Source organism: Spinacia oleracea, chromosome 4 (assembly GCF_020520425.1).
Source record: "Spinacia oleracea cultivar Varoflay chromosome 4, BTI_SOV_V1, whole genome shotgun sequence".
Classification (NCBI taxonomy): Eukaryota; Viridiplantae; Streptophyta; class Magnoliopsida; order Caryophyllales; family Amaranthaceae; genus Spinacia; species Spinacia oleracea.
This window is the reverse complement of record NC_079490.1, coordinates 117,048,579-117,120,667: the sequence shown is the minus strand read 5'-3', so window position 1 is coordinate 117,120,667 and position 72,089 is coordinate 117,048,579. Positions and strand designations below refer to the sequence as shown.

At 37.5% G+C, this 72,089-nt stretch overlaps 2 long non-coding RNA genes and 1 other non-coding gene across 3 annotated transcripts; all 3 read right to left on the bottom strand.

Annotated features, from left to right (window-relative positions):
* Positions 1-22,197: 22,197 nt before the first annotated feature.
* Positions 22,198-24,872, bottom strand: LOC130459929 (uncharacterized). Its single transcript, XR_008919670.1, has 3 exons — positions 23,992-24,872; positions 23,412-23,476; positions 22,198-22,456 (listed from the first exon to the last, which is right to left on the bottom strand). It is a non-coding gene; the product is annotated as an uncharacterized lncRNA (long non-coding RNA).
* A 2,819-nt stretch (positions 24,873-27,691) lies between these two features.
* LOC130459930 (uncharacterized) lies at positions 27,692-31,196 on the bottom strand. The gene is made up of 3 exons (XR_008919671.1): positions 31,081-31,196; positions 30,501-30,565; positions 27,692-27,760 (listed from the first exon to the last, which is right to left on the bottom strand). It is a non-coding gene; the product is annotated as an uncharacterized lncRNA (long non-coding RNA).
* A 36,121-nt stretch (positions 31,197-67,317) lies between these two features.
* On the bottom strand, positions 67,318-67,424 carry LOC130460360 (small nucleolar RNA R71). The gene has a single exon (XR_008920246.1). It is a non-coding gene; the product is annotated as a small nucleolar RNA R71 (small nucleolar RNA).
* Between the last annotated feature and the right edge of the window lie 4,665 nt (positions 67,425-72,089).

Below are 72,089 nucleotides of genomic sequence, written 5' to 3'. Positions count from 1 at the left end.
CAAAATCAGACACTAACGTATGCCTTAAGGTCTTCCATATCTTGATAAATTAACATACTTATTTACCTTCATTAATCATCCTCGGGACTCGTCTTATACTAGTTGAGGCATACACTCTCATTGACTATATCCAGATTTAACTCCTTAGGTATGAATTCATTTGACTTTCAGTGAAATATTGATTAAACTCGTCCTATCATTCAAACTTTATTCTCCTTAACTTCTCCTTAACTTAAAATCACTCCTTATCCTTAGTTATACTCTTAGACCATTGACCACTAATTGACTGTTAGTAATTGATACTCATTTAAGATCCTAACGTTATTAATAGATTATACTTTCCTCAAATTCGAATTCATTCTTTTATAACCTAGTGTGCCTAAAATGTATTTTAGAAAACATTTGGATAACTCTTTATATTAAAACAATCTTTGCTGTATAAGAAAATTAACTATTGGTTTCTCTTAGAATTACTAGTTTCAAATGCTCCTTAATTTAATCGCATTTTCAAATTATTTAACATTCTTAAAATCATTTCGTCATTCCTTAAATAAAAATCCTTTCGTGAAAATTTATGAAAAACTATTTTTCTTTATGAAATCATTAACATTTAATAGAACATGTTCCCGCTAATATATATATATATATATATATATATATATATATATATATATATATATATATATATATATATATATCAATAAACGTTGTTCAAATAAATATGCTCTTTAAAGATCTTTATCGACATTTAAAACTATTCTTAATTTGTAATTCACGATTGTTGGAATACGTTTGTCTTTTAGGAAACTCAAATTAGATGTGGTTTTATAAAATAAACTTTTAAGAACGCTTCCTAAAGGAAATAAGAAATATGTTAAAACATGCTTTTTAGTTCATATTCAAACGACATTTTTAATTCCATCCTTATTGACTTGTGGTTAGAATACAACGACCCACGATAGGAGTTGATGCAACCTCATGACCATTTGAGTTTGACCTCCATCTAAGCTAACCATTAGTATTCTTAATTATAATTTTCTTATTTTCAAAACTCTACTTAGACCTTTTAATTCATTTACATACCCCACGATTAACCTTATCATTAATTTATTCTCAATTTCAACATCAAGAACTCTTGATGAATTTAATTATCTAGTCTCATACCCTCTTGACTTAAACCATATCTCATATGAATTCCCAATCGACGCAAAAATTTATTCAAAAGGATAGAGGTTCTTAAAACACTACAATCCAACTTGTAAAGCATAGTTCAATTCAGAAAACGTAATTTAATTTGCAACATAACTCAATTTCCCAAAGCACAATTTGATTTGCACATCACACTTCAATTTGCAAAGCACCATTCAGAATTCAAACACATATATATACATAAGGATTTTTTGGTATTTACTACCTTAAAAATACACCATTTTTGTATTTACTACCTTATGAAAAATTTATTTTAAATTACTACCTTAAAGTTCCATTTTTTTTGTATTCACTACCATTTTACAGTTTTCTCATTTTAAAATTCAGATATCTCTTTCGTTTCTTAATCATTTTAAGTGATTCAAAGCTCATTCTTCTCATTTATGTGTAAGGATTCCATAGGGATCCGACTTTTTAACATTTCATAAAAGTTTAAACAAATTAAATATTATTTGTAAAATTTTAAAATATTTATGAATTATCAAACGAATTTCTTTGAAATGACGTTCTCAATGAAATCCCTATAGAAAAAGGAAAATAATGAACTTTGAATCACTTTAAACGATTAAGAAACGAAAGAGATATCTTAATTTTAAAATGAGAAAACTGTAAAGTGGTAGTAAGTAAAAAAAAATTGGAAGTTTAAGGTAGTAATTTAAAATAAAAATTTCATAAGGTAGTAAATACAAAAGTGGTGTATTTTAAAGGTAGTAAATACCGAAATATCCTATACATAATAGTTAAACGCAAAATATAATTTTAAACATATATAGAAGGTGGTTGGACAATGTGTACCTCTAATATCCGTTCATGACTCCCAAAGCTACAAATAGATCACCATTCTCTACTCAATTCCATGATACAATTCTCCTTGTTCATTCTCCAATTCATTTTTACCTCAAACAAATAAGGACAGGAACCATTAAATACTCACTACTCATAATAATTTAATCGACCCTCTAATAAACTTCTAAATTTCTTTTAAGATTTGTCATAAAGATTGCTTTGTTTTTAGTAAAACCAAATTAAATTTCAAAAGTGATTTGAAGCCATAATTATAATACTTCTTCAATAGACAAATCAATCTAAAAATTATGAAATCATATTTTTATTTAGACCAATCTTTTTAGAAAAAGAAAAACATTAACTTGAATTTCTCACATATGTTATCAAAATAATTTAAATCAATTCATTGAATTACTCATGAATCACTAAAAAAATATTAAAATCAAGGCTGGAGAAAAATAATAATTGAGATGGAATTAGGGGGTCTGAATTATACCCTTAAGAAAACGGTGAAGCAGGAAGGGCAATAACAACAATAATCAACAATAACCATAGAATTAGTAGCTCCGGTAGAGCCACGAAGGCCCGAAGAACAAAAGAGGAGAGGAAGCACAGGAGCGATAAGCCAACAACATTAACAAGGCAATCACCCGATAGTGATCGGTGATGGTGGCGAGCCAACAGAGACGGCGACAAGCCTCTCGCCGGAGGTGAGGGAGAAAACCAAAGAAAAAGTAAGTTAGGGTTTGTGATTTTCCAATTCAATCAAATTCAAATCATTTGACAATAGATTAGAGAGATTACTGAAGGAAATAATGCCCTTGGTCCAAGTATGCATTCTATGTTAAGTCTAATAAATGCGGTTCAGTATTAATTAACAGGTTAATAATTCAGTGAGATCAAGTGAGCTGAATGCCTAGCTAGAGGCCGCTTCAGTTCAAGTGGAATTAATGATATTAATCCACAGCTTACTCTTGACTGAACCCGTAGGGTCACACAAATAGTACGTAAACGGATCAAGTATTTAATGGCATTAAATACTCCATCTATGAATATTCGGAACCAACGGATCTTGGTTTCAGTGGGAGCTAAGATCGTCACAGGCAAGAAATGAATACTCCGGAAACGATGATATTGCCGGAAACGGAAATATGGATCGTATCGGAAATATAAATATTATCCAAGTCGTAGATGTTGCCGGAAACGGAAACATGGTACGTATCGGAAAATATTATCGGAAATGGAAATATTGCCAGAATCGGAAATATTGCCGGAAACGGAAATATTGTCAGAATCGGAAATATTACTGGAATCGAAAAATAATTCCGGAAACGGAAATATTAAATATTTGTTCGAAACGGAAATTAATTCCAGAATCGGAAATATTAAATATTGTTCGTATCGGAAATGAATTCCGGAATCGGAAAATTTAATCGGAAGCGCATCGTACGAATAAGCATCGGACGAGGCCTGCCGGACGAGGCCCAGCACGAAGCCAGGCCATCGCCCAGCAAGCCAAGCGAGCCGCACAAACAGCCACGCCAGGCCCAGCGCAAGGCCCAGCAGGCTGCGCAGCGCGCACAGCGCGCACAGCACGCGCAGCGCGCAGCGCGCGCGGGCGCTGCGTGGGCTGCTGCTCGCGCGCACGCATGGGGCCCATCGTGGCTGCCGTGCGTGTGTGTGCAAGTGTTTGTGTTCGTGCACGTTTCCTAAAACATGCAGAGTTCGGTTAATGATTAAATTCCTAATTCTATTTGATAAATTAATTAAATTAGAGTTCTTGTAGGATTCTAGGTTTAATTAATTTGTATCTGAATAGGATTTCGATTCCCTTTCCATACCCCTATAAATATGAGGCTAGGGCTCATAATTTATAATGAAGTTTCAAAGTATTCAAAGTGAGTTTTTGAGAGAAAAATTCAGTCACACATTTGCCTATAAAGTGCCGAAAATAATAGTACCTTAAGGGCGATTCTAGTTGGTCAATCTTAAGGCGGATCCGGACGTGCTGTGGACTATCTACGGAGGGACGACACTTGGAGTCCTAAAGACTTGTTCTTGTTCGGTTCGGGCGCAGCTAGGGAAGGCACGCAACAAAGAGTATGCATCTAAACTATGCTAAATGATTATGTGTAAATAATATGTTTTCCTGGCTTTATGGTTTTTCCGCATGATTTATGAATTGTCATATGTATCATAACCTAACAGTGGTATCACGAGCCCCTTATTATTTTCATAATCTAAATTGCATGAACATGGTTAAATATTACAAATTTGCAAGAATTAAAAGGGGTGATTAATTTTCGTAATTGTTAATTAATTGCAAATTGCGTTTATTTAATTATACGTACGCAGTTTTTTCGGCAGTTTCTTCGTTACTCATCCGAATTGAGTGATTTTTGTGTCAATTCCGCATGTAAAAGGCATTCTAAAATTTTGACAAAAAGAGTATTTTTCTGCCGAACCCAGAATTCTCAAATTCGAAGCCTAACTATGACTTTTCGAAGGTTTTAGTTTTTCGAATGCAAAATTTCGTAAATTTAAGATGTTAAATTAAATATTTGCGATTCTTGTTGATAAATCTTGAATTTTTGATTGACCTACTGCATATGTTTAACAAGTTTGAATGCCTAGTCTTGTTAATTATGCAATCTAATTTGTAATTATGATAAATTTGTTGAAAATTAGAATAATTTAGAATTAATTTGATTTTCATAATTAATTGTAATTTAATTAGAAACCTATGATTAAAAACCACCATAAAAATTGTAAATTTATGATAAATTTTAAATTTTTATGACCTAGACTTGAATCCATAACAATCGGAAATCAATTGGATAATAAATTTTCGATTTTTCGCCCTAAAATTATGAAATTAATAATATTTATTAAATTGTCATTAATTTTATAAATTTTAAATTTTTTATGCGATTCGTTCATATAACTTGCACGCACAAAAGCAATGGACGCTTCGTGTTACCCTTAAGGGGTGTTGTATAATGCGGGCATGCGACGACGAGCAAGGGAGCTCGTCGCCCGTGCGGCACGAATGCAATGAGCAAGGGCGTAGTGCACGAGCACAAGGCAGCAGCCCTGCCTTGTGTCGTGTGCCACGAGCAATGGACGAATGGGCATGGGCGAAGGGCGAGCCAAGGCAGTCGCGTGTGGGCAGCAAGCGAGCTGCGCCACAACGCGCGCTCCCTCGCACAAGAGCGCGCAGCCTCGCGCGCAGCGAGCGCAAGCTCGCGTGCCACGAGCGCTGCGCCCAGCATTGCTCGCGCGCACAGCGAGCGATGTCGCGCGCCCATCGAGCGATGGCTCGCGCGCCCAGCGAGCGATGTCGCGCGCCCAGCGAGCGATGGCTCGCGCGCCCAGCGAGCGATGTCGCGCGCCCAGCGAGCGATGGCTCGCGCGCCCAGCGAGCGATGTCGCGCGCCCAGCGAGCGATGTCGCGCGCCCAGCGAGCGATGTCGCGCGCGCAGCGAGCACCAATGCGTGCGGAGGCTTGCGATGGGGATGCAGCAGCTATGCGACGAGTGCATGGGCTGCGCGCACATGGCCAGCAATGGTTGTGTGCGTGCGGCCCATGGGCGTGCAACGCGTAGGGTGTTTGCGTTACGATTAAAGATCGTTTTGAATGTTTAATTTGAAAATTCCAGTTCACGTAATTTTAATTAATTTTAAAATTAATAATTTAAATTATTTTCTTGGATTTTAATTTTGAATATTGTAATTATAATAAATTTTATTTATTCTAATTATTTTACTAAAATTAAAATCATGAATTAATTTAAATACGACTGAAATTAAATTAAACTTTTTGGATTCAATTATAAGTTTATATGAGCTTTAAATTTTAATTAAATTTGTATGTTTCCGGTTAGACTAGAAATACATTTTTATGTTTAAAATTAGTAAAGCATATGAATTTATTGGTTTAAGTGGGAGCGTATTTTAGTCATAAACTCTTGATTAGGTCTACAAATCCTTAAGGTTAAAACAACTTGATTAGAATTAATAAGGACTGAATAATTGGTAGATTATTGGTGCCCTTGATTAATTGCTGCAAATGTTTACGTGATGCATAATGTGTTTTACTAACCAGCTATGTGGGCCATTCATGATAATGAATGGGTGAATGGTATATATTGTATATGTACTGTTTTGCAGGTTATGAAGTGACTAGTATGGCCCAAATAGGATAGAAAATATGGTCTGCGTACCATTAATTTGAATGTAATTGGTCTAAAGTACCAAAGTTATTTTTCAATTCAAATATGGTCTGCGAACCATCAAATAGTTGTAATTAGTTATAGCTTATCCTATTTGAAGAAAATGGTGCCTCCCACGGAGATTTTCAAGACGGACTTTGAAGTCAAAGCTTCAAGATGAAGTCGGGCCATACTAGATCACAAATATCTTATGCATGTTTTAAGTTATTTATTGTTTTAAATATGTCTTAAAATGCATGAGATCAAAAGCTTGATTATGTTGCATGATTAAGGATTTTAGTTCACTTAAAATCTAACCAACATAGTAAGAGCCTTAAGTTCCAAACTTAAAAATTGAGTTAAAAGGTGCCATGCCAAAATATACACTTGCTTGGATATCCTTTACATCAATCTAGTAATAGTTTTCGCTCAGCGAGGTGTTACTTATTGGTCCTAAAGGGGCAAGGTACACAAATAATTGTGAGTACATGTTAGTTTTGGTGAAACTCAACGATATGAGTAAGGAGTCCTTTTATGTCGTGGCAAATTCGATAGGTTTACCTAATAAGTTCTTAGACGTACCTATCAACCAAGAATAGTTTCTAGACTATTAGCAAAAGGCTTTTGCTTACCTAAGATGTTCTAGGATTAAGTCGACAAACTGTGCTTAGTTCTTCAATGATTTTAGGATCTTGGAATCATTTTATTCACACCTGCCGGAACACATAATTTGAATAAAATGCTTAATAAACATTGAATTATGCATGTATGCTAGAATTTAAGTTTATTAAGAGAAACTGTGAATGGTTATTTATTTGTTTATTCTTTTCAATTGTAGTTTTTAATATGGCAAACAACAATTCATTCAACATTCGATCAATTCTCGAAAAGGAGAAGTTAAACGGGAAAAACTTCCTTGACTGGCAAAGGAACTTGCAAATAGTTCTTATGCAGGAAGAAAAGGAGTATGTCCTAGATGAGGCGATGCCCGAAGCTGCAGGCGACGGGGTCACTCAGGCAGCCCTCAATCGTTGGATTGATGCCAACAAGGATGTGAAATGTCTAATGCTCGCCACCATGAGTGCGGATCTGCAGAAAACGTTCATCAACTCAGATGCTTTCACAATCATCAGTGAGTTGAAGAACATGTTCCAAGATCTGGCTCGAGTCGAAAGATTCGAGACTCATAGGCAAATTCTTGAGACCAAGCTTAAGAAAGGCGAGCCCGTAAGTCCACATGTTCTCAAAATGATTGGACTCATTGAGAATATGAGTCGGCTGGATCAGCAATTTTCTCAGGAAATGGCTATAGACACCATCCTCCATTCTCTTCATAACAGGTATGATCAGTTCAAACTGAACTACAGTATGAATAGTCTGGACAAAACGCTCACTGAGCTTCACGGTATGCTGAAGACCGCTGAAAAGACGCTCAAAAGTGATAAGCAGGATGTGCTTATGGTGCGTGGGGGCAAGTTCAAGAAATCTGGAAAGAAGAGGAATGCTAAGAAAGTTGGCAACAAGGCCAGCCCAACTAAGCAAACTGGCGCCAAATCTGCAAAGAGGAAGGTCAGTCAACCCACTTCTGAATCCGAATGCTTCTACTGCAAGAAGAAGGGGCATTGGAAGAGAGATTGTTTGAAGCTAAAGGAAGATCAGAAGAACGGAACAGTCGTTCCATCTTCAGGTATTTTCGTTATAGACTGTATACTTGCTAATTCAACTTCTTGGGTATTAGATACAGGTTGTGGCTCACACTTATGTTCCAATCCACAGGGACTAAGAAGAAGTAGAAAGTTAAGCAAGGGTGAAGTCGACCTACGAGTGGGAAATGGAGCACGGATTGCTGCATTAGCCGTAGGAACTTACTATTTGTCGTTGCCCTCCGGGCTAGTTTTGGAACTGGAAGAATGTTTCCATGTTCCAAGTCTTACTAAAAACATCATTTCAGTTTCTTGCTTAGATGCTAAGGGATTTTCCTTTTTAATAAAAGACAATAGTTGTTCGTTTTATTTTAAAGAGATGTTTTATGGATCTGCTAGATTAGTCAATGGACTTTATTTATTAGATCACGACAAACAAGTATATAACATAAATACCAAAAAGGCCAAAAAGGATGATTCAGATCTCACCTATCTGTGGCATTGTCGATTAGGCCATATAAACTTAAAACGCTTAGAAAGACTTCAAAGAGAAGGAATTCTAGAACCATTTGACTTAGAGGATTATGGTAAATGCGAATCATGTTTACTTGGCAAAATGACAAAGCAACCTTTCTCTAAAGTTGGAGAAAGAGCAAATGAACTATTGGGTTTAATCCATACAGATGTATATGGACCAATGAGTACAAATGCTAGAGGTGGTTTCAGCTACTTTATCACTTTCACTGATGACTTCAGTAGGTATGGTTATGTCTACCTAATGAAGCATAAGTCTGAATCCTTTGACAAATTCAAGGAATTTCAGAGTGAAGTAGAGAATCAATTAGGCAAGAAGATTAAGGCACTGCGGTCTGATAGAGGCGGTGAATATCTGAGCTATGAATTTGATGACCATCTGAAAGAATGTGGAATTCTATCAGAATTGACTCCTCCTGGAACACCACAATGGAACGGTGTGTCAGAACGGAGGAACAGAACCTTGCTAGACATGGTCAGGTCAATGATGGGTCAGGCCGAACTTCCATTAGAATTTTGGGGACATGCACTAAATACAGCTGCACTCACTATAAATAGAGCTCCGTCTAAAGCTGTCGAAAAGACTCCATACGAATTATGGTTTGGAAAGCCTCCAAATGTGTCTTTTCTTAAGATTTGGGGATGTGAAGTATACGTCAAACGATTAATTTCAGACAAACTTCATCCAAAATCTGACAAATGTATCCTTGTGGGCTATCCAAAGGAAACAAAGGGGTATTACTTCTACAATACATCTGAGAACAAAGTGTTTGTTGCTCGAGATGGTGTCTTTTTGGAGAAGGATCACATTTCCAAAATGACAAGTGGGAGAAAAGTAGACCTCGAAGAAATTCGAGTCGAACAACAAACTCTAGAGAATGCTCAAGATGACATTCAGGATGAAACTCAGAGATCTTTAGAAGAATCTGGTGAGAATCATGGTCAATCTAGAAATGTTACCCCGCGTAGATCGCAAAGATATAGATCTCAACCGGAAAGATACTTAGGTATTTTGACGAACGAGAGCTATGACGTTCTATTACTTGAAAGTGATGAACCTGCGACTTACAAGCAAGCTATGACGAGCCCTAGCTCCAAGCAGTGGCAAGAAGCCATGCAATCTGAATTAGACTCCATGTCTGAAAACCAAGTATGGGATTTGGTCGATTTGCCAGATGGCTACCAAGCCATTGGAAGCAAATGGGTTTTCAAACTGAAAAAGGACAAGGATGGGAAACTTGAAGTTTTCAAAGCTAGATTGGTCGCAAAAGGTTACAGGCAAGTCCACGGTGTGGATTACGATGAAACCTTATCACCAGTTGCAATGCTAAAGTCTATTCGGATAATGTTAGCAATCGCTGCATATTACGATTACGAAATATGGCAGATGGATGTCAAAACTGCTTTCTTAAACGGCGTTTTAACAGAAACTGTGTTTATGACACAGCCTGAAGGTTTTGAGGATCCAAAGAATGCTAAAAAGGTATGCAAGCTAAAGAAGTCAATCTACGGATTGAAGCAGGCATCCAGGAGCTGGAATATACGTTTTGATGAAGCAGTCAGTGACTTTGGTTTCATCAAGAACGCGGACGAATCTTGTGTATACAAGAAGGTCAGTGGGAGCAAAATTGCTTTCCTAGTATTATATGTCGACGACATATTGCTTATCGTAAATGACATTCCTATGTTGAACTCTGTCAAGATTTGGCTTGGGAAATGTTTTTCGATGAAGGATCTAGGAGAAGCACGGTACATATTGGGCATCAAGATTTACAGAGATAGATCTAAAAAGATGATTGGACTTAGTCAAAGCACTTATATCAATAAGGTGCTTGATAGGTTCAAGACGGCGGACTCCAAGCGAGGCTACCTACCCATGTCTCATGGAATGACTCTAAGCAAGACTCAGTGCCCAAAAACACTTGATGAGCGTAGACGAATGAATGGGATTCCATATGCATCATTGATTGGTTCAATAATGTATGCTATGATATGTACACGCCCGGATGTTGCGTACGCACTCAGTGCTACGAGCAGATACCAGTCAGACCCAGGAGAGGCGCATTGGACTGCTGCCAAGAATATTCTGAAGTACCTGAAAAGGCACAAAGATGACTTCCTGGTCTATGGTGGAGATGATGAATTAATTGTTAAAGGCTATACGGACGCAAGTTTCCAAACCGACAAAGATGATTTTAGATCACAGTCTGGGTTTGTCTTCTGCCTCAACGGAGGAGCAGTAAGCTGGAAAAGTGCTAAGCAAAGCACCATTGCGGATTCTACAACTGAAGCGGAGTACATTGCTGCACATGAAGCAGCAAAGGAAGCTATATGGCTAAGGAAGTTCATAGGAGAACTTGGTGTAGTCCCCTCCATTAAAGGACCAATAGCCCTGTATTGTGATAATAACGGAGCTATTGCACAGGCAAAAGAGCCTAGACACCACCAGAGAGTCAAGCATGTACTTCGTAGATTTCACCTTCTACGAGAGTTCGTTGAAAGAAAATAAGTCGAGATAAGCAAAATTGGAACTGATGACAACATATCAGATCCATTAACTAAACCTCTGCCGCAGGCGAAGCACAACTCGCACACTGCAGCTATGGGAATCAAGCATATTGGAGAATGGCTTTGATGTCTCTGTTTAATGTTTTAAAGTTTTAGAGTTTAAATCTTTGTAAAACATTATTGGTTAATCATTCACAATAAATGAAATGAATTCATTTTTCCATTTAATTTATGGTTTATTAAATGATGAGTCCCTTCAATTTGACGATATATTCAAGATAGACTGTCAGGACCAGTCCTGTGACTAAGAAATGTCTATCAAGTGAACTTGAATGTCAAAGGTTGAAAATGGTCCCTAATCGGAGTTTTCTATAAAATTGGACGCATAGAAAACGTTAGACGATTAGAATGCAAGATGACTAGTAGTTCTGTTTCTTGAACTATGTGGACATGGCAATGTCATAATCATTTGCATAGATACTTACTTTGGGAAGACTAGTATCGGACAAGACCTATGAAACTTTACTGTAAGAGATGAAAATCTGTCATAAGTAAATTTCATTAAATTATTAGACACTAAATCCTCAATACCTGAGTGATTTGAGATTACTTGTTTGAGAACTGGTTGCTTTGACGTTGACCAACCGTCGCACCGTAAAAGGAGGCTATAAAGGCAACGCTCAGGTAATCACCTATCAAACGAAGTCTAATCTCAAGATCGCAAGATTGGGATTGTCCTCCCATAAATCGGGATGAGATGCTTAAAAGTTGTACAAGGCCACTCGGAGAGCTAGAAACTGTGAAATGCATGGCCGTGCTCGGATGAATCATAGGCTATGATTATCTGTTTATTTGATCAGTTGAACTCTGAAACCGAGGAACACCTCTGGACGTAATAAGGATGACAACTCTTACCTTATGTTCAAGAGCAAGCATCGAGCGACAAAGGAATTAGGAAATGCACACTTGTCCCTAAGGACAAGTGGGAGACTGAAGGAAATAATGCCCTTGGTCCAAGTATGCATTCTATGTTAAGTCTAATAAATGCGGTTCAGTATTAATTAACAAGTTAATAATTCAGTGAGATCAAGTGAGCTGAATGCCTAGCTAGAGGCCGCTTCAGTTCAAGTGGAATTAATGATATTAATCCACAGCTTACTCTTGACTGAACCCGTAGGGTCACTCAAATAGTACGTAAACGGATCAAGTATTTAATGGCATTAAATACTCCATCTATGAATATTCGGAACCAACGGATCTTGGTTTCAGTGGGAGCTAAGATCGTCACAGGCAAGAAATGAATACTCCGGAAACGATGATATTGCCGGAAACGGAAATATGGATCGTATCGGAAATATAAATATTATCCAAGTCGTAGATGTTGCCGGAAACGGAAACATGGTACGTATCGGAAAATATTATCGGAAATGGAAATATTGCCAGAATCGGAAATATTGCCGGAAACGGAAATATTGTCAGAATCGGAAATATTACCGGAATCGGAAAATAATTCCGGAAACGGAAATATTAAATATTTGTTCGAAACGGAAATTAATTCCAGAACCGGAAATATTAAATATTGTTCGTATCGGAAATGAATTCCGGAATCGGAAAATTTAATCGGAAGCGCATCGTACGAATAAGCATCGGACGAGGCCTGCCGGACGAGGCCCAGCACGAAGCCAGGCCATCGCCCAGCAAGCCAAGCGAGCCGCACAAACAGCCACGCCAGGCCCAGCGCAAGGCCAGGCCCAGCAGGCTGCGCAGCGCGCACAGCGCGCACAGCACGCGCAGCGCATGGGGCCCATCGTGGCTGCCGTGCGTGTGTGTGCAAGTGTTTGTGTTCGTGCACGTTTCCTAAAACATGCAGAGTTCGGTTAATGATTAAATTCCTAATTCTATTTGATAAATTAATTAAATTAGAGTTCTTGTAGGATTCTAGGTTTAATTAATTTGTATCTGAATAGGATTTCGATTCCCTTTCCATACCCCTATAAATATGAGGCTAGGGCTCACAATTTATAATGAAGTTTCAAAGTATTCAAAGTGAGTTTTTGAGAGAAAAATTCAGTCACACATTTGCCTATAAAGTGCCGAAAATAATAGTACCTTAAGGGCGATTCTAGTTGGTCAATCTTAAGGCGGATCCGGACGTGCTGTGGACTATCTACGGAGGGACGACACTTGGAGTCCTAAAGACTTGTTCTTGTTCGGTTCGGGCGCAGCTAGGGAAGGCACGCAACAAAGAGTATGCATCTAAACTATGCTAAATGATTATGTGTAAATAATATGTTTTCCTGGCTTTATGGTTTTTCCGCATGATTTATGAATTGTCATATGTATCATAACCTAACAATTACCCAATTGAGTGATGGAAGATCAATGACGGCAAGAAGGGCCACCAATGGTGGTGACAGCGGCGGCGACGCAATCACAAGGGGAGAGTGCAAAGGTGGGATGAGGACCGAGCCTCGACATTACCAATGAACCACGAGGGTTGTCGAGCCGACGGGGGAGAAAGAAAGAGATGGGGACGAAGCACGGCGGTGGCGTTGGTGGCACGGCGGAGCAGGACCGAGAGAGAGAAAGAAAGAAAGAAAGAAAGAAAGAAAGAGAGAGAGTGTCCGTGAGACAAGAGGGAGAGGGAGAGGAAGTGCCAGAGAGTTCCAGAAAATGAAAGAAAGAAAAAAAAATAAAATAATTGAGATATTTTGGGAGTATTTTGACTCTTCACTCCCTTGGTCAACATCTAGAAGAGAAAAGAATTATACAATCAAGAATGCAAATCGATTTATTTATTTACTTTGTTTCATGTAAAAATCTATAATTAACTTTTAAAATAATTATTTATAAACTAGTTTCTTCTTTTTAGAAATTATTCATTTAATATAATTAATTTTCTAAAATAATTCCTTGCCGCTAATTTATTTAATAAATAAATAAAAAAATTTGATGAACTTATGTTTTAAAATTAAATTTTGACTTTACGAATAGTTTAAGTGGAAACTCTTAATAACTACCATGGTAAATTATTAAGGTTTGAAATATACCTTCTAAGATAATTTGATTATATATATCAAAATAATTTTGCTAGTTCCTTTAGTAAAATATGAACCGAAAGTTTTAAAGCTTCTACGTTCAAGGGAAATAATAAAAGAAAGATAATATAAATTTTAGTATAACAAAATATTTAATCTTAAACCTATACTTGAATGGATTTCAAAAATTGCAGCTCAATGTAATAATTTGCGAATTAATCTTCAAGCAAGTTTAATAGGTAATAATAAACTTAAATCCAATCGTTAGTAAAATTTTCAAGAGTGAGAATAAGACAATACTTATACTTTACCGCAAGCCCCGAGCTGCTAAAAATCTGGGCTATTACAGTTGGTGCTTGGGCGAGGCATGGGCTTCGGCCTATGTCCTTGCCTTGGCACGTTGGGCCATTTTGTTTATGTTTCGGTTAAAAACGATTTTAGTTAAATTTAATTTTGTAATTTTAGTTTTTGTCGGAATTTAATTTTGATTAATTTAATTATTAGAAATTATTTTGTAATAATTATTTTACAAAAATTTAAACCTTTATAAAATTTAAATTAATTAAATTTAATCAACTGAAAATAAAATAAAGGGATTTAAATATTAATTTTATATGAGCTATAAATTTTAATTAAATTTGTAAGTTTCTGGTTGGACTAGGAAATACAATTTTATGTTTAAAATTTGTAAAGCATGTAAATTTCTTGGTTTTAGTGGGTGCTTTTAGTCATTAAACTCTTGATTAGGTCTACATTCCTTTAAGGTTAAAACAACTCGATTTGAACTAATAAGGTTGAATAATTTGTAGATTATTGGAACCCTTTGATTAGTTGCTGCAAATGTTTATGTGATGCATGATTTTTTCTACTAACTTCCTATGTGGGATATTCATTGATAAATGAATGGGTGAATGGTATATTGTAAATGTACTGTTTTGCAGGTTATGGAAAGTGACTAGTATGGCCTAAATTTGATAGAAAATATGGTCTGCATACCATTAATTTGAATGTAAAATTGGTCTAATGCACCAAAGTTTTTATTTTAATTATGGTCTGGGTATCATAAAATAGTTGTAATTAGTTTTAATTATAGCATATCCTATTTGAAGAAAATGGCGCCTCCCATGGTGAAATTCAAAACGGAGTTTCCAATCCATTTTCAAAGACGGAGTTTGAAGGTGAAGCTTCAAGATGAAGTCGGGCCATACTAGATCACATTTAAATCTTAGGCATGCTTTAAGTTATTTATTGCCTTAAATATGTCTTAATTATGCATGAGATTATGGCTTGATTGTATTACATGAGTAAGGACTTTAGTTCACTTAAAATCTAACCAACATAGTAAGAGCTTTAAGTTCCAAACTTTAAAAATTGAGTTAAAAGGTGCCATGCCAAAATAACACTTACTTGGATATAACCTTTACATCAATCTAAGTAATAGTTTTCCGCCATAGCGAGGTGTTACTTGTTGATCCTAAAGGGGTAAAGTACACAAATAATTGTGAGTACATGATAGTTTTAGTGAAACTCAACGATATAATTAAGGACTCCTTTTATGCCGTGGAAAACGGGATAGGTTTACCTAATAAATTCTTAGACGTACCTATCAACCAAGAGTAGTTTCTAGACTATTAGCAAAGGATTTGCTTACCTAAAATATTTTAGAATTGAGTCTAAATACATAACGTGCTTAATTCTTCAATGATTTAAGGATCTTGGATTCATTTATTCACACCTGCCGGAACAATAAATTCGAATAAAATGGCAATGACTTGTTTAAATTGCATGATTGCTTTAATTTTCAAGTTATTACTCATGATAAATGTTTAGACTTAGCATGCTTCAATGTGTGTTTTAATTATTTTTTATAATTAAATATCTTTTACTGCAATAAATCCTTTTAGAAGGATAATAGTAAATTTCCTCGATTAGTAGTGAATCCAAGAACGATTCACGAAAATTAGAAAAAATGAGCAATTTAAAATGTACGTTTCTTTTAGCGACTTTTATGGTTGTTTTCGAGTATCAAAGTCGAATGGTAAACCGATTGGTGCTTGTGAATTCAAAATACAATGTAGTTTTGAGATCATAACGCATTGAGTTTAAACTCTCAGCTTTACCAATGGTTAACAACCAAATATCTTTGTCCGTTTAATTCTCGAATGAGTCTAGTCCCTAGACATTCGAATAAATTGATGCTTAGAGAACTTTAGAAGCTTCTGGTAAGATCATCTAGTTGAAGCAAAATATTCAACATAAATTAAATGGTAAGAACCTTGTTGGAGTGACATTGAACATTTCTAACAAAGTATAAAAGTCAATACTAAAGAATTCAATTCTTAAGACTATAAGAACGGGTACAAGAAATAGGAAAACAACGAACAAATGAAAGGAATTTACGATTCCGTTTCTACGTATAAGTTTATGTTTAAAGAGAAGTGACCTAGCAATCAAACTTCCTTTGTATCATATACTGCTTGAGGTTCTTACTTCGGTAATAACTCAAACAATGGAAGCTAGGCTACACTAATGACCTACAAGTGGGAGATGAAGCATAACATTGCTACATTAGTTGTAGCGTCATCTAGTTTGTTTTAATTCCTTTCAAGGCAGGAACTTAATGGCTATTTTGTTCCATAATCAGCATACCTAAATTTCTGTTTTCAAACACAGAAAGACTCACATTCAAGAAAAACAAAAACAATGTTTGTTTGTTTATTTGAATGAAATGGTCATTTACGGGTTGACTCAATATGCTTGATTAAAACAAACAACTCTTTAACAATAAAAACTTTACTAGGTTTTAGTTCCACTAAACTTTGGCATTATTACTTAGACCATGTCTACAAGTTAACAATAAAAAGCTCTATTTTCATGGACTTTTTAAAGTTGGTTGATTTCTAGATCATCGAAGACGAGCTAGTCTTACTTGTGGAAAGTAACAAAAGAAATTAACTATTGTTAGAATACCTAGACAATAGAGTTCAAAGCTAAAGAAATATTTTATGACTTTATTATTTCACCTGAATTAGAGTGAATATAGGTTTATTTACTCAATGTGATATAAATTTGAATCTGTTTGGCTAGTTCAAAGATTCAGAAGTATAAAATCCACTTGGCAAGAAATCATAAAAATCTAGGTTAGATCTTTTTGATGATTACTTAAGTCAAGAATGATCATCAATGATTGTGTGTTGTAATTTCGCGATCGAGCTCCATAAGATTTGGTATATCTAAATTGGAATGATCGAAGTCAATTAGTACTTGATTCGATCAATGATGAATCATACAGATTTTTCCAATAATTTCTAAATAAAATTCTCAACTACCACCAAACTTAACCAAATTCGTCAAAGCTATTGAAAAATAATTTCAGAATACTTTTTCAATTATATATATCTAGAGAGTTGCTAAACTCACTGGAAGCTTAGTGTTTGTTATTCAATAAACTAAGGCCCAAGTATAGATATATGTTTCATTGTGATTTATTCAAATGAGACACAAGGGTATTGTTTCTACCACGGATTTTTGAGAACATAATGTTTGTTTGCTCGAAATAGTGTCCTTTTGGAGATTCGTTTCCAAAATGAAAAGTGGGAGAAAATAGACCTCGAAAGTCTTCGAGGCGAACAAAAAACATAAACGGACATTCCGGAGGTTTTTCGAAGTTCTTTAGAAAATCCGAACACTTATTCTTTAAGGATTTTAGAAATGGCTTTAAAGAATAGACATCTCTTAGAAGACTTTACAAGTTCTTCAAGGAGAACAGAATATTCAAAGGACTTTCAAGTGGCTATTGATATTCTATTGTTTGATGTTCTAAACCCATGTACGCATAGAGTTCATGTCACTGAAACTATGAGATTCTTCTATTAGATAGTGAAGGATCCTACAACTTGCAGTCAAACTATTATCAAGAATGGTAATGAGTTTGTGACTTGTAAGAAAGCTATGACGAAATATAGATTCCCTAAAATGGTTAGAGGCCATATATAGACTTAATGTTTAATTGGTTAAAGGCCATAAAACATACTTAGTGTTTTGATGACAAAATTGAAATTTTTTTGATTTGCAAGAATAGTTTCACACCTATTGGTTGCAAATGGTTTTAAGGATAAAAACCAGCAAACATGGAATTGTGTTAACATACAAAGCTAGATTAGTTGATAAAGGTTACAAGAAAATTCATGGCGTGGATTGTGTTGAAACCTCATGCAAAATCATATTGCTCCAGTCTACAAATCAAGCAATGATTGCATATTGGTACATATCACAATTGGATGACAAAATGTATTCCTCAATCAAATGTTGGAAGAAACTATGTACATGGTATGTCACAGGATTTGTGGATCCAAATAAATGCTTGAAAAGGAAAGATAGCTTATGAAATCTAACTACAGATTTAAGCAAGCAAATGGGAATGAGAATTGTATTTTAGTGAAACTAATAAGTATTTTAGTTTCATAAAATATACATGAATCTTATAAATGTATAAGGAGTTTAGTGGGAGTACGTAAAACATAATTGGTCCTATGTGTATCACACACATATCTCTCTATTGTGAAATAACATTCAAATGCTAATGTCTTAGATTTGAAAGTATTCATCAATGATGGACCAAGGCGAAACTTAGTAGATACTGGGTATTAAAATCTATTTACAAAGGATCTTAGGATATTGTTATGGATTAAGTAAAGGTATTTACTAAATCAAACATGAAAGACTCCATAGGGGATATTTGACCCATGTGAATAAATCTAAGTAATAGATGTTTGAACTATGTATAAGCATTTACTAAGTTAAACATCAAAGAATCCAATGAGATTCTTCACCTATATTATATGTGAAAGAATTTAGCTGGATTCAGTATGTACTGAAATTGGATAGCTAAAGTTACATGAATAGCATTCAATTGGGAATTATTCTGTAAAAGAACTTATCATGTATGATACAATATAAGGATCGCCAAAAATGTATCGTATGACTTTAGGCATGACATATACTAATCTCTATTGATCTAAGTGAAGATCAACTTGATTGAGATCAAGAAAACTTATGGTACTTGAAAAGGTACATATGATTAGTTCTTGATTCAAGGAAATAAAGATATGCTAAATATTGATGCTACACGCATAAACACTGGCAAAGGATCAAGAAAAATCCCTTTGGAGTTAACCATTGACAAGGACGAGCTAAAGAGCATCGTGTTTTGAAATGGCAACATGGATTGGAGACCATGAGTTGTTGCGTGGGAAATTAATATATTAATTTCTATGTTCTAAGATACAGATGGAAAGTCATCCACATATCTGTGAACTGCTTGGATAAGTAAAATCCAAACAAAGCATCACTAGCAACCTATACAGTTGAAGTAAAGTAATCATTGCCTAAGAAGCAATGAAACAGAGTTGTTCATGTTAAAGAATTTTTCACTGGACTTGGTTAGATCACATGTCTGCTGACTTGATGGTTCTTTATTACAAAATGCGTAGAACCACTTGGGCGAGGCATGGGCTTTGGCCTATGGCCTTGCCTTGGCACGTTGGACCATTTTGTTTATGTTTCGGTTGAAAATGATTTTAAATAAATTTAATTTCGTAATTTAATTTTTTCTCATAATTTAATTTTGATTAATTTAATTATTATAAATTATTTTATAATAATTATTTTACTAAAATTAAAACCTCGATAAAATTTAAACTAATTAATTTTTATCAACTGAAAATAAAATAAAGGGATTTAAATATTCATTTTATATGAGATTTAAATTTTAATTAAATTTGTAAGTTTTCGGTTGGACTGGGAATACAATTTTATGTTTAAAATTTGTAAAGCATGTAATTTTTTTGGTTTTAGTGGATGCTTTTAGTCATTAAACTCTTGATTAGGTCTACATTCCTTTAAGGTTAAAACAACCTGATTAGAACTAGTAAGGTTGAAGAATTTGTAGATTATTGGAACCCTTTGATTAGTCGCTGCAAATGTTTATGTGATGCATGATTTTTTCTACTAACTTGCTATGTGGGCCATTCATTGATAAATGAATGGGTGAATGGTATATTGTAAATGTATTGTTTTGCAGGTTATGGAAAGTTACTAGTATGGCCCAAATAGGATAGAAAATATGGTCTGCCTACCATTAATTTGAATGTAAAATTGGTCTAATGCACCAAAGTTTTTTATTTTAAATATGGTCTGGGTACCATTAAATAGTTTTAATTAGTTTTAATTATAGCATATCCTGTTTGAAGAAAATGGCGCCTCCCTTGGTGAAATTCAAGACGGAGTTTCTAATCCATTTTCAAAGACGGAGTTTGAAGTTGAAGCTTCATGATGAAGTCGGGCCATACTAGATCACATTTAAATCTTATGCATGCTTTAAGTTATTTATTGCCTTAAATATGTCTTAATTATGCATGAGATTATGGCTTGATTATGTTGCATGATTAAAGACTTTAGTTCACTTAAAATCTAGCCAACATAGTAAGAGCCTTAAGTTCCAAACTTTAAAAATTGAGTTAAAAGGTTCCATGCCAAAATAACACTTACTTGGATAACCTTTACATCAATCTAAGTAATAGTTTTCCGCCATAGCGAGGTGTTACTTGTTGTTCTTAAAGGGGTAAGGTACACAAATAATTGTGAGTAAATGTTAGTTTCGGTGAAACTCAACGATAAAAGTAAGGAGTCCTTTTATGTCGTGGCAAACGGGATCAGTTTAGCCAATAAGTTCTTAGACGTACCTATCAACCAATAGTAGTTTCTAGACTATTAGCAAAGGATTTTCTAGTTCTTAGCAGATCTCAATTGGAAAATTCCCATTCCGAAATTTATCTTATTCTTGCCTATTTTACTATGAATAGGGCCTCTGAAAATCGAAAAATAACACGCAATTCCAACCCAAAACCATTAAGCTTGAGTATTGACCAAAGCTTTTCTCTGCCTCGTATTCGTGCGTCTGCCGTTATAACACACTGTTAAGCAGACCCTGCCCACACGACCGCCTGCTCGTTGAATTCTGTCGAAGTGCTGCTAAAATCTAAACACAATCCTTAAGCCTATAATACTCAAAACTCAGGAAGAATCCCATCCCGTAATTAGTCAATCATCGGAAAGCTAGCTAAGTCAAGTGGTAGGTGTTCCTGAGAACCGCAGTAAAGCTTACGCTTTGCTGTAACGTAAATCTATTTTTTTATTGCTTTCCCCACCATACAAATCTGCTTACTTTAATTTGTTATATTGCTCACGCCTAAATGAGATAACTCTTGGACAAATCGGTATTGTTAAGTTCCTTTAATCAACCTAAATCAACATTTTGACATTTGTTTAGTAATATTTCTGCATTAAAATCAATCAAGAGTAGTAATGTAGCATAAATCATGTCCCATCATCGTCACAATTGAACTAGTAAGGACCGCGCCGCGTGGGCTAATGTTGGGCACTCCCCGTATTAATAAACGTCCCCCAAATTCTCAATCTCTGCTCCGCTGGATGTACGTTGAGAGATCTCCAAACTAGGGATCACAAGGGAATCTATGGCCGTCGTGAATCAAATACGTTTGCACTCCAAGCATATCACGATAACCGGGTTTTGTCAGTTTTCTAAAACTGAATGGCGACTCATAAAGACTAGTAAAACGAGGCTAACGCGCATAGTTAGTGTAGGGAATACAGTTAAATACATATTAACATGTGCGGAACAATCACCAAAGCCAAGAAACATGTATAAAGCACAGATTAAGCAAACTTATATTCGAAGCGTGTTTTCCCTAGTGTATGATTCACGAACACGAAGAAAGAACTCCAATCGTCGTTCCTCTATTTGGTTCACCGACACGTTCAGATCCGTATTGAGATTCGTAGCTTAGACAATGCTCAAGAGTGTTTTGCTTTTTGGGAAGAACAGTTTAGAGCGGAGGCAAAAACTGATCGTACGTAAGTTAGAAATTAGGTTAGGGTTGAAAAAACAAGTGTGTGCGTGTGTGGATTATAACCCTTAGCTTATAATGTGTAACCGGACAAGGCACAAGGCCTCAACCGGCCACACATGCTCACTCACCGAAGCCGAGCATCGCAGCCGTGGGCCTTGGGCCTCGCTGCTCTGCTGCCTATGCTGCGCGCACACGCCAAGCCCCACGGGCTAGCTGCTTACTGCACGCGAGCTGCTTGCTCGTTGGGTGTAACACCCCGACAATTCTCTCTTTTCTAAAATAACTTTTAAATATAAAACGTAGAGAATTATCAAGGCATTATCGCCCGTGTGAAAACGTAACGGCTTATTCAGAATTTTGCAGCGGAAAACATAAAACTAACTGTAAGTTTATAAATAATCATTTTCAGAATAAATCCCAAAAACCAATCAACGAAAAACAAAGTTAATGTTACTAATTCAATAAGTTTTAGAGTCCACTTAAACAAACCGAATCCAACTTAGAAAATCAAATGAACTACAAGCTCTCTAATCCCGATCCCAATGATGCATCATCTTCAAACCTGTAGATGGGCAACGCTTATTGATCCTTAGGGACTGCTCACCAAAGATGGGTCATCACAGGATCAATAGGCATAGCCGTGATCAACACACACAAACAAAGCACGTAATCAGCAAAGCTGAGTACTACATACTAAAGCAATAATAATCCTAACATGATACTATTAAACATAATTAAGGTCAGACAAAGCATGATAATCTGACGACCATACTTAACTAGACTAGGCTAGACTGGACTAGACTTTTATAACAATAATATTATTTTAATTGAAATAGGCAATGGACCGAGTTTTCTAGCTAGGCGAGGTACGGGCGCGACTCCGTAACCTCAGTGACCTGCGATATCGAGGAACGTTTGACTGAAAATAGGACGCGGTGATCAATCCGGTCCGAATGAAAGGCCATGGGCTACCACCAGGAACCCCAACTCCTGTTTGTCCGTCACTTTAGACGTGCACAGTCTAAAGCTATTGCTACTCAGTTTCACTTTACATGATTTACAAATTGACACCCTGTTATGACTCAACAATCACATAAGGCATGCAACTCACATTTATTTATAACTGTTTTTATCTTGGAATTGAGTAAGTGATCACAAAGGCATCAAACAAGACTCATTCCACTTAACTCCAATCTTTTCTTTAATACTGATCAACCCCTGAATATGGGTATAAGGTTTCAACTTACTAAATAAGGTCCTCCGCCCTCATAAAGTAGTGAAAAGCTAAAAAGGGAACAACAATTAACTGATCTGGATTATATACTAAATAATCTAGTGTTCCCAATCAAACATGTTTGCATCAATCTTCCATACTAACATGTTATAATCCTCAAAATGCAATAAAGGTTTAATATGTTCATCCAACAGTATCAAACATGCAATTTCAACCTGACTAAGTTCATCAACAACATCAACATAACCAAGTTCATCAATAATTCAACATGGTTTCAACAATTAGCACACATTCCAAGCACACAGGTATGTACGTACCTTGTGTAAACAAACTGATACGTCACTTTAACACTTTTAAAAGTCGCCTAAAGAGAATTCTCCACCTAACAACAACCAATATAGACTCATATCAATTCATATTGAATTTTCAGCAACATTAGGGAGCTTCAAACCCTTCCTAAACATAATTATAACATTTCCCAATATCGAAACTTGAATATTTGATTTCCTAGCATCGTAATTGTTATATTAATTATTGAGATTCGTTGAAAACTCTTCAAAGCATCATACTTTAAATTTCCAGCAATATAACTAATTTCAAACTACTCCAAAACATAATTAACATGTTTGAAATCATAAAAACAATAACTTTAATAACTTGTAATCATCCTACCATGGTTTCAAAACTCTAAAAACCTTAAAAATCCATGCTTTAATAATTAAAATTCTAATTTCATTTCAATTACATAATCTCAAATTTAAATTATTAATTATGCAAAACATGTAATCTGAATTCATAATTAACTCATACAAACTATAATTTAATTCAAGGAAAACATGAATTATATTAATAAAACATGATTAAAACATAAATTAGTTTAAGGGTTTCAGAATTAACCAAAATAAGAAAAGAAGGAGTGATGGCCGGCGGCAGGGCGGCGCGGCAGCGGGACCAGGAGGAGGAGTACGTCGGACGGCGTCAGATGGACGCACGGTGGTTGTGCGGCGGTCGCGGAGGCTGGCGATGCATCTGCAGTGACGTGAGAGAGTGAGACAAGCACGAGGGAGAAGAGGGAACAATGGTGCTCGCGAAGGAGAAGGGAGCAGCGAAGAAAGGCCGGCGGCTGGGCAGGGCAGCGACGGCGGGTTGACAGCTGCAACCAGGTACTGTGGTGCGACGGTGGAGGAGGGCTGGTGGCTGAAGCAAGGGGTTTGTGGTTCCTGTTCACGTGAAGTTGCAAAATGAAGGAGGGTTTGGGTGTTTTGTTTTTCACGTGAAATTGAAAGAGAGGAGAGTGGAGGAGAGTTGTGGGTTTGATATTTTGGGCTTTACCAAATGGGCTTAGAATTAGGATTTAGTTTTAGGATTTCAATCTAAAATCGGTAAGGATAGTTTTCTAAATTCAATCGGTTTCGCAATTCGATTTCTTTTCAACGTAAAATTCTAAAATTATTTTAATTTCATAAATTCTTAAAATATTTAAAATGCATTTGAATAAATAAATATACATTAAAACTAAAATTCACCAATGTAATTTAAATATAATTAATTATACGTAAAACTATATTAATAAACTTTATAAATATACGGGGGATTACAATCTACCCCTCTTAAAAGAAGTTTCGTCCCGAAACTTGACACGAGAATTCACACATTTTTCAAAAGTCTTTAATTCATTCTTACTAGAGAAATAATTGTGCCACTCATGTGCACTGTTTTGCCAACTTAAAGTTGTTTGTGTTACTCAAGAACACCTTTTCTTATGCGAAGAATCTATTTATTTTGCATCAACATGTATAAGTTGCTAAAAATAAGCATAAAATGCATAAAAACACCATAAAATTAGGTAAAAAGCGCGAATTTATATCGCATTCTACCCCTCTTAAAGAAAACGAGTTACGCCCTCGTAACTCATCTCAAGGAATAACTTTGGGTATTTCTTCCTCAACGAATTATGTCCTCAATACAATATTCTCACTAAACTCATTCCAACAAGTAAGACTTCTGCAATTCTTTCCATACAATGCCTCAACATGTGACATCGTAATGCTTGCATGGTAACTATTGATGCACGAAAATTCAATCGAACCTAGGTGGCCTTCCCAATTACCCTTAAAGTCCATAACACAGGTTCTCAACATATATTCCGTTAGTAATCTTAGTCTGTCTATCGTTTGCAGTGTGGAAAGAAATACTCATTTTCAATGTTGTCCCCAAGATTCAACTGGACCTTATTGACAAAATTTCAGACTTTTGTTCTCGATAAGGATCTTACATGTTGCCCTATAAAGGTAATGTCTCCAAATATTCGTAGATAACACCATAACAGCTAACTCTAGGTCATGGGTTTGGTAATTAGCCTTATAAGGTTTCAATTGACGCGACAAAAGCTACATCTAAAAAGCTTCCTCACATTTCTCACTTCACTTGAATTTCGATTCCTTTTTCAACAAGTTGGTCAATGGTTTTTCTCTCTTCGAAAAGTCTTTCACAACATCCTACAATGGTCATCTAGGCCTAGAAAACTTTAGATACATACACGTTCTTGGAATAGGTCACTCACTCACCTCTCTAATCTTAGCAGGATCTACAGAGACTCCTTCTGGTCAACTTTTCCTTTTTACCAAACCTCATTATGCCTTTCATGGATATGTATAACTTTTGGGCACAACCCCTAGCTCTTTCACCAATTCATATATTTCTTTTCATCTTTTTAAGATGCCAAATGATTTCTAACGATCCTGGACCACTCGAATCTTCTCTTAAATTTATTCCCTTAAGTAACGTAGTTTTCAATTAATTTAGTCCTTCACTATTCCGCCAGTGTCACTTATACCCACATGACTTCAAGATTTGTATACTTCATCCATATAAAACTAGATTCTTTCTAAGCGTCTCCAAAATAACTCTCAAGTGTTTACCATGCTCTTTCTCATTCCTTGCTATACGGTGTTTCAGATATAGGTGTCGTTTCAGGATTTAACTCTATAGTGAACTCAAATGCTCTAGTTGGTGACATACTCGCAATTCCACTCGGAAACACATCAATGAATTCATTCACACTGGGAACATCCTCGATCTTCACTCCAACTTATTTACTCCCAACTAGCACACTATAGAAAAAAATAGCTCACGCTCTCTATTCGTCCATTTCCTCACTCGCATTACAGAAATAACTAAAGGTTCTTGGACTTCTCAAAACATCTACATGAGGTCAATTTCCCAACAAGGTTCCTTAAAATTACTCTCTAAATTTCACAGTCTATCTTAGACTTGGAAAAACTTAGTCAATCCGTCCCTGGAATTACATCTAGGTCCCTAAAATTAAACTTTTGTCCAATCAGAAGGGAAAACGCAATCTTTTGTCTTCAAAGGCAAGTTCTTAAATAATCTTATACACCTTATGGTTACCCCGGTGGGCATAATAACAGGTAAATGAAACATTCAAAATCTACTAATTTCAGACTTTTAATAACAAATGACAAAATGAAAGAATAAGTTGCTACCGAATCAAATAATGTTTAACTAGCACAAAATTAATTAAAAAAAAGTACCATGAACTACGTCTGCAGAACGTTCAGCTTCATTTCTACTCATCATGAATAGTTTGCCCGGAGCCTTATCCTGGTTGTTGTTATCATTTGCAGGCTTATTATAGTTCTCTTGATTGTTTTGTGCCCCTCCAGGCTTTGAATTTTGATCTCCAGACTGGTTAAACCTCTCTTGGTTCCCACCCCCATTACTATTTTGTTCCTTTCTGTGCTTAATGAAGCACTCAAACTCTCTATGCCCCCTTTTCTGACAATAGTGGCAATTCACCAATTTTCCTTTACAGTCCTTCCCAGGGTGGTTATTGTTGCACCTTTTGCAGTGATACACTCTCTCGGATTTACTCCTATTGTTGTGCCCCTGACTGTTTCCTCCTCGAAAATTTCCATTTCCATTTTCATTCCTATTCTCATTCATATTCCTCTTGAAATTCCCTTGGTTTTCCTGGACATTAAACTCTTTTCTTTTCTCCCCAACAACATTTTTCGCGTCCCTTATGGACTGCAAACCGTAAATATGAGCGGTTCTCTCATACACATTATCTAAAGAGGTAAAGGTTTCTCCACCTAATCCCAACTGGAACTCATCGGTCAACCCTTGCTCAAACCTCTGAGCCTTTATCTCTTCTGTGGCTACAACTTCAGGTGCGATCCTCGACATCGCTATAAATTTGCTATAATATTCAGCGATGGTCATACTCCCCATCCCAAGGTTTATGAATTCCTGCGCTTTTCGTTTTGTTATAAAAGGAGGATAAAACTTTTCCCTCAATGCAACAACAAATGAGTCCCAATTAAATCCTTCAACAACACTTAGCTTAGTTCTATTTTCTTTCCACCATAGATCGGCCTCATCTTTTAGGTAAAAGACAGCTTGGCCTACTTTCATATTTTCAGGACAATTTACCGCCCAAAATAGTTTTTCAAACTCCCTAATCCAGTGTTCTAGGAAGGTCGGGTCTGCTTGCCCCTTGAAGTATGGTGGCTTAACTCTCGCAAACCTTTCAAACATGTCCCCTGCAGAATCGGGGCGCTCAGTTCTTTCCTGGGCTAGTTTTTCCGCCAAGAGGCGAATAGCAGCAGCTAGGTCATTATTGTTGGCCATCCTAAAGCGCGACCTGTAAGTAATATATTCTATTTTACGTTCGAAACTTCACTTAACATTATCCTAGCAATGTAATATCACACCAACATCCAGAATTCACATACATAAACAATCATTTATGAATGATATTCGCATACCGGACATTCAACTAAGAAACAAGGATCAAATTTAATCATCACAAATAATAAGGTAGAAAAAGAAGAAAACATTCCCTTGCGTGCCCAAAATAAACTCTTGGTCCTTTGGATAATCAATGATCTAACTTTTATTCCTCAAAAGAATGAGTATAACAATCCCTAAATATTAACAACACACTTGTCCTCAAAATAAAATAAAAGTTCTATGATATAAACATAAACTATTGTTGGCGAATTATGGAATTCTCACATTGGAAACGAATACTTTAACTTTTATTGCTAATTCTATAAAGGTTTAATACATCCTTGAAAAGAATAAAGAATAACTCAAACTCTTATTGCTTTAACTTTAAACTGTTGTAGCTTTGCTACTTATTCTCCAAAACATTTAAGAACAAACTAACTATTACAACTTCAAATGTTTAAGGCATCTTGTCTATCTGTTCTTTCCTTGGAAATTTGTGAAGTGAAATCTAGATCCTCAGTATTCGTCGATCTTCTCAAAGGATCCTATGTTGGTGTACTTGGAAAGAAGCGTTTTATTCATGAAACAAACAACTTAAGATCTTACTAACGATTTCCCAACCAAAGCATAATCAGAATTCAATAAAACAATAAGTTTGGTGGAATCAAACAATTTCTATGCACATTTACATGCAACACTTAAACATTTAACACATGCACATAGCAATTAACTTCTTATGTTAGCAATTAACTACTAATGCACATATAATTCTATCCTATATGCCCTTTCCTATATTACCCATCTCTCATAATAAATCATAATAGGTCAAACATTGAAGAATTTAAAGAATAAAACAAGAACGATTAGTAAGAAAAAGTTTATTAAACGAATTAATAATAAACGAATAAATAAAATAAAGAATATTTTTTTTTTTTTTTAAAAAAAACGAATAATTAATAAGAAATTTTTATTAAACGAATAAATAATAAACGAATACATATTTATTAAGCGAATAAATATTAAACGAATAAATATACTTAAGGAATAAGATTTTTTATTTTTATTTTTTTCGAATATATTTAATTTAATTTCGAAAATAAAGAAAAACGTACTTAATTCACATAAACAAAAAGTTTCGAATAAATAAGTTGATTCCGAACTTAAATAAGAAATATTATATACTTTCAAACAAGATAAAAGGAAATCGGCCCCCCAAAAAAAAGTACCAATTTTTGAACACTATAATACGTAGAAGCTCGATTTTTTAAGAAATTTATTTTAAATAACTAGATAGTTAGGCGCCTAAAAAAAATTGTTAAGTAAAACCTTAGCTTCTAGATACCACTTTGTAACACCCCGACAATTCTCTCTTTTCTAAAATAACTTTTAAATATAAAACGTAGAGAATTATCAAGGCATTATCGCCCGTGTGAAAACGTAACGGCTTATTCAGAATTTTGCAGCGGAAAACATAAAACTAACTGTAAGTTTATAAATAATCATTTTCAGAATAAATCCCAAAAACCAATCAACGAAAAACAAAGTTAATGTTACTAATTCAATAAGTTTTAGAGTCCACTTAAACAAACCGAATCCAACTTAGAAAATCAAATGAACTACAAGCTCTCTAATCCCGATCCCAATGATGCATCATCTTCAAACCTGTAGATGGGCAACGCTTATTGATCCTTAGGGACTGCTCACCAAAGATGGGTCATCACAGGATCAATAGGCATAGCCGTGATCAACACACACAAACAAAGCACGTAATCAGCAAAGCTGAGTACTACATACTAAAGCAATAATAATCCTAACATGATACTATTAAACATAATTAAGGTCAGACAAAGCATGATAATCTGACGACCATACTTAACTAGACTAGGCTAGACTGGACTAGACTTTTATAACAATAATATTATTTTAATTGAAATAGGCAATGGACCGAGTTTTCTAGCTAGGCGAGGTACGGGCGCGACTCCGTAACCTCAGTGACCTGCGATATCGAGGAACGTTTGACTGAAAATAGGACGCGGTGATCAATCCGGTCCGAATGAAAGGCCATGGGCTACCACCAGGAACCCCAACTCCTGTTTGTCCGTCACTTTAGACGTGCACAGTCTAAAGCTATTGCTACTCAGTTTCACTTTACATGATTTACAAATTGACACCCTGTTATGACTCAACAATCACATAAGGCATGCAACTCACATTTATTTATAACTGTTTTTATCTTGGAATTGAGTAAGTGATCACAAAGGCATCAAACAAGACTCATTCCACTTAACTCCAATCTTTTCTTTAATACTGATCAACCCCTGAATATGGGTATAAGGTTTCAACTTACTAAATAAGGTCCTCCGCCCTCATAAAGTAGTGAAAAGCTAAAAAGGGAACAACAATTAACTGATCTGGATTATATACTAAATAATCTAGTGTTCCCAATCAAACATGTTTGCATCAATCTTCCATACTAACATGTTATAATCCTCAAAATGCAATAAAGGTTTAATATGTTCATCCAACAGTATCAAACATGCAATTTCAACCTGACTAAGTTCATCAACAACATCAACATAACCAAGTTCATCAATAATTCAACATGGTTTCAACAATTAGCACACATTCCAAGCACACAGGTATGTACGTACCTTGTGTAAACAAACTGATACGTCACTTTAACACTTTTAAAAGTCGCCTAAAGAGAATTCTCCACCTAACAACAACCAATATAGACTCATATCAATTCATATTGAATTTTCAGCAACATTAGGGAGCTTCAAACCCTTCCTAAACATAATTATAACATTTCCCAATATCGAAACTTGAATATTTGATTTCCTAGCATCGTAATTGTTATATTAATTATTGAGATTCGTTGAAAACTCTTCAAAGCATCATACTTTAAATTTCCAGCAATATAACTAATTTCAAACTACTCCAAAACATAATTAACATGTTTGAAATCATAAAAACAATAACTTTAATAACTTGTAATCATCCTACCATGGTTTCAAAACTCTAAAAACCTTAAAAATCCATGCTTTAATAATTAAAATTCTAATTTCATTTCAATTACATAATCTCAAATTTAAATTATTAATTATGCAAAACATGTAATCTGAATTCATAATTAACTCATACAAACTATAATTTAATTCAAGGAAAACATGAATTATATTAATAAAACATGATTAAAACATAAATTAGTTTAAGGGTTTCAGAATTAACCAAAATAAGAAAAGAAGGAGTGATGGCCGGCGGCAGGGCGGCGCGGCAGCGGGACCAGGAGGAGGAGTACGTCGGACGGCGTCAGATGGACGCACGGTGGTTGTGCGGCGGTCGCGAAGGCTGGCGATGCATCTGCAGTGACGTGAGAGAGTGAGACAAGCACGAGGGAGAAGAGGGAACAATGGTGCTCGCGAAGGAGAAGGGAGCAGCGAAGAAAGGCCGGCGGCTGGGCAGGGCAGCGACGGCGGGTTGACAGCTGCAACCAGGTACTGTGGTGCGACGGTGGAGGAGGGCTGGTGGCTGAAGCAAGGGGTTTGTGGTTCCTGTTCACGTGAAGTTGCAAAATGAAGGAGGGTTTGGGTGTTTTGTTTTTCACGTGAAATTGAAAGAGAGGAGAGTGGAGGAGAGTTGTGGGTTTGATATTTTGGGCTTTACCAAATGGGCTTAGAATTAGGATTTAGTTTTAGGATTTCAATCTAAAATCGGTAAGGATAGTTTTCTAAATTCAATCGGTTTCGCAATTCGATTTCTTTTCAACGTAAAATTCTAAAATTATTTTAATTTCATAAATTCTTAAAATATTTAAAATGCATTTGAATAAATAAATATACATTAAAACTAAAATTCACCAATGTAATTTAAATATAATTAATTATACGTAAAACTATATTAATAAACTTTATAAATATACGGGGGATTACATTGGGCCTTGTGCGCATGCGCGCTTGGCTAGATGGGCCGGCAGCTCCGTTGCGGTTCGTATTCGCGACCAACGCCTTATGGCTATTAATTATCGTACCGTACTCGACGAATCACCGTCGTACGATACGATTCTTTGTATCGCCTAGCTTACGAATATTTGCGATATGATATACGATTCCGATCCAACGTCATATGGTATATTTATGTTTTTTCGAACGAATTCCCGAAAAGCTATTAAATGAATTTGTAATTCATCTAATCTGGTGATCTGTTACATGTCATTTGTGTGACCTTATAGGTTTAGTCAAGAGTAATCTTAGAGCCTAGCTTAGAACTCACTGATCGGAAGCATTTCTCCAGCTAGATGTTCCGATCACTTGATCTCACTGAATTAATTATTCGTAATTAATCTGAACCTTGGTATTACACTAATGCACCTTGGGTGAAGGACAAATTTCCTTCAGTCTCCCACTTGTCATCCAGACAAGTATGCATTCACATTCCTTTGTCTCTTAGTGTTACTTGCTGAACATAAGGTAAGATCCAAGCCATCCTTATTAGGTCCGGAAGTGTTTCTCAGATTACCGAGTTCAACTGCTAAACTTTTACAGAAGGTTAAGCCTTAACCATTCTGAGGACGGCCATGCATTTTCACAGTATCTAACTCTCCGAGAGGCCTTGTTACACAACAACACCATATCCTATCAAAGATAGGAGGAAAATCCATTCTTGCAATATATGAACACTCACTTTGATTCATAGTACTCCCAATAACTACTTTTATAGCTTCCTTTTCCGGTGCGACGTTTTGCAAGAATTAGAGCGAACTAATTCTCAAACGAGCAATCATAATTACTCATGTTCTAAGGAATAGTTCTAATCACCATTAATGAGAACTGCTTATGACATGACTTTAATCTCTTAAAGTGTTCTTATGGTCAATCCGATACAAGATCCAATAAGTATCTATATATGCAAAGGATTCTGACATCCAGTCACTCTAGTTCAAGAAACAGAACTAAGTAATCTACTTGCAATCAAATCTTCATTAGTCATTGGTCGTCCACCTTTCAATGACCTGGATTAGGGATCCTTTGTGACTCCAATATTCAAGTTCACTTATGGGTGTTTCTTTGTCGAAGAATCCATCTTGACATCACATTTGAATGCTTTGAACCATATGGACTTTTCATTTAATACTAAACCAAATTAAATGATGATGAAATAAGAAATAAGAAATTTCGTAAATATGTAATGGTTAAACCAATTGTTTTAACACAGATCTAACCGATGTTCTAAAACAAAACTTAGAAAATCAAAGCCATTCTCCAATATGCTTGATTCCCATGGTTGCTACATGTGAGTTGTGCTTCACTTTTGGCAACGGTTTAGTAAATGGTTCCGCGACGTTGTCCTTAGTTCCAACCTTGCAAATCTCTATTTCTTTTCTTTCAACGATTTCTCGAAGTATGTGAAATCGCCGTAGTACGTGCTTGGACTTCTGGTGGCTCCTAGGCTCCTTTGCTTGGGCAATGGCTCTGCTCCGCTATTGTCGCAATACAAAGCCATTGGTCCTTTAATGGAGGGGACAACCCCAAGTTCTTCGATGAACTTTCGAATCCAAACAACTTCCTTTGCTGCTTCTAATGCATGACCTCGTCCCTCGTGGGCATGACGTCGTCGGATCAAGTGTAGTTAGATTTCCTGTGAGTTTACACCCAATCGACTAGTAATATAGGAGTCGCCATTCATCTTTTAACGACAATGAGAAAAACTGACAAAACCCGGTTATCGTGACATAAAGGAAGTGCAATTATGTTCGACCACGACGGCCATAGGTTCCCTTGTGATCCCTGGTGTGGGGATCGCTCAACGTACACCCGCAGGGCAGAGATTGAGAGTTCGGGGGACTGTAACTACCGAGAAGAGTGCTCATCGATAACTCCAGAGGCAGGTTATCCTTACTAGCTCAACATAAATAATTGAAGGGACATGCGTTAACTATAAACTATTCTGAATTGATTTTAGCAATATGCAACACATAATACTAAATCGATCGTGATTATCTTGTTTAGATTGATTTAAGGTACCTAGCATGATAATTCAATTGTCCAAGGTATTATCTTTATTAGGTGTGATAGATCAATCAAATTAATAGTTTAACAATTTTATAAAAGGGTGATGAAAGCGATTAAATCATGCGAAGGGACACATTACGACGCACCCTTGAGAGGGGCGTCATGGTTCTCGGAAAACTAACCACTTGGCTTTGCTATTTCTCCTTTTATTTAACGAATCTCGGTTTTCTGAGCAGTGTTCCAGTATTTAGGCTTAATTCATCAGCTACAAGGGACAAGATACATTCTGTTCGACTTTTGGGTCGGTTGCGACAGAACGCGGGATCAATTTCGCAGCGTGAGGCTTAGGCTTAGGGTTGGAGTCAATACTCAGATTATGAATTGTGTGTTATGTGTGTTTTTCACGTCGGCTTTAGGGGTCTATTTATAGGAGAAAGTGGCGTAGAAAGATAGATTTTCAGGAATATGAATACGAAACGGATTAGGAAAAGAATCCGTCCCAGGTAATTTTGGCGCCCAGCACTGGGCGTCAAAGATTTCGGCGCCCACGACTGGGCGTTGAAAATAGGACCTGGGCAGAATTCTTTGTCAGATTGGACTCTAGAGTACAGTGTCCATTAAGAGACTTAATCCGAGTTATTTGGTGCGTATCAATTTACGACGGAATGCGTTTGGGCCCTTTACGAACTCTAGGTTCGTTATGAGTTTAATTAATACGTTAACTCTTTTATCGAATTGCGATAGAAATAGAATTCCTTTTACAATTTCTATCTCTTTTAGGATTTATGTTGAAGTGCAACACCTAATTCTGACAGGTTTCTATCTTTTTATTCTTGCTACTTTTAGCAATTACCTTTTACGGCAGCTACTATTTTTAGCAGGTTTCTATAAGTGGAAGCTTTGGCTGAAATGAAAGGGTGATTTGAGATTCGTTATTTTATAGGAGATGCGTTGCCAAGTGGAGATTTATGTTCTCATCATCAAACCTTCCCTTTCGGGAATGGGGACAAAAGTAGGTGTCTACAGTTAGCCCCCACTTTGACTGAGTCTTGGAGTAAGGCGATGGTCAAAGTATCAGACGGAGTGCGTCATACAAGCCATGGTGTATGTGACCTGTTTTGCGAGGGTCTCACGAGCCCCCGAGTGATAACATTTGACTTAAGGGTCATCACTTGAAGTGTTAACACATTCCTCACGTGTCATTGGAATTTGTTAAGTATAGAAACTCCCTCACTTTGTCCTTGGAAGTACCTACAGATGTATAGAAACTCCCTCACTTTGTTATTGGAAGTATCTATAGACGTTTTCAAAATCAAAGCTATAAAGTGTAACCAGGCCTGGTTAAGCCCAATCACGAGGTAAAAATGTTTTTAAAGATTCTCATTTTCAGGGTTAGCTAAACGAGAAAACCCCCTTGTTTTTATAGGACGTAAAACGAAGGAAAATCCAGCACATCGCTCTTTTTTGGAAAAACGAAAAACCAATCCTTTGATTTTGGGAAAAAGGGAAACTATCCTTTGATTTTTGGAAAAGGGAAACCATCTTTTGATTTTTGGAAAAAGATAAACCATCCTTTGATTTTTGGAAAAAGATAAACCATCCTTTGATTTTTGGAAAAGGGAAACCATCTTTTGATTTTTGGAAAAAGATAAACCATCTTTTGATTTTTGGAAAAAGATAAACCATGAAAAGTTATCGCTGCAGCGACTAAGGACCTGGGCGGTTAGTGACGCAGACCCCGCCCGCTGAAGGTGGGCGAGCCTGTCCGCTGAGGGTAGACGCCCCGTCGATAGAAGTGGACGAATCTGTTTTGATGTTTTTGAAAATAAGGACCTACGCGGTTTGTGACGTAGACCCCGCCGGCTGAAGATGGCGAGCCTGTTTTTTTGTTTTTGAAGAATTTATTTTCTTTTCATTTTTCAAAAACTGAGGACCTGCGCGGTTTAGTGACGCAGACCCCGCCGGCTGAAGATGGCGAGCCTGTTTTTGTTTTGTTTTGAAGAATTTTATTTTCTTTCGAGGGATGCTCAGATTTAGTAGCAACCTGAATGTGGGTTGACAACGTGCTTAGACGGACCATTGTCTCGTGGTCATCATCTTTCATGGTTTTGAGCTAGTCTTTACGGCTCAATTTTGCCACTACCTGGGTCCTTGATTAGGGGACTATGTATAAGTATCAACGGCGACCTTTGTCTTGAGGTCGTAATCTGGTTTTATCTTTTGAGATTATCCAAACACGGGACTTCGTACAGCGTAGTCTGGGAATATTGTTTTAACTTTGCATACTCTCTTTTAAGAAATATTTTTTCTTTCGAGCCCTCAAGCACTCGTGCTTGACGGTCATTTCTTGTCAAAGAGGTTCCTTGGGGATACGCATCTTGTAATGTCCTTGATCGTGTTTGGGATCGTGCTCGTAAGTGCGAGCGATCCTTGTAGTGGTGTGCTACTCTTAACAAATCCGTGAGGTGCGACTTTCAGTAAAGAAATCGGCAATTTTCGAGTCAAAGGGATACGACAGGGCCCTATAGAAATCAGGGCTTCTTTTGGGCCCGGGTTCATTATTAGCGCCCAGGCCTGGGCGTTGAAATAATTGTTTGGGTTGGTCTCTGATGACACAGTTGGCCTCTCTTTTACTTGGAAATTCTACGTATTCTCTTCTCTTTTGTTTTTCTTTATTTTTGGAACGTAGAATTGTAGAGATCACAATGAGTTGAGCTGATTATCAACGCCCAGGGCTGGGCGTCGGAATATCTGGCGCCTGGTCCTGGGCGTTGAAAGTTCGTCCCAGGCAGGGCTTTCTCGTGATGATTTCTCGAGAAGCCGTAGCCGATTGGTGGACTACGGTGTTTGTCGCTTTGGGGCGATTACTTAAAGGAACTGTTGCTCTTATGGCGTACAGTTATTGCAATAGTCGGGCGAGTCCATATGGCCCGTGGAACATACCTTGAGGCGTAAGACTTTGATTGCTCTTGTTGTATATATATATTTTTTCTTTTGAACGTGTTCGTGAATGTTCGATACTTAGGATGATGATACGTATGTGCGAACAAGCGTTCATAGAATGGCCGTTGCGTGCGGTCCATTAATCAGTTCACTTGAATCATTTTTTTTTAGCAATGACTGATGTTGAATAGTTTGCTTAGAAGCTTGATAGGGTTCAGGCCCATTCATGAAGTGGGCTAAAGCATCGTGCCCTTTTGATCGTTCAAACATTTTCTTTGAGACCTTTTTTTTATTTTGCTATGGTCGTTTCGTAGCTCGGAGCCCCCAAGTATGCATGTTGGGATGCTTCCTTTTGGCGTACGATTTTTTGTAGGTTCTTTCAAGAAAGATGCCTTGGGGTTCCGCTCGTATAGGTGCGAGCTATCCCTTCCGTGGTAGGTAATATTTTGCTACCTTTAATCCTTAATGTACAAATCGTGTGGCTTGCATTTTGAATTTGGGCGATAAGTAGTCTTTGCCTCTTTTACACATGTTCTTGGTCGTGCCCGCATTAGTGCAATATGCCTTACTCTTTTTTTTTAGACTTGTACCGTGGGATGGTTGAACTTATGGTGCAATTTAGGCTTGTGTGGCCTAACAGCGTGTCTTAGAACATTCCTCCAAGTGTTAGGATATCATTATTATTATTTTTTTTGCATTGGAGTATTTCATCACGCCTCGTTCAGGTGTTCGAACAAGTGTAGCACCTTCTGCGTGGGTGTGCACGGCTTATTACTTCGTTCGATGCGAGGATTCATAGATGTTTCTTTCTTGTTTTTATCCTTGATTTTTCTTTCGCTTTTGCTTTGGAATGACGTAGACTTTGTAATGGGCGCTTGTAGGGCGAGCGTTATGTGCAGTAGTTTGATCGGAGTTTTGGTGACTCACGATTTTCAGTTACCCTTGTTAGTGGGGTGACTTTATATATTCTAAGTAGCGCTTAGAATTTGGGAGGGGTTGTAGCCATTCTAAGGTTCGTTTTACACGATCAAACCTTAGGATTGTGCCCCTATGACGGGTGTATAGCATTAGCGTCGAGAATTTGCGATAAAATCGTCATTTCGAGCATTTTTAGAGTGTTTTTCTCAAGCCTCCAATTGCAGCTACGTGATTGGCTTGGTGCTATAATGCTTGGCATACGTTTTTATGCATTCATGGTGACATGGATCATGAATAGTTTGAACCAGACTCGTTTAGTGCGAGGTACGTTCGAGTAGTGATTTGCTACTTCTCTTGTAAATGTCGTATTGTGCGGCATTGCCATGGTCAAGGTAGTCACATGTTGAAGTGTGCCTCGACCAAAAGCTAGGTGCCTTTCTTTACCCATAATCATATTTAGAAATATTTTTGACTCACTTGCAACATCGAGATAAACACATACTTAGCTTAAACCAACGACACTTTATTATGTTCGAAGAAGTCTTTGAAAATTATTTGAAATCCGAGTCCTACTGTGTACAATCCGAGGTGTCCTAGGTAAGTTGACTTATAGAAGGGTTCGTACAAGATTACATGAGTGAATCAAAACACTGTTACGATTTTTGGAATGCTGTCTAAGGATTTGTGGAACCCAGGGTGCAGGCGTCAAGATATTACTTGTGCCCGTGTGGCACATGCTTTAGGTTTTTAGGGCCATCTTTTCTAGAATTGCGGGAATATAGACCGCTTTCAAATTGACTTAGATTTACTTGGTGTATGTCTGCACAAAAGGTCAAGGTATACTTAGTGCTTTCCCTAGTTCTTTCATTTCAATTTTTAGCCCCCAGTTGCTATTATGTCTTCTCATTAATGATGCTTTCAGATTTCGATTTTAGATGCCCGTGTCATATGTCTGAGTAGGGTGAACCTTGGTTAAGTGCCAAGTCCTATTGACAATGTCTGATTTTTTCAAAGGGGATTCGCAAGCATTTGAATTACCATGAACGGGTGCCCTGAGTTCGAAGGAACGATGGGGCGATGCCGTAGAACAATCCTCTTTATTGCAAGCTTACTGCCTTTACTACTTGTTGGCGATTATGACTGTGTCTAGTGGTGAAAGAAGGTCTTTAAGTGAGTTACTTTGCTTTAGGGAGGGTCAAGTCGAGTACTTTAGAGGTCATGGACGCTCGCGCTAGCCCCCATTCAATTGAGGCAAAGCGATCTTTTGAGTATTGGCTAAGTGCCTAGGAGTGTGAGTGCTCCTTCTGGCAAGGGTACGTGCCCTTATTATTTTTTGATGTGTGCTCATTTTGGCATCCTGATGACTTGGATTCTTCTTTTGATTTTAAATTTTTCTTTCGACTTGGATTGCAAGTAAATAAATTTCAATAAGGGACTCTATTTTTTATTCTTGTGATTCTATAGACTTTAACATTTTTGCAAATTGGTTGGACCGAATCATGGATTTCCTACATATCCGCCTTAAATAAATTTAATTGTGAATCAGGCCTTGCGTAGTTCTTAGCCAGAAAATGGTTTCTTAGAATGCCGATTTTAAATAAGTACGTCCGAGTGGAATCGTAATGTTTGAAATAGGGTGAAATAAGTGTGCGAAAATTTTGGAGCGCGCGTATTGTCCCGTATTAATTAAACGGTGTGAAATAAGTGTGCGAAAATTTTGGAGCGCGCGTATTTTGCGTATTTTATATGATCTTCTACCCCCCAAGTGTTCGTTATTCTTCCGCATGTATATAGGAAAATATACGAACACTTTTAGGAATTGGGAGTTAGAAGTGATAAGCAAGAACGGCGCCCAGGGTTGGGCGTTATTATTTTTGGCGCCCAGGGCTGGGCGTTGTAAACGTGTTCTTGGCTGCCTTTTTGCGTTGTTCCTTTTCGTTTTGTGCCAAATATTTGCAAATCTTTTTTGTGCGCTAAATGCATCTTCTTTTTTTTAGACGAATTTTAAAGGCGCTTTGCAAAGTTTCTTTTTTATTATTTATTTTTATATTTTTTTTACGTTAAGCGTAGAATGTACTTTTCATTTGTCTTTTTTTTATTCGTGACTCAAGACGACTTGAAAGTTGGGTTGAATGAGATAGGATAATTTGTATAGATATTAGTCAAGCATGAGGATTGGGAAGGGTAGAAAATCGTAGAACTTTATGTAGTTTTTGTGGTATGATTTGGATTGGTTGACTCAATTCTTTTCCTTCGTTTACTTGGGTAAATTTCGCACTTTGGGAGGTACGGGCTAAGTATTTCATGGCTCGCTCCTTTCGTTTTCCCTTTTCTCTTTCCCTTTTATCTTTTTTTGCTTTGGATTTCCCCCCTTTTTATCTGGGCTAAAAGGTAGATGGTTGTGGTCTTTGAGTCACGAGGCGAGACTGAGTGAGCCTCGTTTGGTAGGCCTATAGTGGACCTTTAATTTTAGTAGGCCTAGGGTGGACCTTTAAATTGTCTTTCTTTGCAAGCGTTTTTAGTTGTTTCTAAAAATGTGCAAATAGCGTAGATTCAAAATGTTGTTTATTGAAATTTAACGAAAGGATTACATCGAAAACAATTTTTTTTTGACTTCTTTTCAGATTCCAGTTTTCGGGATTTAATTGGAAGTTGTGATTTAGACTCGAACTTTCATTAATTTTTCTGATTATAACCCGTGTATGAATACAAGGAGGTGGCCTAGACTCAAAATGATGACGTGGCGTAAGCCTATAATACTTGACCAAGCGACTCGAACTTAGGCTAATTGGACCATAATTTTCGTTGGTTGACACTTTAGATTTTAACCCTTGGGTGTTCATTTGTCATGCGCCATTTTGCTTAATATTGGCAAGGTAGTCAGTTGGGGAGATCGAATTTTCATTTTTGCAAGACTAGAATCATTAGTGCGGCTTCCCTCTTAGTGTGTATTGCTTTACCCCAACGGTAGCCTTATGGCATGTCGATTTGTGTACTTTTATGGTTCGTCATGTTGCATTCATGGAAAATCTTTTAGTCCGTACTTAGGAGTATTTCAAGGAGCGAGTGGCTCGAGAGGACTATGATAGTCGTGACCCAATGTGATCATAAGCCTTGAGGCCATTAATTTTTTTTGCCAATGGTATTGACACATTAGGTTCACTTTGGGGGTTGTGCGACTATGGAGGAATGATTTTCAGAATGTGACTGTTTCCATTTTGCAAATACTTGAATTACATAATATATTCTTTTTATTGGTGAGAGAGAGTATTGAGGCCGTAGATTCTTAGCAAGGGATGACAATTACATATGGGTGCTTATTGATTTCTTTTAAATGTTAGGAAGGGAGACTCAATATGGTTTAACCTTTTAACTTGCAGGACGACACCAAGCATTAGGACCGATTCTATGTATAAGACAACTAAGACTTAGGATTTAGATTGTACTTTGGCATAGCCTAGTCTAGACTCAGATTTATTTATTTTTTATTCGAACATTATTTTTCCTTGAAAACTTTATTTAAACATTATTTTTTTGAATACTTTGCTCATGTGACATTCAAGGTCATTTAATTAGTGTGCTCGGTTTTGGTGCCGAACATTGTCGTCATAGGAGGCCTAATGACGACGCAAAGAGTTGTTTATTTAATAAGTCGTTCTTAGAATTGAGTGCCTTTTTCATACGTCCTCGTAGCAAATTTGTTACGAATTTTTTATTGCTACGTATATTTTATGCGCGGGCACTGAGGCTGCGGTGCCTGGCCAAAAGGCCAAGCAGCAACTTCAGCGCCCAGCAGGGGCGTTGAAATAATTGGCGCCCAGCCAGGGGCGCTGAAAATGCGTCCCTGACTGGTACTCGTATTCTGTTCGTCTATTTTTTTCGTACATACGACCTAATTTTGCGTGCTTTCCCAATAACGTCCTTTGCGCGTTATGCAGCGTCGTGGGATCCGTTACAGGCCGTCCTGGGCGTCGCTTATTTTTGTGGCGATCGCCCGGGACTGCGGGACACGTATTTAGGTATAACTCTTTGGCCAATTGGTGTTTATGAATGTTTGGGCAATTTTTAGGGTCGTTGGTTTTCTAGCGTTATTCCTCACACACAATCACAACACAATCACGTAATTCGCTACACATAACTAACATTACAACATGAAGCAAAAATAACATGTCACGTAGTTTATAGGCTTCTATGGGTAATATTTGCGCCGGCTTGGTACCGCTTCTATCGTAGATCCAACACATGCCCCGGTCGAGGTAGTGCATTCAACAGACGAATTTCGTCCCAAGAGGCCAATCACGGTGTAAGCCAAGGGGGCATGCACCAATGAGAAGGAAATAAACGCGGAGTAGGATCGTTTAACCCTTCGGCTACTTTTATTACCTACGAGCACGAGTATTTCATTAACGTTCCCCAGTGGAGTAGCCACTGTGAGGGGGTCGAAAAAGCACGAGGCTAATGCATGACCTCATCCCTCGTGGGCGTGACGTCGTCGGATCAAGTGTAGTTAGATTTCCTGTGAGTTTCCACCCAATCGACTAGTAATATAGGAGTCGCCATTCAGTTTTTAACGACAATGAGAAAAACTGACAAAACCCGGTTATCGTGACATAAAGGGAGTGCAATTATGTTCGACCACGACGGCCATAGGTTCCCTTGTGATCCCTGGTGTGGGGATCGCTCAACGTACACCCGCAGGGCAGAGATTGAGAGTTCGGGGACTGTAACTACCGAAAGGAGTGCTCATCGATAACTCTAGAGGCAGGTTATCCTTACTAGCTCAGCATAAATAATTGAAGGGACATGCGTTAACTATTAAACTATTCTGAATTGATTTTAGCAATATGCAACACATAATACTAAATCGATCGTGATTATCTTGTTTAGATTGATTTAAGGTACCTAGCATGATAATTCAATTTTCCAAGGTATTATCTTTATTAGGCGTGATAGATCAATCAAATTAATAGTTTAACAATTTTATAAAAGGGTGATGAAAGCGATTAAATCATGCGAAGGGACACATTACGACGCACCCTTGAGAGGTGCGTCACGGTTCTCAGAAAACTAACCATTTGGCTTTTCTATTTCTCCTTTTATTTAACGAATCTCGGTTTTCTGAGCAGTGTTCCAGTATTTAGGCTTAATTCATCGGCTACAAGGGACAGGATACGTTATGTTTGACTTTTGGGTCGATTGCGACAGAACGCGGGATCAATTTCGCAGCTTGAGGCTTAGGCTTAGGGTTGGAGTCCATACTCAGATTATGAATTGTGCGTTATGTATGTTTTTCACGTCGGCTTTAGGGGTCTATTTATAGGAGAAAGTGGCGTAGAAAGATAGATTTTCAGGAATATGAATACGAAACGGATTAGGAAAAGAATCCGTCCCAGGTAATTTCGGCGCCTAACACTGGGCGTCAAAGATTTCGGCGCCCAGGGCTGGACGTTGAAAATAGGATCTGGGTAGAATTCTTTGTCAGATTGGACTCTAGAGTACGGAGTCCATTAAGAGACTTAATCCGAGTTATTTGGTGCGTATCAATTTACGACGGAATGCGTCTGGGCCCTTTACGAACTCTAGGTTCGTTATGAGTTTAATTAATACGTTAAGTCTTTTATCGAATTGCGATAGGAATAGAATTCCTTTTACAATTTCTATCTCTTTTAGGATTTATGTTGGAGTGCAACACCTAATTCTGACAGGTTTCTATCTTTTTATTCTTGCTACTTTTAGCAATTACCTTTTATGGCAGCTACTATTTTAGCAGGTTTCTATAAGTGGAAGCTTTGGCTGAAAGGAAAGGGTGATTTGAGATTCGTTATTTTATAGGAGATGCGTTGCCAAGTGGAGATTTATGTTCTCATCATCGAACCTTCCCTTTCGGGATTGGGGACAAAAGTAGGTGTCTACAGCTCGTTCCATTGAGTGCGAACGAAACATCCGGCCTTGTATAAATCATAGCATACATGATGGATCCAATAGCCGAAGCATATGGAATTCCCCTCATCTTTCTATGCTCATCAGATGTCTTGGGACACTGAGTCTTGCTTAGATATGTGCCATGTGTCATGGGTAGATGGCCTCACTTGGCTTCCATCATATTGAACCTAGCTAGCACTTTGTCAATGTAAGTGCTCTAGCTTAGTCCAATCATCCTCTTAGATCTATCCGTATAGATCTTGATGCCCAATATGTACTGTGCCTCTCCTATGTCTTTCATTGATAAACACTTTCCAAGCCAAGTCTTTTTACAGACTCCAGAATAGGAATGTCGTTTCCAATAAGTAGTACGTCGTCTACATACAAGACTAGGAATGCAATTTTACTCACACTGACTTTCTTGTATACACAAGATTCGTCCTGATTCTTGATGAAGCCAAGCTTATTGACTGCTTCATCAAATCGTTTATTCCAGCTCCTTGATTCCTGCTTTAATCCATAAATGGATTTCTTAAGCTTGCATACCTTTCCTTGGTTCTTTTGATCGACAAAACCCTTCGGCTGTGTCATAAACATAGTGTCTTCAAGAACACCGTTCAAGAAGGCAGTTTTGACATACATTTGCCATATTTCATAGTCATGAAACGCGACAATCACAAGGATTATCCGAATAGACTTAAGCATAGCGACTGGAGAAAAGGTTTCATCGTAGTCAACCGCGTGAACTTGCCTGTAACCTTTTCCTACCAATCTAGCCTTGTATATGTATACAATTCGATTTTTGTCTTTCTTCAATTTGAAGACCCATTTGCATCCGATAGGTGTAAACCCATCCGGCAAATCTACCAAATCCCACACTTGAGTTTTATACATGGAGTCTATCTCGGATTTCATGGCCTCCAACCATTTAGTTGAGCTTGGGCTCGTCATATCTTGCTTGTAAGTCATAGGTTCATCACTATCTAATATGAGAACATCTAAGTTTTCAGTTAAGAGGACGCATGTCCATCTGTCCGGCTGAACCTTAGTTCTATGTGACCTACGAGGGGCAACAACGTTTTGAGGAACTACTCCCACTGGCTCTTCTTAAAGCCTTGGTGGTTCTTCACCTTGAACTGCTTCTAAAGAGTTCTTGTTTCATTGTTCGTCTCGAATCTCTTCGAGGTCTATTATTCTCCCACATGTCCATTTGGAAATATGATTTCTTTCCAAAACGACACCGTCACGAGCAACGAATACTTTGTTCTCTGACTTGTTGTAGAAGTAATACCCCTTTGTTTCTTTTGGATACCCAACGAAGAAACATTTGTCAGATTTTGGTTCAAGTTTGTCCGAAATTAATCGCTTGACATATGCTTCGCAACCCCAAATCTTTAAAAAAGACAACTTTTGAAGTTTCCCAGTCCATAATTCGTATGGAGTCTTTTCAACAGCTTTTGATGTAGCACGATTCAGTGTGAGTACTATTGTTTGCAACGCATGTCCCCAAAATTGTAAAGGAAGTTCGACTTGACCCATCATTGACCTAACCATATCGAGTAAGATCATGTTTCTCCGTTCCGACACTCCATTCCATTGAGGTGTCCCGGGAGCAGTCAATTCAGAAAGAATACCGCATTCTTTTAGATGGTCATCAAACTCGTGGCTAAGATATTCACCTCCTCTATCTGATCTTAGAGGTTTGATTTTCTTTCAATGTTGATTCTCTACTTCATTTTGAAATTCTCGGAATTTCTCAAACGATTCAGACTTGTGTTTCATTAAGTAAATATACCCATATCTACTGAAATCGTCCGTAAATGTTTTGAAATAGCTGAAATCACCTCTAGCTTTCGTACTCATAGGCCCAAATACGTCCGTATGTATTAGCCCTAGTAGTTCCCTTGCTCTTTCTCCTACTTTTGGGAAAGGTAGCTTTGTCATTTTTCCAAGTAAACAAGATTCGCATTGAATAATTCTAGAATCCCTTCCTTTGAAGTCTTTCCATGCGTTTTGTGTTTATATGGCCTAATCGACAATGCCGAAGATATGTGAGATCGGAATCACCAGTTTTAGCCTTTTTTTATATTTATGTTATATATGTGTTTGTTCGTATCTAGCACATATAGACCATTTTCTTGTTGTGCTGAACCATAAAACATACCATTCAAAGAAAAAGAACAACTATTGTCTTTAAATTGAAAACTAAAACCTTTAGAATCTAAACTTAAAACGTAAATGATGTGTCTGGTGATACTAGGAACATAGTAACAGTTTTCTAGTTCCAAAACAAAACATCTAGGCAAAGGAATAAAATAAGATCCTACGGCTAATGCAGCAATCTGTGCTCCATTTCCCAGGCGTAGATCCATCTCGCCTTTATCAAGCTTTCTACTTCTCCTTAGTCCCTGAGAATTGGAACATAAGTGTGAGCCATAACTAGTATCTAATACCCAAGAAGTAGAATTTGCAAGATTATAATGTATAACATACATACCTGAAGTAGAAGGAACGTTCCCGTTCCTCTCATCTTCCTTTCTCTTCAAGCAATCCCTCTTCCAATACCCCTTCTTCTTACAGTAGAAGCATTCAGAGTCGGCAGGAGAACGAGTCACCCTTTTATGTTTACCAGAACTGGTGTCGTTGGACTTAGGTGTGGATAAAGCCTTGCCCTTACCCTTCTTTCCCTTTCCCTTGCCTGATTTTTTGAAGCCTTTGCCCTTACGCACCATAAGCACGTCCTGCTTATTCTCTTGCTTGAACGTCTTTTCAGCGGTTTTCAGCATACCGTGAAGCTCAGTAAGATCTTTTCTCCATGTTGTTCATGTTGTAATTCAACTTGAACTGATCATATCCACTATAAGGCGATGGAGAATGATGTCAATAGCCATTTCATTAGAGACGTCGGAATCTGGAGCTCTCATGTTTTCAAACAATCCAATCATCTTAAGAACACGCGGGCTCACTAGTTCTCCTTTCTTGAGCTTATTCTCAAAGATCAACCTCTGAGTCTCGAATCTTTTGATTCTGACTTGGTCCTGAAACATGTTCTTCGACTCCGAGATGATTTGGTAAGCATCCGAGTTAATGAACGTTTTCTGAAGTTCAGGATTCATGGATGCAAGCATCACACATTTGACATCCCTGTTGGCCTGGATCTAACGGTTAAGGGCAGCTTGAGTCACCTCCGGCCTGGCAGCCTCTGTTAACTCTTCCTCAAGGACATATTCTTTTTCCTCATGCATTAGAATTATTTGCAAGTTCCTATGCCAGTCGAGGAAATTATTGTCGTTCAACTTCTCTTTGTCGAGAATTGAACGTAGGTTGAACGAGTTGTTATTATTTGCGGCCATTTGATTACTACATCAGAAAAGAATTTGCAATAAATAACCATTCATAACCTTAATAACTTTGAAATAAGTGCGAACATGCAATCATTAAAGTTATTAAACATTTCACTCATGCAAAAGAAAAACATGGTCCAAGAATGAATGAAACGATTCCAAGACCCTAAATGTCCTAAATCCTTAAGCAGCTTTGGCATGCCTTAAGTCTTTTAAGATTCTAGGTAAGCAAAACCTATTTCTAGTAATCCCCAAATAACTCTTGGTTAATAAATTAATTCCATAATTTATTCCTTTGCCACAACATATGCCATTGTTATTTGAGTTAAAACCACAATCAACGTGTTCCTTTGGGATACCTTACCATCTAAGTCAACTAAAATAGCACCTCGCTTTGGCGGAAACCTACTACGTTAGATCATTAGATTTTTGTAAGTGCTTGATTTGGATGGCAATTTTAAACTCAATATTACTTTGGACCTAGTTGTTTCTATGTTGGTTCGATTATTTGGTGAACTAAATCTAATAATTACCCACCGTTAGCCATTTAATGCAAATATGAACTAAAAGCCCAAACGAACAAAAACGCCAAATTTTGCGCAATACGGGCTAGGCTTGCGCCCAGCCCAGCACTGCCAAGTACGTTGTGGCCGTACGAGGACACGAGGAGCAGAGCCCCTCCCTCGCAAGGCCATCGCACTTATACCGCAGCCCATCGCTGCTGGCAGGCTGCTCGTGTGCTCGTCGCTGCACGCATGGCAACGCAGCATCGCTGCTTGCTTGCTCGCTGCTCGCAAGCGAAGGCAGCGCCTGCGTTGCTCGCTGCTTCGACCAGCGGGCGCTGGCACGCCAGCTCGCTCGCTGGCTGCCCGCGTTGCTGCGCCAATGCTGCGGGAAGGCAGCGCGCATGTGCTACGACGAGCCACACGCACCGCACACCCCCTGTCTCGTGCCTTTGGTTCGTGCCATACGAACTAACTAATTAAAAAAAATTCAATTTCACGAAACCATATTTGCATTAGTTATTTTTCATAAAGTTAATCATTTTTATTTTCGAAAAATAACAAGTTGGTGATTTAATTAATTTTTACAACAATCCAATTTTGCAAAATTTATTAAATCTAGGCTAACAATATTCAAATTTAACGAACGAACAATGTCAACAAAAATTTGAACATTTTGATAATCGAATCCAAAAATTTAAATCGTTCTAAACATTTAAATTTCAGATTTTTACCAATTTGGTTTAAGTGACGATTAAAATTAACGAATCCAATCAAAATTTTAATCCAATAATTTTTAAAAACTGCCACTTTTATATGAAATTATATTCCCTTTCCCAATTAACCAAATTTCCAGATCTAAATTATTTTAAAAATCAATTTCCGATCTAAAAATTACAAATTTAGGGAAAATAAAATTAGGGTTTATTCTTAACATTTATGGAATAAAATTGTGCCATAATTTTAAAATATACCCAAGATTAGTAGGGAAAAATTTCAATCAATTCCAAATAGTTTAGGTTGTGCAATTAATTGGAATACTTTTCGAAATTGTTAATTTTAATACGTAAATTAACAAAAACGCCAAAAATCTCATACTCCGAGGCCTGTTTTTTCAATTCAGAAAAGTCGAAAATATGAAACTTTTTTAATTCGTAATCTATTACGCAATTCATCCAATAATTCATAATAATTCCAAAAATTAAATAAAAATTCTCAAAAATTCGACAAACAGCAAAAACAATAAATCATGCTAAAAAATTCTTTGAATACATAAGGCTCATGATACCACTGTAGAGGAATACAGTTAAACATACATAACATGTGCGGAACTTCACCAAAGCCAGGAAATATGTATAAAGCACAGATTAAGCAAACTTACATTCGAAGTGTGTTTTCCCTAGTTCCTCTATTTGGTTCACCGACACGTTCAGATCCGTCTTGAGATTCGTAGCTTAGACAATGCTCAAGAGTGTTTTGCTTTTTGGGAAGAACAGTTTAGAGCGGAGGCGGAAACTGAACGTACGTAATTTAGAAATTAGGTTAGGGTTGAAAAAACAAGTGTGTGTGTGTGGATTATAATCCTTAGGTTATAATGTGTAATCGCCCAAGGCACAAGGCCTCAACCGGCCACACATGCTCACACATCGAAGCCCACACACAGCAGCCGAGCATCGCAGCCGTGGGCCTTGGGCCTCGTTGCGTTGCTCGCTACACTGCTACCCATGTTGCGTGCACACGCCAAGCCCCGCGGGGTGGATGCTTGTTGCACGCGAGTTGCTAGCTTGTTGGGTCTTGCGCGCATGCGCGCTTGGCTCGATGGGCCTGCAGCTCCGTTGCGGCTCGTATTCGCAACCAACGCCTTATGGCTATTATTTATAGTATCGTACTTGGCGAATCACCGTCGTACGATACGATTATTCGTTTCGCCTAGCTTACGAATATTCGCGATACGATATACGATTCTGATCCAACTTCATATCGTATATTTATGTTTTTCCGAACTAATTCCTGAAAAGCTATTAAATGAATTTCCGATTCATCTAATTCGGTAATCTGTTACATGTCATTGGTGTGACCTTATAGGTTCAGTCAAGAGTAAGCAGTGAGCCTAATATAGATTAGAACTCACTGGTCGGAAGCATTGCTCCAACTAGCTGTTCTGATCACTTGATCTCACTGAATTAATTGTTCGTAATTAATCTGAACCTTGGTATTAGACTAATTCACCTTGGGACACATTTCCTTCAGTTAGTTCCTATTTACTAAATATGCTTGCCACATCCAGAGCAGAAAAGTCGTGTGGGCCGTACACGCTTCCTAAGAGGCGCCTCGTCGAGTTTTTCAACCCCCTCACAGCCGGCTTCTTGCAAAAAAAGGAAACTGACCAGCTAGGTCATGTGTGCACGCAGACTTGTGGCCCTAGCAAGCAAGCTTGGCGCCATGGGCTAAGAAACGCACAACCTGCACACGGCCTGCACAGCTTCGCGCTGTGCGCTGGGCTTGTGCGTTGGGCCTGTGTGCCTGGCATGCTTGCGTTGGCGCTACGCCTTGGTGCTTGGTGATGCGCTAGGCTGATCAAGTGATGGGCCATTGCTTCGTGCAATGGTTCGTCGCTTGTTTCCTGCTTCCGATTCGTTTTTCCGATTCCGGAATTTATTTCCTATTCGGACAATCTTTACGTTTCCGATAATATTTCCGATTCCAATAATATTTCCGATTTCGATAATATTTCCGTTTCCGGTAATATTTTCGATTCCTGCAACATTTCTATTTTCGAATAATATTTCCGATACAAACCATATTTCCATTTCCTGAAATATATATCTTCGACTTCGATAATATTTATATTTTCGTTATGAAGCATATTTCCGTTTCCAGTAATATTTTCATTTCCGGCAAATATTCTTTCTTTGCCTTTTGACAGTTTGTTTAGCTCCCACTAAACCAACATCCGTCATTTTCGAATATCCATAATAAGAGTATTTATTGAATATAATATTCAACTAAATACTTGATCCGTTCACGTACTATTTGTGTGACCCTACGGGTTCTGTCAAGAGTAAGTTGTGGCATTAATTATATTAATTCCACTTGAACTAAAGCGGCCTCTAGCTAGGCATTTAGATCACTTGATCTCACAGAATAATTAACTTGCTTAATTAATACTGAACCACATTTATTAGACTTAACATTAAATGCATTAAATGCAAACTTGGACCAATGGCATTATTTCCTTCAGTCTCCCACTTCTCCTTAGGGACAAGTGTGCATTTCCCAATTCCTTTGTCGCTCGTTGCCTGCTCATGAACATAAGGTAAGACTAGTTATCCTTATTACGTTCAGGGGTATTTCTCGGTGTCAGAGTTCAACTGGTCAAATAAACATATAATCATAGCCTATGATTCATTTGAGCACGGCCATGCATTTTACAGTTTCTAGCTCTCTGAGTGGCCTTATACAACTTTTGGCATCTCTTCCCGATTTTATGGGAGGACAATCCCAATCTTGTAATCTTGAGATTAGACTTCGTTTGATAGGTGATTACCCGAGCGCTGCCGTTATGGTCTCCTTTTATGGTGCGACGGTTGACAGCGTCAAACTAACTAGTTCTCAAACAAGTAAGATCAAATCACTCAGGTATTGAGGACTAGTGTCTAATAAGATAACGAAATTTACTTCTGACAAATTTTCATCTCTTACAGTAAAGTTTCATAGGTCTTGTCCGATACTAGTCTTGGCAAATAAGTATCTTTGCAAATGATTATGACATTGCCATGTTCACATATTTCAAGAAACAGAACTACTAGTCATCTTGCATTCTAGTCGTCTAGCGTTTTCTATGCGTCCACCTTTATAGAAAACTTCCGACCAGGGACCATTTTTAACTTTTGACATTCAAGTTCACTTGATAGACATTTCTTAGTCACAAGACTGGTTTTGACAGTCTATCTTGAATATATTGTCAAATTAAAAGGACTCATCATTTAATATTAAACCAAGATTAAATGGAATATGAAAATTCATTTCATATATGATAAATGTTCAACCTGAGTGTTTTATAACCATGGGCCTCTAACCCATCTTTAAAACAACTAATGGAATTTAAAACTATATTTGATTTCCAATGCCACAATGTGAGTGTTGCATCTCACTTGTTGCAAAGGTTTAGTTATCATGCTTTGTCAATCTTAATATTATTTTCATCGAATGTCTTTCGAGATAGAATGATAAAATCTTTTGAGTATGTTTATTTTTTTTATCTAGTCTTTCTTGCTTAAATAGTGGTTCTATGCATTTTGCAATGAAGAACCACCAAGTCAGCAGACATGTGATCCACCCAAGTTCAGTGAAGAACTCTATAACATAAACAACTCAGTTTCATAGCTTCTTATGTAATAAGTACATTACTTCAATTGTATAGGTTGCTAGTGATGCTTTATTTGGATTTGCTTATCCAAGCAGTTCATAGATATGTGGAAGACATCCAGCTGTATCTTAGAACATAGAAATTAATATTTAGTTTCCCACGCAACAACTCATGGTCTTCAATCCATGTTGGCATTTCAAAACACGATGCTCAAAGCTCATCCTTGTCAATGGTTAACTCCAAAATGATGTTTCTTAATCCTTTGCCAGTGTTTATGCGTGTAACATCAATATTTAGCATATCTTCATTTCCTTGAAACAAGAACTAATCCTATGTACCTTTTCAAGTACCATAAGTTTTTCTTGATCTCAATATACTTGATCTTTACTTAGACCAATAGAGATTGGTATATGTTCGTTTTGCCTAAAGCCATACGATACATTTTTGGAGATCCTTATATTATATCATACATGATAAATACTTTTGCAGAATAACTTCTAATCGAATTCTATTCATGTAATCTTTAGCTCATTCAATTTCAGTAGATAGTGAATCCAACAAAATTCTTTAATGTAATATAGGTGAAGAATATCATTTAGATCCTTTGATGTTTAACCTAGTAAATGATTATACATAGTTCAAACATTCATTAGTTAGATTTATTCACATGGGTCGAATATCTCCAATGGATTCTTTCGTATTTGATTTAGTAAATGTCATCACTTAATCTAAAACAATATTGTAAGATCTTTGAAAATAGATCTTAATACCCAGTATGTACTAAGCTTCGCTATGGTCCATCTTTGATAAATAATTTTCAAATCTAAGACATTAGCATTTGAATGTTATTTTACAATAGAGAGATATGCGTGACACACATAGGACAAATTGAGTTTTTCGTACTCCCACTAAACTTCTTATATATCTATAAGATTCATGTATATATTATGAAACAAAAATACTTATTAGCTTCACTAAAATACAGTTCTAATTCCCAATTGCTTGCTTAAATCCATACTTAGAATTTATAAGCTAGCATTAATTTCAAGCATTATTTGGATCGCACAAATCCTATAACATGTCATGTACATAGTTTATTCCAACATTTGATTGAGGAATACGTTTTGTCATCCAATCTCTATATGTACCAATATGCAATTATTGCTTGAATTATAGACTTGAGCATTACAATTATGCATGAGGTTTCAACACAATCCACATCATGATTTTGCTTGTAACCTTTAGCAACTAATATAGCTTTGTGTGACAACACAATTTCATGTTTTGATGGTTTTTATCCTTAAAACCAATTTGCAACCAATAGGTGTAAACCAATTTTGCAACTCAACAAAATGTCAATTTTGTCATCAAAACATTGATTCTGTTTTATGGCCTTTAACCATTTAAAACGTTGTGCCAAGGCAAGGTCATAAGCACGAAGCCCATGCCTCACCAAGCCCATGCGCGGACAGCTACGTTGGCGCGCCCAACACCTGCTGGACCGCGCAAGTCCATCGCCTAGGCAGCAACCATGGTCCGCGTGCATTGCTGCAGCGCCCATGTGCTTGTGTGCAAAAGGCAGCACACTTGGCCGAGGCCAGCGCCCACCTTGGTGTTACGCACAAGGCATCAAGCATGCAAGGCAGTGCACATCTATGTGCTTGCCCAGCCGAGGCTTGCCTTGCTTTGTTCCCTCGCCTTTGCTCGTTCACTTGCACATAACACACACGCACAGGCCGTAGCCCATGTGTGTGCTTGTTCCTTGCTCGTTGCTATGGTACCGTATGAGCGAAGGGCTCCTATGCTCTTCGTCGCATACTCGTATCATTGCAACACTTAAGGGTAACACTAAGCTATCCATTGGTTCGTACGTGCAATTTTGTGAACATTTATAAAATTAATATTTTACAATTTTCAAAAATTTATGACAAAGTAATAAATCATATTAATTTCATAAATATTAAGGCGATAAATCGAAAAATTCATCAAGTAAAACAATTTTCCGATTACATAAAATTTAGGGATTAATACATGGTTCATAAAATTTTAAAGATTCAACTTTAACAAATTTTAGGTGGTGTTCTATTCATAAGATCCCAATTAAATTACTAATTAATTATGAAAATCAAAACAAATTCCGAATTATTTGAAATTCAACAAATTAATTATAATTACAAATTTGGTAGCATAATTATCGAATTTAAAACATAAAATTGTTAATCTTATGTAGTAGGTCTTTTATTAACTCAAGATTATTAAACAAGATTCGCAAATATTAATTTTTAATATCATTAAAATTATAATTATGCATTCGAAAAACTAAAACGTCCGAAAAGTCATAGTTAGGCTTCGAATTTGGGAAATCTGGCTTCGGCGTTTACATGCGGAATTCATTATAAAAACATAAGAATCCGAGCATTATTGACAAAACTGCCGAAAATCCTGTGAACATATATATTAATTAATAATTGCATGAATTAATTCTTTGAAAATTTATAATATTAATCCATATTAATTTAAATGATTATGCAATTAATTAGAGGCTCGTGATACCACTGTAGGTTTATGAAAAATCCAATGTCATGCAGAAAAACCATAAATGTCAGAATCCAAATTAAATGCACATAATCATTTAGCATAATTTAGTGAACACACATGGTGATGCGTGCCTTCCCTAGCTGCCCCAAAACCGAACAAGAACAAGTTAGAACGACAAACGTCGTCCCTCCGTAGAAAGTCCACATTGTTAGGTTATGATACATATAATTGTATATAAATCATGCGGAAAAACCATAAAGCCAAAAATCCAAATTAATTGTCACATAACAATTAGCATAATTTAGGACACATACACTTTGTAGCGTGCCCTCCTTAGATGCACCCGAACCGAACAAGAACAAGCCTAGGCCTCCAAATGTCGTCCCTCCGTAGATAGTCCGCATCACGTTCGGATCCGCCTTAGATTTAATTAACTAGAATTGCACCTAAGGTTCTATGTAATATTTTAGAATATTATGGCAAATAAAAATCTTAGTTTCAAACCTAAAACATATATGAATACTTGAATTAGATTATTATAAATTGTGAATATGATCACCTATTTATAGGGTAGGGAAATTGGATTTTAGAAACCTATTAGGATTCTATTTAGCTAATCTCAATTAGACTTAAATTCAATCATCTAATTTCTAGTAGCTTTAGGAAATTAATCTAAATGAATCCTAATCGATCAAGGCTTCGTACACAAACACAAACACACACGCACAACCCACGAAGGGCGCTGTGCGCGCGCGCTGAGCTCGGCCCAGCAGCTGCTCGCAGCCCACGAAGGGCGCGCCAGCTTGCTGGCCTCGCTCGCTGGGCCTGGCCTTGCTTCGTGCTTGGCTGGGCCTGCTTGTTTGGCGCAGCGAGCTGCGCCGATGTGTTTGATTGTGCGCGCGCGGGCTTCGCTAGGCGCGGGCCTAGCTTCGTACTGGGCCTTGCGTCTAGAAAGCTCGTCCGATGTTTATTACTTGCGTCGCGCTTCCGATTAATTATATTTCCCGATTTCGGAATTCATTTCCGATTCGAACAATATTTAATATTTCCGATTCCGGAATAAATTTCCGTTTCGAACAAATATTTAATATTTTCTGTTTCCGGAATTATTTTCCGATTCCGATAATATTTCCGATTCCGACAATATTTCCATTTCCGGCAATATTTCAGATTCTGGCAATATTTCCATTCCCGATAATATTTTCCGATACGTACCATGTTTCCGTTTCCGGCAACATCTACAACTTGGATAATATTTATATTTCCGACACTATCCATATTTCTGTTTCCGGCAATATCATCGTTACCGGAGTATTCATAATTTGCCTTTGACGATTTCAGCTCCCACTGGAACCAAGATCAGTCGATTCTGAATATCCATAGATGGAGTATTTCATTCCTTTAAATACTCGATCCGTTCACGTACTATTTGTGTGACCTTACTGGTTAAGTCAAGAGTAAACTGTGGATTAATATTATTAATTCCACTTGAACTGAAGCGGCCTCTAGCTAGGCATACAGTTCACTTGATCTCACTGAATTATTAACTTGTATAATTAATACTCAACCGCATTTATTAGACTTAACATTAAATAAATACTTCGACCAAGGGCATTATTTCCTTCAGTCTCCCACTTGTCCTTAGGGACAAGTGTGCATTTCCTAATTCCTTTGCCGCTTGATGCTTACTCTTGAACATAAGGTAAGAGTTGTCATCCTCATTATGTCCAGAGGTGTTTCTCGGTTTCAGAGTTTAACTGATCAAATAAACAGATAATCATAGCCTATGATTCATCTGAACACGACCATGCATTTTACACTTTCTAGCTCTCCGAGTGGCCTTGTACAACTTTCAGCATCTCATCCCGATTTATGGGAGGAAAATCCCAATCTTGCGATCATGAGATTAGTCTTCGTTTGATAGGTGATTACCCGAGCGTTGCCTTTATAGCCTCCTTTTACGGTGCGACGGTTGACAACGTCAAAGTAACTAGTTGTCAAACAAGTAATCTCAAATCACTCAGGTATTGAGGATTAGGGTCTAATAATTTTAATGAAATTTACTTATGACAGATTTTCATCTCTTACAGTAAAGTTTCATAGGTCTGTCCAATACTAGTCTTCCTAAAGTAAGTATCTATGCAAATGATTGCGACATTGCCATGTCCACATAGTTCAAGAAACCGAACTACTAGTCATCTTGCATTCTAGTCGTCTAACGTTTTCTATGCGTCCATCTTTATAGAAAACTCCGACAAGGGACCATTTTCAACTTTTGACTTTCAAGTTCACTTGATAGACGTTTCTTAGTCACAGTACTGGTCCAGACAATCTATCTTGAATATATCGTCAAATTAAAGTGACTCATCATTTAATAAACCACAAATTAAATGGAAAAATGAATTCTATTCATTAAATGTGGATGGTTAACCAATAACGTTTTACAAAGTATTAAACTCTAAAACCTTAAAATATTAAATAAGGACATCAAAGCCATTCTCCAACATGCTTGATTCCCATAGCTGTAGTGTGCGAGTTGTGCTTCGCCTGCGGCAGAGGTTTAGTTAATGGATCTGAGATGTTGTCATCAGTTCTGATCTTGCTTATCTCGACTTCTTTTCTTTCAACAAACTCTCGTAGAAGGTGAAATCTACGAAGTACATGATTGACTCTCTGGTGGTGTCTAGGCTCCTTTGCCTGTGCAATAGCTCCATTATTATCACAATACAGAGATATTGGTCCTTTAATGGAGGAAACTACACCAAGTTCACCTATGAACTTCCTTAGCCAAATAGCTTCCTTTGCTACTTCATGTGCAGCAATGTACTCCGCTTCAGTTGTTGAATCCGCAATGGTGCTTTGCTTAGCACTTTTCCAGCTCACTGCACCTCCATCGAAGTAAAAGACAAACCCAGACTGTGATCTGAAATCATCCTTGTCGGTTTGGAAACTTGCGTCCCTATAGCCTTTAACAATTAATTCATCATCTCCACGATAGACCAGGAAATCATCTTTGTGCCTTTTCAGGTACTTCAGAATATTCTTGGCAGCAGTCCAATGTGCCTCTCCTGGATCTGACTGGTATCTACTCGTAGCACTGAGTGCATGTGCAACATCCGGGCGTGTACATATCATAGCATACATTATTGAACCAATCAATGATGCATATGGAATCCCACTCATTCGTCTATGCTCATCTAGTGTTTTTGGGCACTGAGTCTTGCTTAGAGTCATTCCATGAGACATGGGTAGGTAGCCTCGCTTGGAGTCTGCCATATTGAACCTCTCAAGCACCTTATTGATATAAGTGCTTTGACTGAGGCCAATCATCTTCTTAGATCTATCTCTGTAAATCTTGATGCCCAGTATGTCTTGTGTATCTCCTAGATCCTTCATCGAAAAACATTTCCCAAGCCAAATCTTGACTGAGTTCAACATAGGAATCTCATTTCCGATAAGTAATATGTCGTCGACATATAATACTAGAAAATAAATTTTTCTCCAACTGACCTTCTTCTATACACAAGATTCGTCTGCGTTCTTGATGAAACCAAAGTCACTGACTGCTTCATCAAAACGCATATTCCAGCTCCTTGATGCTTGCTTCAATCCGTAGATTGATTTCTTAAGCTTGGATACCTTTTTAGCATTTTTTGGATCCTCAAAACCCTAAGGCTGTGTCAAAAACACAGTTTCCGTTAAAACGCCGTTTAAGAAAGCAGTTTTGACATCCATCTGCCATATTTCGTAATTGTAATATGCAGCGATTGCTAACATTATCCGAATAGACTTTAGCATTGCAACTGGTGAAAAGTTTTCATCGTAATCCACACCGTGGACTTGCCTGTAACCTTTTGCAACCAATCTAGCTTTGAAAACTTCCAGTTTCCCATCCTTATCCTTTTTCAGTTTGAAAACCCATTTGCTTCCAATGGCTTGGTAGCCATCTGGCAAATAGACCAAATCCCAAACTTGGTTTTCAGACATGGAGTCTAATTCAGATTGCATGGCTTCTTGCCATTACTTGGAACTAGGGCTCGTCATAGCTTGTTTGTAAGTCGCAGGTTCATAAGTTTCAAGTAATAGAACTTCATAACTCTCGTTTGTCAAATACCTAAGTACCTTTCCGGCTGAGATCTATATCTCTGCGATCTACGCGGGGTTACAATTCTAGATGGTCCTAGATTCTCACCAGATACTTCTAAAGATCTCTGAGTTTTAACCTGAATGTCATCTTGAGCATTCTCTAGAATTTGTTGTTCGACTCGAATTTCTTCGAGGTCTACTTTTCTCCCACTTGTCATTTTGGAAATGTGATCTCTTTCCGAAAAGATACCATCTCGAGCAACAAACACCTTGTTCTCAGATGTATTGTAGAAGTAATACCCTTTGTTTCCTTTGGATAGCCCACAAGGATACATTTTTCAGATTTTGGTTGAAGTTTGTCTGAAATTAATCGTTTGACGTATACTTCACAACCCCAAATCTTAAGAAAATACACTTTTGGAGGCTTTCCAAACCATAACTAATAAGGAGTCTTTTCAACAGCTTTAGACGAAGCTCTATTTATAGTGAGTGCAGCTGTGTTTAGTGCATGTCCCCAAAATTCTATTGGAAGTTCGGCCTGACCCATCATTGATCTAACCATGTCTAGCAAGGTTCTATTCCTCCGTTCCGACACACCATTCCATTGAGGTGTTCCAAGAGGAGTAAATTCTGATAGAATTCCACATTATTTCAGATGGTCATCAAATTCATAGCTCAGATATTCACCGCCTCTATCAGACCGCAGTGCCTTAATCTTCTTGCCTAATTGATTCTCTACTTCACTCTGAAATTCCTTGAATTTGTCAAAGGATTCAGACTTATGCTTCATTAGGTAGACATAACCATATCTACTGAAGTCATCAGTGAAAGTGATAAGGTAGCTGAAACCACCTCTAGCATTTGTACTCATTGGTCCACATACATCTGTATGGATTAAACCCAATAGTTCATTTGCTCTTTATCCAACTTTAGAGAAAGGTTGCTTTGTCATTTTGCCAAGTAAACATGATTCGCACTTACCATAATCCTCTAAGTCAAATGGTTATAGAATTCCTTCCTTTTAAAGTCTTTCTATGCGCTTTATGTTTATATGGCTTAATCAATAATGCCACAGATAGGTGAGATCTGAATCATTCTTTTTGGCCTTTTTGGTATTTATGTTATAAACTTGTTTGCCATGATCTAATAAATAAATTCCATTGACTAATCTAGCAGATCCATAAAACATCTCTTTAAAATAAAACGAACAACTATTGTCTTTTATTAAAAAGGAAAATCCCTTAGCATCTAAGCGAGAAACAGAAATGATGTTTTTAGTAAGACTTGGAACATGGAAACAAACTTCCAGTTCCAAAACTAGCCCAGAGGGTAACGAAAAATAATAAGTTCCTACAGCTAATGCAGCAATCCGTGCTCCATTTCCCACTCGTAAGTCAACTTCACCCTTGCTTAACCTTCTACTTCTTCTTAGTCCTTGCTAATTGGAACATAAGTGTGAGCCACAACCTGTATCTAATACCCAAGAAGTTGAATTAGCAAGTATACAGTCTATAACAAAAATACCTGAAGATGAAACGACTGTTTCGTTCTTCTGATCTTCCTTAAGCTTCAAGCAATCTCTCTTCGCTGCATTCGTAACGCATGGGCGACGAGTTCCCTTGCTCGTCGTCGCATGCCCGCACTATACAACACCCCTTAAGGGTAACACGTAGCGTCCATTGCTTTGTGCGTGCAACATTCATGAGCGACATATATAAAAATTAAAACTTTTTAATTCAAATTTATAAACAAATTAATAAATCATATTAATTTCATAAATTTAGGGCAAAAAATCGAAAATTTATTATTCAATTAATTTCCGATTATCATGGATTCAAATCTAGGTCATAAAAATTTAAAATTTATCAAAAGTTAACAACTTTTATGGTGGTTTTTAATCATGGATACCTAATTAAATTGTTAATTAATCATGAAAATCAAATCAAATTCTAAATTATTCGAATTTCAACAAATTAATTACAATTACAAATTAGGTTGTATAATTCACAAGCTTAGGCATATAAATTTGTTAAACATATACAGTAGGTCAATCAAAAATTCAAGATTTACAAACAAGAATCGCAAATATTTAATTTAACATCTTAAAATTACAAATTTTGCGTTCGAAAAACTAAAACCTCCGAAAAATCATAGTTAGGCTTCGACTTTGGGAATTCTGGGTTCGGCATAAAATCTTTGATTTAAGTCAAAATTTTAAAACGCCGTTTACATGCGAAATACACTATAAAATTATACGATTCCGACCATTATCTACTAAACTGCCGAAAACTCTACGAACATATAATTAAATAATCACACGAATTTGCGATTAATTACAAAAAATCAAACATTTCATACATTAATCACCCCTTTAATTCATTGCAAATTTCTAAAATTTAACCATGTTAACTAATTATTATGGAATTAATTAGTGGCTCGTAATACCACTGTTAGGTTATGATACATATAATTGAATATAAATCATGCGGAAAAACCATAAAGCCAGGAATCCAAATTAATTGTCACATAACAATTAGCATAATTTAGGACACATACACTTTGTAGCGTGCCCTCCCTACCTGCGCCCGAACCGAACAAGAACAAGCCTAGGACTCCAAATGTCGTCCCTCCGTAGATAGTCCACATCACGTTCGGATCCGCCTTAGATTTAATTAACTAGAATTGCACCTAAGGTTCTATGTAATATTTTAGAATATTATGGCAAATAAAAATCTTAGTTTTAAGCCTAAAACATATATGAATACTTGAATTAGATTATTATAAATTGTGAATATGATCACCTATTTATAGGGTAGGGAAATCGGATTTTAGAAACCTACTAGGAATCTATTTAGCTAATCTGAATTAGACTTAAATTCAATCATCTAATTTCTAGTAGCTTTAGGAAATTAATCTAAACGAATCCTAATCGATCAAGGATTCGTACACAAAAACAAACACACACGCACAGCCCACGAAGGGCGTTGTGCGCGCGCGCTGAGCTCGGCCCAGCAGCTGCTCGCAGCCCACGAAGGGCGCGCCAGCTTGCTGGCCTCACTCGCTGGGCCTGGCCTTGCGTCGTGCTTGGCTAGCCCTGCTTGCTTGGCGCAGCCGGCTGCGCCTATGTGTTTTCTTGTACGCGCGCGGGCTTCGCTAGGCGCGGGCCTAGCTTCGTGCTGGGCCTTGCGTCTAGCAAGCTCGTCCGATGTTTATTTCGTACGTCGTGCTTCCGATTGATCATGTTTAATATTTAATATTCCGATTGATCATGTTTAATATTTAATATTCCGGAATTCATTTCCGATTCGAACAATATTTAATATTTCCGATTCCGGAATAAATTTCCGTTTCGAAAAAATATTTAATATTTTCGATTCCGGAATAAATTTCCGTTTCGAAAAAATATTTAATATTTCCGTTTCCGGAATTATTTTCCGATTCCGATAATATTTCCGATTTCGACAATATTTCTGTTTCCGGCAATATTTCAGATTCGGGCAATATTTCCATTCCCGATAATATTTTCCGATACGTACCATGTTTCCATTTCCGGCAACATCTACGACTTGGGTAATATTTATATTTCCGATACGATCCATATTTCCGTTTTCGGCAATATCACCGTTTCCGGAGTATTCATAATTTTCCTTTGACGATTTCAGCTCCCACTGGAACCAAGATCCATCGATTCCGAATATCCATAGATGGAGTATTTAATTCCTTTAAATACTTGATCCGTTCACGTACTATTTGTGTGACCCTACTGGTTCAGTCAAGAGTAAGCTGTGGATTAATATTATTAATTCCACTGGAACTGAAACGACCTCTAGCTAGGCATACAGTTCACTTGATCTCACTGAATTATTAACTTGTATAATTAATACTGAACCGCATTTAGTAGACTTAACATTAAATTCATACTTGGACAAAGGGAATTATTTCCTTCACACATCACGTTCGGATCCGCCTTAGATCGTACCAACTAGGATATATAATATAAGGTTTATGATTTCGGGATCTCACTTTTAGGTGATAGGCAAAGTGTATTGAAATGTGTTACAATTGATGTGTATTGTACATGTCCATAGGCCATGTATTTATAGGAAATAGGAAAAACCCTAGGAGCCAAAACCCTAGGACGATTTTAGGAAAGTCTTGGAAATATACCAAAAACCAATTTTCCTAAAATGCCAAGGTTGGCCGGTTGCTTGCAAAGCAAGCAAACCGCCCAGCTAGGTCATGTGTGCACGCAGACTTGTGGCCTAAGCAAGCTTGCCGAGCAAGCAAGCTTGGCGCCATGGGCCAAGCAACGCACAACCCGCACACGGCCTGCACAGCTTCGCGCTGGGCATTGGGCTTGTGCACTGGGCCTGTGTGCCTGGCGTGCTTGCGTTGGCGTTGGGCCTTGGTGCTTGGCGCTGCTCTAGGCTCATCAAGAGATGGGCCATTGCTTCGTGAAATGGTCCGTCGCTTGTTTCGTGCTTCCGATTCGTTTTTCCGATTCCGGAATTTTTTTCCGATTCGGACAATATTTACGTTTCCGATAATATTTTCGATTCCGATAATATTTCTATTTCCGGTAATATTTCCGATTCCGGCAACATTTCTATTTCCGATTTATATTTCCGATACACACCATATTTCCGTTTCCGGCAATATCTTCGACTTCGATAATATATATATTTCCGTTATGAAGCATATTTCTGTTTCCAGTAACATCTTCATTTCCGGCAAATATTCTTTCTTTTCCTTTTGACAGTTTGTTTAGCTCCCACTGAAACCAACATCTGTCATTTCCGAATATCCATAATTAGAGTATTTATTGAATATAATATTCAACTAAATATTTGATCCGTTCACGTACTATTTGTGTGACCCTACGGGTTCAGTCAAGAGTAAATTGTGGCATTAATTATATTAATTCCACTTGAACTTAAGAGGCCTCTAGCTAGGCATTCAGATCACTTGATCTCACTGAATAATTAACTTTCTTAATTAATATTGAACCGCATTGATTAGACTTAGCATTGTGCGCTGGGCTTGTGCGTTGGGCCTGTGTGCCTGGCATGCTTGCGTTGGCGCTACGCCTTGGTGCTTGGTGCTGCGCTAGGCTGATCAAGTGATGGGCCATTGCTTCGTGCAATGGTTCGTCGCTTGTTTCCTGCTTCCGATTCGTTTTTCCGATTCCGGAATTTATTTCCTATTCGGACAATCTTTACGTTTCCGATAATATTTCCGATTCCAATAATATTTCCGATTTCGATAATATTTCCGTTTCCGGTAATATTTTCGATTCCTGCAACATTTCTATTTTCGAATAATATTTCCGATACAAACCATATTTCCATTTCCTGAAATATATATCTTCGACTTCGATAATATTTATATTTTCGTTATGAAGCATATTTCCGTTTCCAGTAATATTTTCATTTCCGGCAAATATTCTTTCTTTGCCTTTTGACAGTTTGTTTAGCTCCCACTAAACCAACATCCGTCATTTTCGAATATCCATAATAAGAGTATTTATTGAATATAATATTCAACTAAATACTTGATCCGTTCACGTACTATTTGTGTGACCCTACGGGTTCTGTCAAGAGTAAGTTGTGGCATTAATTATATTAATTCCACTTGAACTAAAGCGGCCTCTAGCTAGGCATTTAGATCACTTGATCTCACAGAATAATTAACTTGCTTAATTAATACTGAACCGCATTTATTAGACTTAACATTAAATGCATTAAATGCAAACTTGGACCAAGGGAATTATCTCTTTCACTCTGGCCATATAATTTATATGAGAATAGATTTAGCCATTTAGGTGGAAAGTGTTGGCACAATTTCTATGACTTATATGGATTTAAACGAAATTTATATGCTTTGCGAAGGGTGTAAGCAGTTATCTCGAGGAAAAAGGAAAACGTATGCTGGTAAATTAAAGCATAACTTTTTCCAATTTTTTGACATTTAGAACACATGGTGAAGTGTTATTTTTTACAACGGCTTGTTGGTGCAGGCCGGTGTTTTAATTTTCTTTCATGGTACTTGGATTTATTTTCTAAGTTTCTCAGTATGGTCGGGACTTTCGGCTCATCTTCTTCAAGGAACTCATTGTCCTCTTTTATTGTGTTTCTTTTATACCTTGTAATATATTTTCTATTGATCATGTTCCTTTAAAAAAGAAAAGAAAATTGTCTTGTTACATTAAAGCTTGAGATGTCATGTTGATGGTTGTAACTTGGACTATATCATGCACCCTGTAGACTAGTTAGAATCATGCTACATCTTCTAGTGACTAGAATTACTACTCATAGTATGTTCACTAAAGCATTTATTTAGGTGGAGAAACTGGGTGCGTACTTCTTAGAGCTATATTCTAGAGATACCTCTTTATTAAATGAAAGTCAAAATTTCTTGAGTAATTCCCTTTAAGTATAAGTCAGAATATCTAAGTTGAGAGTGTAAGAATCCATAAATTATTGTTGTTTACTTGTACTCTGTAATATTTAGATTTTTTATCTCAACCGAATGTTCTTTTGATCTCAACCAAATGCACAATAGATTAGAGGAGAAAGAGTAAACGTAAGGAATCTCCGACATAAGCTTATTTTGATACCGAATTGGGAACAAACCCTTTGAAGGGTGTTGTTGACCTCAATGCCTCAAAGTTGACTGAGGGAAAGGTAATCTTTCTGATTCATTCTTTATAAATGCTTTCTCTTTGCTAGCAAAGAATAGCTTTCGCATAAAGATGGCAAAAATGAAGCAGAAATCCAGGATACTTCGATTTCCTGATGATATGTGTGTTTTTATAGAGAGTTTTTACCCCCGTCCCTTAGTACTTTTCTGCGTCAAATGATCTCTTAGGAGCCAATTTTAGTACTAATGTGTGTTGTAAGTGAACCTTGAGTTTCAGGATCGTTTTATGAGAAATAGCCTTTTTAGCCTCGTTTCGCGATGATATAGGCCACTACACGGTTTCCGAGTACATTCGGGATGATTATGGTCGACCCTTGGGAGCCTAGGATGCCTATGTTCGAGCCCCGAGAGTTAGACTTGGTGCTTTGAGTGAAGGACGATGTATTTTTCTAATCGCCCTATGATTGGACGGTGAAATGAGAAAATCGGGCGAAGAAAAAGACAATTTCCAGTGTCAACGCGCGCCCGATCGGGCGGGCTTCGCTCGATCCGGATCGGGCGGCCATCCTGAAGGTTGTATGGAGCATTTCGCATTCGGCTGATCGGGCGGAAATTTTCCCGATTGACCTGTTTGTCGAGCAGAATGCCCAATCGGGCGGCCGTTTGCCCGATCGGGCGACGCCAACCTCCAGCGTTTTTTCGCCAGTTTTATTTCCGGTTTTGAGTTGTATTTTGGGCAAACTATAAATACTAAGCCTTATATTTTTAGTAGACATATAATTTTTCAACACTTAGTTTTATTTTTAATCAAAGCTTCAATTTGTCATTCATTCTTCAGTTCTTCATTTAGGTATTGATTCTTACTTTGCTTTATTATTTTGTTTCAATTATGTTTTCAAAAGTATTAATTGCCTTGTTTATTATTAATATGAGTGAGTAGTCTAATTTCTAGGGTTTAGGGGATCCATGAATGCATGATTGGGATTGAATGTGGACTTGATTATTGATTAATTGATTGTGATTTCTATAGCTTATTTTAATTGTTCGTCAATTCTGTTTGGCCGGACTATTTTAATTGAGTTCGATTAACCTTAGATTATGCGCCGAGAAGTATAAATCTGATGTTTTTGGTCTGTGGCTATTAGATAGGATTTTTTTCTAGTACATAGCGAGAGCTTGCTAGTTATAATTTCCTAAGGAATTCATAAGATTCGTGAGATGCATGTTTTCCTAGTTATGATTGTTGATTGATGGTTGTTGTCCGTTGTCCAATCCCGATTTGCATTTGTGGTGAACTGTTGCCCTAGATTCCCTTAATATTGATATTTTCCGATTTAATTATTGCCTTAGTTTTAATTTACAAACCAAACTTATTCCCTTGTTACCAATAGTCTAGACTTGTTGAATAGTAGTAGAAAGAACATTGTTTCCCTGTGGATACGATCCCTACTTCCCTTGCTATATTTTTAGTTGGTAAACGTTAGGTTTATTTTTTATAGGAGTACGATTTAGCCTGTCAAATTTTGGCGCCGTTGTCGGGGAACGATTATATTTTCTGTTATTAATCGTCTTTTCTAGATTATTGTTATATCTCAAGGGATTTAAGTCCCTTGAGATCGGATCTCACGATTGTTTGCTAGTTTTGCTTGTTTATGCTCGGGACTGTATATACTAGTGATCTCACTCCATTTGATCCTGAACCTGAACGGACCTTCCGTAGTCGGCATAGATTCATCGAATAGTTGGGAGATTATTCTGACTCTAAATCTGATCATCTTGTTGGCGATCTATTTCATACAGATTCAGAGAAGGGTGACGAGACAGTAGAACCAAGGCTTACAGACTACTCTAAGCCGAGTCTGTCTGTGCTTCCTAAGGCGATCATGCCTTCTATTGCGGTTGAGAATTTGAAGATTGAATCTGCATTGATAAATATGATTGAGAGGCACCAGTTCGGTGGGGTAAAGGGTGAAGACCCTAATCTTCATATTCAGTCTTTCATTCAATATTGCTCTACTGTCAAGCAGAAGAATGTAATGCCAGAGCAGACTATGGAGATTCTCTTTCCATTCTCTCTGAGTGGGAGGGCAAAGTTATGGATTAACGGGCTCAATCGAGCAGCTATGAAAATCACTGACTGGGATTCTTTGGCTCTTGCTTTTTACGTAAAATATTTTCCGCCTGAGAAGACAACCTGTCTGAGGGGCCAGATCATTTTTATTACACAACAGGCAGACGAGAGCTTGTTTGAAGTCTGGGAAAGATTCAAAGACCTGCAGAGAGAATCCCCACACCATGGTCTACAACTGTGGTTCTTGATCCAACAGTTTTACAACGGTCTGGGTAACGATTCTAGGCTTATTCTATACTTTCATGCTAGTGGGAGATTTATGAAACTTCATGTATCTAGAGCTTTCGAGGTGATTGAGGAGATGGCTATTCATAATGCCCATTAAAGGAATCCTAGAGGCCTTGCTGACAGGGGTAGTAAGCATAAGATGAATTCTATTGAAAAACTTACTGCTCTGTTGACTGCCCTACACTATAAACTTGATAATATGCAAACTACATCATCTCAATTCGCCCAACATGCTAGTCTAGCTGCAATGAGTGCCCAATTTGTGAATGTCTGTGATAGTTGTGGGATGCAGGGTCATTATGCGCAAGAGTGTAGAAGCTCCATTGAGCAATGCAACGCATTCCAGGCCAACAAAAACAATCATTCATACTCCAATTCCTACAATGAGGGGTACAAAAATAATGCCCTACTTTCCTATAAGAGTATGAATATTCAGAACCCACAACGGGTTCAACACCCACCACCACAACAACCCTACCAACCACGATCCAACTATAATCAACAGTCTGGTGGACCACCTGGGTTCCCTAGACAACAGACACAACCTCCACTAGGGATGACAATGGATAGGATTTGGGTCGGATGTAGTAAACTCCAAATCCGATCCATTTAAAATTCGGACTCTAAAATTGCATCCATATCCATATCCATTTAAAATTCGTACTCCAAAATTGCATCCATATCCATATCCATATCCAAATCCATTTAAAATTCGGACTCCAAAATTGCATCCATATAATATCCAAATTCGAATCCATATCCATATCCAAATCCGAATCCATATCCATATCCAAATCCGAATCATGCGTTAACTTTACTTACATAGAACTTGTATTTCTTAATTTTAAAATAAATTAGAAATCATATTTCCCATTTACCAAAATCTAATGAGTTTCTAATAAATTAATAAATTACAAATGTATGCGCTTTAATTAAATATATTAGATTAAATTGGGAACTTCCTTTTAAAAAAAGTTATGTACGAAAAATAATACACTTTGAAATAATTTCGAGTCGGAATTGACTCAGATTCGGACTCAGGTCGGAGTCAGGTCGGAGTCTCTGCAGGCTTCATATCCGATCCATAGCTATTCGGATTCGGATGTTTTTAATCGGATTCGAATTCAGACTTTTTTTCTCGGATTCGGAATGAATTTTTTCCTTTGAATCGGGTCGGACTCGGTTCGGATTCGGATGTGATTGCCATCCCTAACCTCCACACCCACAGCCTTAAGCTGCTCAGTCTGATCCTTTGTTAGTGGAGATGCGAAACATGATGATGCAGATGCAAAAGTCTCTAAATGAAGAATAGTGGCTCACAGTGCTTCAGTACTGGATGCCAGCACTGGCGCCAGGCGCAGCCACCTGCGCCCAACGCCACTGCCTGCATCCAGAAAAGTGGTCACAGTGGCTTGTCGCCCACTTTTGCTCAACTTTTCGTGTTGGGAGTTAGACTATTTTTGAATCTGGAAGTACCCTCCCAAACCTTGTGAACGAATGTCGAAAAACGAGCTTTACAAATACAAATTCGAGTACGATTTTAAATTTCAATTTCTAGGCATTTCATGCATTCTTGAAAAACCATATTGTGCAAAATGAATTTCTACCTTGCCCAAACGGATGTGTTCTACATTTGGGCTAGCCCCGGGGGCAACGAAATGGTGACTCTCCATACAGTTCCCGACCAAAGTGTGTGACCATTTCCGCGCCTACCAAAACTTGGCATTTGCTTGACATTCCCGATGTCAAGTATGGAGGCCGTCTGCCGACACACACGTCCCTTAGGCGGATGTGCAAGTTGTCGCCGGATCCGTCTCTTAGTCAAGTACCTTTTTGACACCCTAAGCCGACCACTTGCATCATACAAAACTTAGACCGACCTTAGGTTGAGAACTTTGCATGTCGCATTCATAAACATGTTAGTGTGACAAACGTGCTATTTGTGCATTGTGTGGGCGTCTTTGTACGCGCGAATGGCTAACCTCGAGTTCTAGCTTGCCAAAACCAATTAGCCTCCAACTAGGAAACCAAACCCCTAGGAGCACCATTCAAACCTCAGGCATCTAAAATCGCCGATTTAAGGTCTTTTAGGAGTGCCACTTCACTTGATTCAAAACCCTCAAACACGCCTCACGCACAAATGCCAAATTCAAAATTCAATCCAATGGCGTCATAATGCCGGATTTTCGAGTCCAAATTCCAAGTTCCAAATTCAAAATGCAATCCAACGACGTTATAATGCCGGATTTTCTACTCCAAATTTCAAACTTCAAATACAAAATGCAATCCAACGGCTTCATAATGCCGGATTTTTTTTTCAAAACCTCAAAATTCAAATTCAAGTTCAAATCCAACGGCGTCATAATGCCGGATTTTCCATTTCAAATTCAAGTTCAAATCCAACGGCGTCATAATGCCGGATTTTCCATTTCAGAACCTTAAAATTCAATTTCAAGTTCAAATCCAACGGCGTCATAATGACGGATTTTCCATTTCAAAACCTCAAGTTTCAAATTCACGTTCAAATCCAACGGCGTCATAATGTCGGATCTTCTAGTCCAAATTTCCAGTTTCAAGTCTAAATTTCCTAGTCCAAACCTCAATTTTCAAATCCAAATCCAACGGCGTCATAAGGCCGGATTTTCCAATTCAAATTTCGAGTTTCGAGTTTCAAGTCAAGATTCAATCCAACGGCGCCATAATGCCGGATTTTCTAGGAAATATTCCTAGTTCCAAGTTCAAAACTCAAACCCAACGGCGTCATAATGCCGGATCTAGTCAAAATTTTAAATTCTATGTTCAAACCTCAAATCCAACGGCATCATGCAGGATTTTCTAGTTCAAACATTCAAATCTTCAAACCCTCAAACTCAAGTTGCCAATTCCAATCTCAAAACTTGAAGTTCAAATGTCCAAACTCATGACCGGCATAATGCCAACCTTTTGGCCTCAATCTTGCAAACCTCAAAACCCATGTCAATCTTTCGAGTTTCAAGTCCTATGCTCAAAGTTTCAAGTTCCAATTTCATACCGTCGTAATACTGACTTTTCCATTCCATATTTCAAACCTCAAGTTTGAAGTTCTAAAATCCAACATTTCAAATCTCAAGTCCTATGTTCGAAACTTTCCAATCCCAAATCCATGATGGCATAATTTCCCTCATTCAATCTCATTTTCAAACACTTTAAAATTCCAAGTCCACGGCGGCATAATGCCGGACTTTCAAATTCCCCAATTTCAATGTCTCAAATTCATGGCGGCGTAATGCCGGATTTTCCATATTCAAAGCCTCACATTCTATATACAAAAGTGCGTCCTTGCTAGTTCAAAGTTCAAACTTCGAATCAAATTCAAACTTCAAACTCATTTTCGAGCTGCAAATCCTTGCCTTCCATTGTTCTCAAATTCGAAATTCCAAACATTTCTGATGGGTTGAAACTCCCCTGAAATAATACAAATTCGATCCCTCAAAACACTTCCAATGGGTTGAAAATCCCTTGAAATAATACAAATTGAAATTCCTATTCAATGGGTTGAAAATCCCCTGAAATAATACAAGTCCAATTGTCAAATGGGTTGAAAATCCCCTGAAATAATACAAGTTCAAAACCCTCTTTTTCCAATGGGTTGAAAATCCCCTGAAATAATACAAGTTCCAATTCTCCAACGGGTTGAAAATCCCCTGAAATAGTACAAGTTCAAATTTCGCATCCTATTGTTGGGTTGAAACTCCCCTAAAATATTCCAAGTCCTATCAACGGGTTGAAATTCCCCTAAAATATTGACGGGTTGAAATTCCCTTGAAATAATACAAAATCAATTCCCTTTCAATTGGGTTGAAATTCCCTTCAAACATTCCGAGTCCGACGGGTTGAAATTCCCCTAAAATATTGACGGGTTAAAATTCCCTTGAAATAATACAAAATTCAATCTCCCAGTACGAGTCCAATTTTTAAATTCTCAATGGGTTGAAATCCCCCTAAAATAGCCCAAAGTCCAATAGGTCGAAATATTCTTTCGACATTCCAAGTTCTAGTACAAAGAGTCAACTTCCACAAAAGAATGAAGGCTCCTCTCAAACACTTCCAACGGGTTGCAAATCCCGAATACAAGTACAAAAATCCAAAATCCCGAATCTTCGGAGTGGCACTTAGAGTCAAGTCTAGGTCCCATCCATTGCATGCATATCATATCATGTGTCGAAAAGTTCAAGTTCTAAGGTTCAAAATCATGTGCTAAATAGGAGTCCGAGGATCCTGTGGGTTCGTCGAAGAGGAGAGAGGTTGAAAAGAACTCCATCAGCCCTAGCCTCCCTCATAGCCGGCATCGAACGAGCAGCCAGTTCATCTCCTACAAATCAAACTTCCAGTCCTTTTCAAGAATCAGTCCAAATGTCTGCCTCCGATCAACTCACTCAACTCCTAGCAGCTTTCACCAGCCTCAGCGCCAATGTGGAAAACATAAGCAACCGACTGGGTGTTGTGGAATAGGGCGCGCCTACTGATGACTTAATTAAGAAGATCGAGAGTCTGGTCAGTAAGGTCACTAATCAAGAGAACTACTTTGACACCTCAATGGAAGACAACCTTAAGGGGAGGGCGAATCTG